This window comes from Hevea brasiliensis, chromosome 4 (genome assembly GCF_030052815.1).
Source record: "Hevea brasiliensis isolate MT/VB/25A 57/8 chromosome 4, ASM3005281v1, whole genome shotgun sequence".
Lineage (NCBI taxonomy): Eukaryota > Viridiplantae > Streptophyta > Magnoliopsida > Malpighiales > Euphorbiaceae > Hevea > Hevea brasiliensis.
Genome location: NC_079496.1, coordinates 26961038 through 27033126, shown reverse-complemented (window position 1 = coordinate 27033126; position 72089 = coordinate 26961038). Strand labels below are relative to the sequence as shown.

The following is a 72089-nucleotide window of genomic DNA, read 5'->3' as shown; positions in this document are numbered from 1 at the left end:
TTTGTAAAATATTATTGAAACCTTCAAACAGGTAAATAGTAAAATACGTCAACTGGTAATAAAATAGGGGAAACTCCGCTGGTTTCTCCGTCGAAAAATAATCAATATTAAAATATATCGAGATCAAAATATGAAAGGAATAAAGTAAGATAAGATAGGGTGGTCCGGCACCGAATGTAGCACACTTTGCTCGGCTACACTGTAGTCGGGTGAGGGGTGTTACATTTAGTGGTATCAGAGCCAGGTTTAGGCGTTTCTGGACCTAGATAGATTGCATACCATGCATTGCATTCATATGAGTCGAGGTGACACTAATGCAGATCTATTTTCGTGGTTATTTTAGGTTAAGGTATGGACTCAGAATCGCAGAGGGCAATAGAAGAAGAAGTAGTAAGCCATATCCCGACTGGGAGTGATATTGGAAATCGGGGAAATCCTGCTCCACCAGTGCAAGAGGTGCCTGTACAACCCCAACAGGCCTTGTTTGAGCAGATGACTGAATTCTTCGGACAGATGACTGGGGTTATTCCACCACCGCTTCAGCGGAAATCACCTCTAGGAAAAATTAGGAAATATGGAGCTGTAGATTTCAATGGTAGAAAGGAAGACGATTCTGTAGCAGCTGAGTATTGGTTAGAAAGGACTAAAAGAGTCTTGCAGCAGCTCTATTGCACACCAGAACAGAGTTTGGAGTGTGCAGTTTCATTGTTACAAGAAGCTGCATATCGGTGGTGGGATGTTGTAACCAAGGCAGTGCAACCAGCCGACGTAACTTGGGAATTCTTTCTGATAGAGTTCAGAAAGAAATATATTAGCTGTGCTCATGAAGAGGAACAAAAGAGGAGTGGTGATCAACAAAAGAGGAAATTTGGACAGTCGAGTAATAAGAGGCCGAGAGAACAGTTAAGTCAGACATATGATCAAAGTAGGAGATCCAAACCCAGACCTATACCTGGAAGAGATCAACCAGAAACACTAGTAGTGAGTGCGACAGGACTAGCAAGAAAATGTGGCCATTGTAACAAGTGGCATAAAGGTGAATGTAGGGGATTGACTGGAGCCTGTTATAGATGTGGGGCCATAGTCCATCGTCTGAAAGATTGTCCTAAGAGGAATTTACCACGGACCCAGACAGAGGCCGTGGAAGGACCAAGTACAACAGTAACACCACTTCCAAATGTCACCCAAGCCGGAGAGGAGCAAGAAGCCCATATGTGAATTTGAGGTAAAATATTTCTTTTATGATATGCCTAAGTGTATAATGATAGATTCAAAAAGACTAAATAGTACCATATATATAAAAGAAGTAGACAGAGGGAGCAATAGAAAGGTAAAAGAATTATCTTAGATACCTACACCCAGTAAATTTCGAGGACAAAATTTAAATAAGAGGGGAAGAGTTGTAACACCCTCCAGAGCAACTCAGTACATTCTCTTATTCGGTGATCGGTGTCGGTCCGGACAGCTAGAACGTCTGGAAAAATATTTAAACTAAAGTGAGGAACCAAAATTTACTCAAATATTAATAATAAAAATTTAGGAAAAATTTTAGAAATAAAATACAACCAAGTTAAACGAGCCGGTGCCCAAGCAATAGGTAACCATAGGGAAGTTGCGGTTCTCGCAACTAGGAGCCCTAGACCCGGGGGAAAAATTATAAAATAATTTTTGGGACTCCAGAGAAGGGTCATTGAGGTTCCTATGGCATTAGAATGCTAAGAAAATATTTAGAAAAAATTTTCAATCGGTACAGACAATTTTGGCCCGTTGAGCCAAACGGAGGGCATTTTGGTCATTTCGCCTTCAGAGGTGATTTTTGGCCGACTTGTCCAGTTAAGTAAATAATTATTATGACTCAAAATATGAATAAATATTGCTAAAAATTAAATTGAAATGTGGTAGAAAAGAAAAAAAAAGAAAAATAGTGGAAATTAAGAATAATGACATCACATGATGTCATTTACTTTCTCCCAACCAATCAAATTTCAACAAGCACTCTTAAACCAATTAAAAAAGGTCAAAAAGGAGTTCAAATTTGAGAAATTTTTCTGCTCATCTTCTTCCATTTTCGGCACCTATTTCCTCACAATCTTCATTAAAACTTTCTTTTCTTGCTAAAACCTCACCCTCACTTCACAAAAATTTATCCTCACACCCTAAATCATATTTAGACAGCCATTAGAGGGAGAAATTTTAAAGATTGACAAGCTCAAGTGGGAGCTTTAATAAGGTTAGTGCCCTAAACTTTAAATCTCACTTCAATTTCATGTTTAAGAGCTATATAGGTGATTAAATGACAAAGAAATTTTGATAAAAGACATTGGTATGCTAACCCTAAATTTTGGGCAGCCAAGGTTAAGGTGATATGGTGATAATTTTTGGGAATCTAATAGGCAAGTATGGCTGCCCTTAAAGTGTAACTTATAAGTGAATTCATAAATGAAATGATTATACATGGTTTTGAATTGTTGAATTAGGGTTTTGAGGAGTGAAATTTAGACTTGGCTTATGAAATTGTTAAAGAACATGTTAATGGTCAATTAGTGACCATTTGAGGTAAGTTGACCACAATTTGAAGTGCATTAGAGTGTTACAAAGTGTTTTGGTAGGCTGCCTAATGACAGCAGTAGGGAGGCTGTGAGTCCAGCCTGTTTGGATTGCCATATCTTTGGCTGTGTAGGTTCAATTGGTGTTTGGCCAATTATACATGAAACTAGACTTATAATGGCACAATTTTGCTGAAGAAACCATGCCCAAAAGACCAAAGCAAGTGGACCAAAAGTTGGCCCCAATCCGGATACCCTGCAACAGCACCTGCAGAATTGACCAAATGAACAGTAACTGTTCATTTGGCCATAACTCACTGTAGATATGGTCAATTGACCTGAAATGTTTACAGCAACAAGTTAAGACATAGAAAAACAACTTTCATGAAGGAACCTACCCCAAATTATGGCCAGAACCCATCCAACAAAGTGATTCTAGTCACTGTTCATGTTACTGTAGATATGGTAATTCTGCAGTTTTTCCAATCCGGCCAGCTGTGGTTTTTGGACCATATCTAGAGCTACAAAACTCCAAATGGAGTGATTCAAAAAACGAAATTCAACTAGACAAAATAAGGAACAACTTTCATGTTTACCATTTCTTCAAATTCCCACTGCAATAGTACCCAATGGAACAGTAAAGTTGAGCTACAAAAACTGAAAATTCTGCTTCCCTTGGTTTAAACTTTGAAATGGTATAAATGCTTAATGCCAATAAGTTTTGAATGCCAAATGTGGTATGTTGGGAGTGCCAAAACCAATGTACATATTTTCTATCCAAAAGTCAACATTTTTGTTGACCAATGAGGTGAATAGTGACACCAAAACTTAAAATTCAAAATTTAAAATTAGAAATGCATCTAGGGGACTTTAAATTGCAATTGGCAATTAATACTAGCAAATGTAAAACTCAAAATGTGGGATCTTGGTGTAATTAGAATTAATATATCCATTAAGTAAGAAAAAGTCAACATTTTGGTTGACTAGTAAGGTGAATAGTAATCAAAATGATTAGTAAATTAAGATGAAGAACTAGAACCAACTCTAAGCTTAAATGCTTAGAATTGTATGACAAATGTGGACTATGCATCCTAGTCAAAATTGTTTAAAAGAAATTAAGGCCATAAATTTTGAAATCCATGAAATATTTATGGATTACTTGAAACATGAAAAATAAGTCACCTAATTGATGTGAATAAATAGTTAGGGCTTATATGCCCATCACAAATGGAATTCATAAAATATTAATAATTCAACTTGAAATGTAAAAATTGTAATTACATGAGTAGATTCTTGAATGTATAAATGAGAAAGGAAAAATGTTTTGAATACAATGGTACATGTGAACCATTGTTTAGAATTGTGATCAATATGAATAACATAATGAATGGATAAATAAACCATATTAATGTATGAATGAGACATTAGTTCTCATTATTGTAGAGAGGAGAAGTATTTTGAGTACAATGGTATAAAAGGATAATTGATGTGAATTGTGATCATATAAATGATCAAATGAATGTATGAATTATAATTGAAATTTATCATGAAATAATGAATTCATAAAACACAATATATTAATATTTAATGATATTATGTGCCCTTGTATTGCCTAGACACGTGTGTCAGATTGGATAGATTGGCATGCCAATAGGGTATTGTTTTAGCAGTACTGCGAAAGGCTTTATGCCTGTATTCATGGCTTTGTGCCCGTATTCATGGCTTTATGCCCGCATTCATGGCTTTATGCCATCATTCATGGATTTTATGCCCGATTATGTGTTATCATGGCTTTTTAGCCATACTGACTGCATACGTGGTTGACGTTCTGCGTCCCATGGTATGACGCCTCGAGGCACCGCGGTGTCCAATGCCAATGACCCTTTATCCAGTTTAGTCAGCCTGTCGTAGGTTACTTGGGCAGTGTAATTTATTGAAATAAATTAAGACTATTAGTAATTAAAAATATTAGAAATCAAACAAATGAGTTAATAAGACTTCAAAAGAATTAGTTACAATTATGAAATGATCCAAACCACATAAAAATTGTTAAGTAAAATGATAAAAGAGTTGCAAAAATAGGTATAACTTAACTAAATATTTTAAACGTACCTTCTATTGCCATATAAATATAAACTGAGTATTTTTATTAATTCTGTATGTTGTACATTATCACTGTGAATTTCGGAATTAAACGCTTCCAAAGCGAAACAAATGAGAACAAAAGATAATTAATATTAGACACATTGTATTGAATTAAATTGATTCTTAAATATTCAAATTATGCTTCGTTCTTTCTTTATTTGTATATTTTATATTCTTGTTCTATTATTGCACCACTAAGCGAGAATGCTTAGCGCGATGGATTTGTTTCCTCGCAGTACTTTGACTAAGATTTTGGAGTCGGATCTGCGAAGTGCTCAAGTATTCAAGGTTGTCACCTCTCAAAGAATGAATATACATAGGGCCCATATAGATCCTATTTTGTATTTAGTATGAAATGCTAGATATTGTATTATCATGTAGATTATGAGCAGGTAATTAATAGAAATGTAATGTAATTTAATAAATTAGCTTTTTCATATGTAATTAATTTATATATCATGTAAATTATGAAATTATGTAAATTAAAGAAATTTGAGAATTTTACTTATGTGATTTGAGCATGAATGAGATTGTATGGATTCGAAGACAGATTTGAAATATATAGATAATGCATGGAAATGAATATGAAATTGAGATATATGAATGAGATGTGAATTATGAGATAGTTATGAAAATAATTGATGAGATTTTATTTGTAAAATATTATTGAAACCTTCAAACAGGTAAATAGTAAAATACGTCAACTGGTAATAAAATAGGGAAAACTCCGCTGGTTTCTCCGTCGAAAAATAATCAATATTAAAATATATCGAGATCAAAATATGAAAGGAATAAAGTAAGATAAGATAGGATGGTCCGGCACCGAATGTAGCACACTTTGCTCGGCTACACTGTAGTCGGGTGAGGGGTGTTACATTTAGTGGTATCAGAGCCAGGTTTAGGCGTTTCTGGACCTAGATAGATTGCATACCATGCATTGCATTCATATGAGTCGAGGTGACACTAATGCAGATCTATTTTCGTGGTTATTTTAGGTTAAGGTATGGACTCAGAATCGCAGAGGGCAATAGAAGAAGAAGTAGTAAGCCATATCCCGACTGGGAGTGATATTGGAAATCGGAAATCTGCTCCACCAGGCAAGAGGTGCCTGCACAACCCCAACAGCCTTGTTTGAGCAGATGACTGAATTCTTGGACAGATGATCAAGTTATTCCACCACCGTCAATGAAATCACCTCTAGGAAAAATTAGGAAATATGGAGTCAGATTTCAATGGTAGAAAGGAAGACGATTCTCAGAAAGTGAGTATTGGTTAGAAAGGACTAAAAGAGTCTTGCAAAGACTCTATTGCACACGTAGCAGAGTTTGGAGTGTGCGATTTCATTGTTACAAGAAGTCGCATATCGGTGGTGGGATGTTGTAACCAAGGCAGTGCAACCAGCCGACGTAACTTGGGAATTCTTTCTGATAGATTTAAGAAAGAAATATATTAGCTGTGCTCATGAATAGGAACAAAAGAGGAGTGCTGATCAACAAAAGAGCAAATTTGGACAGTCGAGTAATAAGACGAAGCTAGAACAGATAAGTCAGACATATTATCAAAGTAGTAGATCCAGACCCAGACCTATACCTGGAAGAGATCAACCAGAAACACTAGTAGTGAGTGCGACAGGACTAGCAAGAAAATGTGGCCATTGTAACAAGTGGCATAAAGGTGAATGTAGGGGATTGACTGAGCCTCGTTATAGATGTGGGGCCATAGTCCATCGTCCGAAAGATTGTCCTAAGAGGAATTTACCACGGACCCGCATGCAGGCCGTGGAAGGACCAAGTACAACAAGATAACACCACTTCCAAATGACACCCAAGCAGTAGATGAGAAATAAGCACATATGTGAATTTGATGTAAAATATTTCTTTTATTATATGACTAAGTGTATAATGATAGATTCAAAAAGACTAAATAGTACCATATATATAAAAGAAGTAGACAGAGGGAGCAATAGAAAGGTAAAAGAATTATCTTAGATACCTACACCCAGTAAATTTCGAGGACAAAATTTAAATAAGAGGGGAAGAGTTGTAACACGCTCCCTGTAGCAACTCAGACATTCTCTATTCCTGATCGGTGTCGGTCCCATACCTAGAACGTCTGGAAAAATATTTAAACTAAAGTGAGGAACCAAAATTTACTCAAATATTAATAATAAAAATTTAGGAAAAATTTTAGAAATAAAATACAACCAAGTTAAACGAGCCGGTGCCCAAGCAATAGGTAACCATAGGGAAGTTGCGGTTCTCGCAACTAGGAGCCCTAGACCCGGGGGAAAAATTATAAAATAATTTTTGGGACTCCAGAGAAGGGTCATTGAGGTTCCTATGGCATTAGAATGCTAAGAAAATATTTAGAAAAAATTTTCAATCGGTACAGACAATTTTGGCCCATTGAGCCAAACGGAGGGCATTTTGGTCATTTCGCCTTCAGAGGTGATTTTTGGCCGACTTGTCCAGTTAAGTAAATAATTATTATGACTCAAAATATGAATAAATATTGCTAAAAATTAAATTGAAATGTGGTAGAAAAGAAAAGAAAAGAAAAATAGTGGAAATTAAGGATAATGACATCACATGATGTCATTTACTTTCTCCCAACCAATCAAATTTCAACAAGCACTCTTAAACCAATTAAAAAAGGTCAAAAAGGAGTTCAAATTTGAGAAATTTTTCTGCTCATCTTCTTCCATTTTCGGCAGCCCCTATTTCCCTCACAATCTTCATTAAAACTTTCTCTTTTTCTTGCTAAAACCTCACCCTCACTTCACAAAAATTTATCCTCACACCCTAAATCATATTTAGACAGCCATTAGAGGGAGAAATTTTAAAGATTGACAAGCTCAAGTGGGAGCTTTAATAAGGTTAGTGCCCTAAACTTTAAATCTCACTTCAATTTCATGTTTAAGAGCTATATAGGTGATTAAATGACAAAGAAATTTTGATAAAAGACATTGGTATGCTAACCCTAAATTTTGGGCAGCCAAGGTTAAGGTGATATGGTGATAATTTTTGGGAATCTAATAGGCAAGTATGGCTGCCCTTAAAGTGTAACTTATAAGTGAATTCATAAATGAAATGATTATACATGGTTTTGAGTTGTTGAATTAGGGTTTTGAGGAGTGAAATTTAGACTTGGCTTATGAAATTGTTAAAGAACATGTTAATGGTCAATTAGTGACCATTTGAGGTAAGTTGACCACAATTTGAAGTGCATTAGAGTGTTACAAAGTGTTTTGGTAGGCTGCCTAATGACAATAGTAGGGAGGCTGTGAGTCCAGCCTGTTTGGACTGCCATATCTTTGGCTGTGTAGGTTCAATTGGTGTTTGGCCAATTATACATGAAACTAGACTTATAATGGCACAATTTTGCTGAAGAAACCATGCCCAAAAGACCAAAGCAATTGGACCAAAAGTTGGCCCCAATCCGGATACCCTGCAACAGCACCTGCAGAATTGACCAAATGAACAGTAACTGTTCATTTGGCCATAACTCACTGTAGATATGGTCAATTGACCTGAAATTTTTACAGCAACAAGTTAAGACATAGAAAAACAACTTTCATGAAGGAACCTACCCCAAATTATGGCCAGAACCCATCCAACAAAGTGATTCTAGTCACTGTTCATGTTACTGTAGATATGGTAATTCTGCAGTTTTTCCAATCCGGCCAGCTGTGGTTTTTGGACCATATCTGGAGCTACAAAACTCCAAATGGAGTGATTCAAAAAAAGAAATTCAACTAGACAAAATAAGGAACAACTTTCATGTTTACCATTTCTTCAAATTCCCACTGCAACAGTGCCCAATGGAACAGTAAAGTTGAGCTACAAAAACTGAAAATTCTGCTTCCCTTGGTTTAAACTTTGAAATGGTATAAATGCTTAATGCCAACAAGTTTTGAATGCCAAATGTGGTATGTTGGGAGTGCCAAAACCAATGTACATATTTTCTATCCAAAAGTCAACATTTTTGTTGACCAATGAGGTGAATAGTGACACCAAAACTTGAAATTCAAAATTTAAAATTAGAAATGCATCTAGGGGACTTTAAATTGCAATTGGCAATTAATACTAGCAAATGTAAAACTCAAAATGTGGGATCTTGGTGTAATTAGAATTAATATATCCATTAAGTAAGAAAAAGTCAACATTTTGGTTGACTAGTAAGGTGAATAGTAATCAAAATGATTAGTAAATTAAGATGAAGAACTAGAACCAACTCTAAGCTTAAATGCTTAGAATTGTATGACAAATGTGGACTATGCATCCTAGTCAAAATTGTTTAAAAGAAATTAAGGCCATAAATTTTGAAATCCATGAAATATTTATGGATTACTTGAAACATGAAAAATAAGTCACCTAATTGATGTGAATAAATAGTTAGGGCTTATATGCCCATCACAAATGGAATTCATAAAATATTAGTAACTCAACTTGAAATATAAAATTTGTAATTTCATAAGTAGATTCTTGAATGTATAAATGAGAAAGGAAAATAAAAATGTTTGAATACAATGGTACATGTGAACCATTGTTTAGAATTGTGATCAATATGAATAACATAATGAATGGATAAATAAACCATATTAATGTATGAATGAGACATTAGTTCTCATTATTGTAGAGAGGAGAAGTATTTTGAGTACAATGGTATAAAAGGATAATTGATGTGAATTGTGATCATATAAATGATCAAATGAATGTATGAATTATAATTGAAATTTATCATGAAATAATGAATTCATAAAACACAATATATTAATATTTAATGATATTATGTGCCCTTGTATTGCCTAGACACGTGTGTCAGATTGGATAGATTGGCATGCCAATAGGGTATTGTTTTAGCAGTACTGCGAAAGGCTTTATGCCTGTATTCATGGCTTTGTGCCCGTATTCATGGCTTTATGCCCGCATTCATGGCTTTATGCCATCATTCATGGCTTTTATGCCCGATTATGTGTTATCATGGCTTTTTAGCCATACTGACTGCATACGTGGTTGACGTTCTACGTCCCATGGTATGACAGCCCGAGTCACCACGGTGCCCAGTGCCAACGACCCGTTATCCAGTTTAGTCAGCCTGTCGTAGGTTACTTGGGCAGTGTAATTTATTGAAATAAATTAAGACTATTAGTAATTAAAAATATTAGAAATCAAACAAATGAGTTAATAAGACTTCAAAAGAATTAGTTACAATTATGAAATGATCCAAACCACATAAAAATTGTTAAGTAAAATGATAAAAGAGTTGCAAAAATAGGTATAACTTAACTAAATATTTTAAACGTACCTTCTATTGCCATATAAATATAAACTGAGTATTTTTATTAATTCTGTATGTTGTACATTATCACTGTGAATTTCGGAATTAAACGCTTCCAAAGCGAAACAAATGAGAACAAAAGATAATTAATATTAGACACATTGTATTGAATTAAATTGATTCTTAAATATTCAAATTATGCTTCGTTCTTTCTTTATTTGTATATTTTAGTTCTATTATTGCACCACTAAGCAGTAATGCTTAGCGCGATGGATTTGTTTCTCGCAGTACTTTGACTAAGATTTTGGAGTACAGATCTGCAGAAGTGCCTGAAGTATTCAAGGTTGTCACCTCCTCAGCAATGCATATAGATAGGGCCCATATAGATCCTATTTTGTATTTAGTATGAAATGCTAGATATTGTATTATCATGTAGATTATGAGCAGGTAATTAATAGAAATGTAATGTAATTTAATAAATTAGCTTTTTCATATGTAATTAATTTATATATCATGTAAATTATGAAATTATGTAAATTAAAGAAATTTGAGAATTTTACTTATGTGATTTGAGCATGAATGAGATTGTATGGATTCGAAGACAGATTTGAAATATATAGATAATGCATGGAAATGAATATGAAATTGAGATATATGAATGAGATGTGAATTATGAGATAGTTATGAAAATAATTGATGAGATTTTATTTGTAAAATATTATTGAAACCTTCAAACAGGTAAATAGTAAAATACGTCAACTGGTAATAAAATAGGGGAAACTCCGCTGATTTCTCCGTCGAAAAATAACCAATATTAAAATATATCGAGATCAAAATATGAAAGGAATAAAGTAAGATAAGATAGGGTGGTCCGGCACCGAATGTAGCACACTTTGCTCGGCTACACTGTAGTCGGGTGAGGAGTGTTACAATTACATTTTGTCAGTCATGGTAGTTCAATATGTGTAACTTGTATCTACATGTAAGTGGTAGTTTGAGATGTTGAATTAAGTGCTTATATGTATTGAAGTTGATTTCCCTGTATAAAGTTTGAATGGTAAGCTTGAAAAGTGAAAATAGAAGTTTGATGTGAATGTATTACTTGGGCAGCCTCAAAATGAAAATTTTTAATGTTTAAGTTCTTGAACTGTTGTTAAAGTATTGTATAAAAAAATGGCAGCATATGTATTGGAATAGTAGTGATAAGGTATGTAATTTGTTGATGAAAGTATGTGTAATAATTAGAAGTGTTTATGTGTATATATTACTTTGTGAATTATGATTGCATTTGGTGTATTGTGAGGTTGTTATATTCTGTCCAAGTTGACCTATAATGTAAAGAAATGAATGGTTATGGTTAGTGCTAAATGCAGAATGGTTTGGAGAAATGAGGATATAGTTGGTGAATGTGTGTTTAGTTTGGTGTTTGAAAGGCATGTAGAGGGCAGTGTGTAAATGAGCTTATAACCCTAAATGTGTGACTCCAATTGGTATGAGGCCAATTGGAGGTGAAACTAGGCACAAAATGTGCCAACTTTAATGAAGAAAGCCTATCCAAATTCTGTCCAAAAAGTGACATTAGAATTGACCAAATCCGGATTAGTGACTTGCAAACCTGAAAATTGACCATTTGGACAACAGTCAGTTTTTTTGCCATAAATCACTCAAAACAGCTCCAATTGACCTGAAATTTATACCATGCATAGCTTAGACATAGAGCTACAACTCTTATGAAGACACCAAAACTTAGAAATGACTATAAATAAGTCAAAAGGACTATAAGTTAGTCAAAATGCTTACACAAGTTCGGGTATAAAAACTGCCAAACTGGAAATGACTTAAAAATGACCTAAGTTTGCCATTTTAGTGCAATCTGACTAGCAATAGTAAAATGACCATAACTTGGTCTAGTAAACTCCAAATGACCTAAAATTTGTGGCAAAAGTTCACTAAGACATAGGCCTACAAGTTTGTAAGTCGGACCAGAAATTGAAAACCGAGGGAACTAGGTCATCCGGCTAGGTCAAAATAGCATACCGAAATCTGATAAATTGCAATAAAATGCAATACACTTAAAAATGGAATTGGTAACTTATACCAAAACTAAAGGACTATAAAATGTGACATACTAGTAATATTAAATTTAATTCACCTAGAGTGCATCAAAGGTCAACATAATAGGTTGACTAATGAAAGCAATAGTATTAAATAAATTTAATTATTGAACCTTATTATTAGAGACAATTTAAATGAGTACTGAAACACTTTAAATTGTGTGTTTCAGTTAGCAAAGACTCAGGGAAGGGGAAGGAAACACTGAGTCAGGGCCAAGAGGTTACTCTTTAGAGGTTTGTGCACAACAGTTATTTCTTTTGAATTTTCTATTGAAATAAATTATGATAATTTGTATGTTATTGCTTAAATTGTGAAAATTTTGTTTAAATAATATTTGATGGATACTTATTGCTTCAAAAATATTACAAATGGTTTGAAACCATAGCTATCATTTATATTGATTGAATTCCTCACTAGCTTGTCTAGTGGGACGAATTGGCTTTGAATTCCCTCTCTGACTAAAGTGTTGAGGTGTGTGTTAGTTGTGGACGAATAGGATGAGTACTCATATAATTGCTAGCTAGCTATGTTATTCCTCACTAACCATCGACTTTTGGGATGAATTGGACTTTGAATTCATGATTAAGCTGTGTGTTTGATTTATTGATATTTATTGTGATATTGTGAAATGGAGTTTAATTCTTTATGACATTCACTGTCTTTTGAATTCAACTATGATTTTAAGTATCCACAGTTCATATGATTTATGGTTTATGGTTTTAAATTGTATTTTCTTAATGTTGTGCACTACTGAGACATTGGCTCAGCGATAGTTTTTTCATTGCTGTCACAGGTAGACAGACAGACAGAGCTGCAGAGTACGCTGCTTGTAATACATTTTGAGATTTCGCCGGGTATATTGAGTATAGCATATTTTTGTAGTTTTTCTTGTAATGTATGTGCTTTGTATGTATATATTGTACTTGGTCTTGAGCAGTTGTAAACTAAAATTGTAAATTATTTTGGCCTGTAAAAATATTATGATATATTTCTTTTGTCTTAGCTTTTGGAAACACTAGAAAATTATTGTTGAATTGAGTTAATAAATGAAATTTATTATGTTGAACTGTTATTTGAGTTTGGGATTAAAGAAATATATTGGAAGTGCTTTTTTACAGGTTTTTGAAGAACTATTTTATTCAAAATACAAATGGCACTCTGCCAAAATTTTTACAGAAATTATTGATACTCAAATTTATTATTTGGTTTCACTTCAGTAAAAAATATTTTAACACCTATCAAAAGTGCTCACCACTGTAAAAAGAAATAAGAAAAGGTTTAAAATTCCTTATAGTGTATTTAATGGGTTATCAGTAGACGAAGTTTGGTAATTCATTAGGTATACTATGAGATCATGTTATGCCTTACAGAGGGGTAGGGTGTGACATTTCGGGTTCTAGTCAGAATTACAAACTTGTAGGTCTATGTCTTAGTGAACTTTTGCCACAAATTTTAGGTCATTTGGAGTTTACTAGACCAAGATATGGTCATTTTACTATTGCTGGACATATTGCACTAAAATGGCAAACTTAGGTCGTTTTTAGGTCATTTCCGATTCTGGCAGTTTTTATATCCGAACTTGTGCAAGCATTTTGACTTACTTATGGTCATTTATGAGTTTTTGTGTCTTCATAAGAGTTGTAGCTCTATGTCTAAGCTATCCATGCTATAAATTTCACGTCATTTGGACCTGGTTTGAGTGAGTTATGGCCAAAACGCTGACTACTGTCCAAATGGTCAATTTTCAGGCTTGCAAAGTCACTAATCCGGATTTGGTCAATTCTCATGTCACTTTTTGGACAGAATTTAGGCAGGCTTTCTTCATGAAAGTTGGCATATTTTGTGTCTAGTTTCACCTCTAATTAGCCTCATACCAATTAGAGTCACACACTTAGGGTTATAGGCTCATTTGCATACTGCTTTTACATGTCTCTCAAACACTAAACCAATCACACATTCACCAACTATATCTTTACTTCCCAAACCATTCTGTACTTGTACCATATCATACTCATTCATTAGTTTATATTATAGCAACTTTGGGCAGAATACAATGAGCTTACATACACCAAATACAACTCCTAATTTACAATATCCAATCTAAACAATTTTCCACATAATACTCCTAACCAATACATGCAATTTCCACTACTAAATTACATACATTATCATTACTATTTCATATACATAAGCTGCCACTTTTGTACCATAATTCAACAACTTTTCATGAACTTAAACATTACCAATCTTCCCCATGAAGCTACCCAAATTGTTCATATACATCAAGCTTCCCAATTTCAACATGTGATCTCACTTTACATTCACAATTCACACATATATGTAAAAATCAAACTCTTATATATTTAAGCACTCTAATTAACTTCATTACCCATCAAATTCATATAAGAACAAACCACTTACCTTTCACTTCCATGGCTGCCCAAAATGGTATACTTCAATAACTTATCAAATCTCATAATTTCTTCCATAATCTAGCACCCCACAACCTCTACTACAATTTTAATGAAGAAACAATGGAAAACAAGCATTTACCTCTTTTGAAGCTTGTTAAAACTTCTTCAAATCCTTCCCTTTTTGCTGCCACACTCTTTGCTAAGTTGTATAGTCCAACTTTAGTGAAGGAATTTAGGAAGAACAAAGCTTGATCATAGGTAGATGAAGGTAGAAAATGGGGCAGCCATGGGAGCTTCCATGGGAATTAGTTTTGGTTGGTGTTGAAATGAGATTGAAGATGAAGTTTAATTTGTCCAAATGCTTTATAAAGGTGTCCCACAATGTGAGTTAGTGGAGCACTAACTTTAGGAAATGACTTATTTAATTAAAGTTACTAAATTTGCAAATTTGCCTCATTACTTTCACTATTTACATTATGTACCATATTTTTATTTTTCATGATATTTTTGAAGTGTAATACCACTAATTTTTAATGGACATTGAGGTCAAAAGTTAACTCGGGGTGTCAATTGACCACAATGCCCCTATTCGGGTTGTATTCTCAATTTTTCGGTAACACCGATTTTTGTCGATTTCTCAATTTTTTATTTTTTTTTGTACTAATTAATTAATTTTTCTTTGACATTTCTAATGTCATTTCTATTGTCCAGGGCTAGTCAACGGTACATGCTGCAACTTCCCGGTGCGGTCACCCATCGCTACGGTTTTCGTCTAGTTTAACTTAGTTTCATTTTCTCTCTTTTATTTTTCCTTTGCTTTTTCTTGTATTTTCCTCTATTGTATTTCATTATTTTATGTCTCCTCACTAACATTTAAGTGTAGTTCTAGGCATTCTATCTGTCTGGACAAATGCTGATCGTCAGAACAGTAGAATGCACTACCGATTATAGGGGTGTTACAACAACAGTTCCCTCAATTGTTTGCATCAGGTAAATTTCTAGGACAAAATTTTTATTAGAGGGGAAGAGTTGTAACACTCTCACTGTAGCAATTCCGTACATTCTACTGTTTCGGTGACCGGTGTCTGTCCGGATAGCTAGAACATCTAAAAAAATATTTAAAATAAAGTAAGGAACCATAATTAACTCAAATATTAATAAGAAAAATTTAGGAAAAATTTTAAAAATAAAATACAACCAAGTTAAATGAGCTAGTGCCCTAGCGATGGGTAACCTAGTGGGAAATTACTGTTCTCACAACTAGGAGCCCTAGGCCCAGAAGAAAATTCATAAAATAATTTTTGGGACTCCAGAGAAGAGTCATTGAGGTTTCTATGACATTAGAATACCAAGAAAATGCTTAGAAAAATTTTTCAATAGGTACAGATAATTTTAGCCTGTTAAGCCAAACGGAGGGCATTTTGGTTATTTTGTGTTCAGAGATGATTTTTGGCCGACTTATCCAGTTAAGTAAATAATTATTATGACATAAAATATGAATAAATATTTCTAAAAATTAAATTGAAAATGATTAGAGAAGAAAAGAAAAGAAAATGAGATAAAATGTCAATTATGACATCACCATGAGGTCATTTAAAAAAATTCCACCAATCACATTTAATCATCACTTAAATTAACTAATAAAAGAGGATAAATGATACAAAAAAAATTAAAAAGTAATCTGCTTCTTCCCCATCCAAACCAGCCGAAACCCTTCCCCAACCCAACCTCCATGGAAGCTTAAGGCAAGCTTGAGACAACCCACCAAATCACCTTGAAACCACAACCTTGCTTCACTAAAAATTGATTTTGCATCTTGAACAACCTCTAGCCAGCAAAAAAAAGAAGGAAGAAGGAATTTTTAGAGACTTGGAAGAGTTAGCATTGAGGTTAGTGTCCAATCTTTTATTTTTTTTACTTAAGCCATGTTTAATACCTTGAAATAAGTGAAAAGTGTAAGAAAACAAAATAAAAATTTGTGTCTGTGCATCCCTATAATTTTGGTATCTTAGGAATGGTTAGGGTTTGATGAATTTGCTTGAAGTAAAGTGGTTATGAGCTGCCCTTGGCATGAGATGAGTGGTTGAACATGTAAGAGCAAGTGTAATACAAGTGTGATGTATGAATGAACCTTGAAAATGTGGACACTTGAACAACATTAGGGTTTTCTCATAAAATGGTATATTAACTTTGTAATGGTCAATTAGTGACCATTTGAATGTGTGTGAGGGGGAATTGAAGTGAGTAAGGATAATGGAGTTGAGCTTAGGCATGTTGCCCTTGGTGACCTGCAGGATTGGGTGTGAGTCCAGCAGGTTTGGGCAGCTATAAATGGAGTTGTATAGGTTCAATTGGTGCTAAGCCATTTGGACATAAAACTAGACACATAATGGCACAACTTTGGTGAAGAAACCCTGCCTAGAAAACTAAACCAAGTTAACCTAAAAATTACCCTAATCTGGGTGACTTACATTCTGCCTGGGCAAAACGATTAAATGAACAGTGTTCATTCATTTGGTCATAACTCAGTGTAGAAAAGTCCAATTGACCTGAAATTTTACCAGCAAAAAGTTGAGACATAGCCTACAACTTTCATGAAGAAAACAAACCCAAATTTTGACCATAACATATCCAAAAACTGACCTGCACTCAGTGTATAAAAAGGGCAGAAAAATCTGGGAAATTACAATCCGACCAGTTATGTTGTTTAGGTCCTAACTTGAGTTACAAAAATCCAAATGGAGTGATTCAAAAAAAGAAATGTAACTAGACATAATAAGAAATAACTTTTATGAAGACAATTTTGCCAAATTCCTATTGTGTAAATGACCAATGGAACAGTAAAGTTAGTGCTTGAAATCTGAAAATTTTGAATAACTAACACTATGCTTTGACATGGTATGGGCAACCAATACTAACAACTTTAGAATGCAAAATGTGGTATGTTGGAGATATTAGAACCAATGTACCTATTGTCTATGAAAAATTCAACATTTTAGTTGACTAATGAAATAAATAGTAACAATGAAACTTCAATTTCAAGAATTATAATATTTAAAAGTGTAACATGCCCTAGTACACCTAGTAAGATTGGTTTGGATAGGTTGGCATGCCAATAGGGTTCAGTTAGCAGTACTGCATATGGCATTATTCCATTCTGTGATTTTATGGCTTTTAGTCATTCTAACATTATGATGATACTTGGCCTTGTGCCTAATGTTTATTACAGCTTATCAGCTGTTCTATTGCACACCGGGAGATACATATGTGACCGATGGTGTGACGGCTCGAGGTACTTGATACCAAGTGCCAGTTTACCCGTTTATCAAGTCCATTCATCCAGTATAGGTTACTTGGGCAACCAAAAATGAAAGTTGATAAATTTAAGGAAATAATGAATATAACAAGTACCAAATAAATAATACCACAAATAATTACCAAAAATTTGTCTGCATGAGACATCAATACACTTATTTCATATTTATTTTCTTGTAGTTCTTTTTATTTTATTATTGGCACCATTAAGCATTATTGCTTTGTGCGTAGTTTTTGCCATGCGTAGATTCTGGAGAGACTGACAGAGAGCCCAGTAGACCACAGACTGGGTGAGGCCGTCCACAGTTTTGCATAGTGTCCGTGTCACTCACAAACTTCAGTGCATTGGTAGGACACTAGGTCCCATTTTGGTATTTTATAATCAAACTTTTATTTTCTCATGTATAATTGAAACTTATGTACTATATTTTGGTATTAATGTAAATAGTTGGAATTTGTGTTTATAAATAAAAATTTGAGTATTTATTTATGATTTTTATAAGATTATCATGTGAAATGAATGAAGGAGAAATAGAAGTATTGTTGAAAAATATTGAGACTTGGTTGATATAATGGAGTTTGGGAATGATTGAAAACCTATTGAAAGTGTTTTTCACAGATTCTGAAGAACTGTTTTCTCCACTTTTAGCCGGTACTCTGCTGGATTTTCTATAAAATTTTTGAAACCTCAAATAAATTTATAATTTCAATAAATGACTCAAATGAGATAAATTTAACAAACTGCACTTCATAACTATGAAGAAATAAATTAAGGAAGGATAAAAATAGTTGAAATAAAATATGGTATTCCGGTACACTGTGTGTCATATCTTACTGGGCTACACTGTAGACGGGTAAGGGTGGTCACAGTCCAGTACTAGTAAAACTCGCTTATCTAGTCCAGTCAATTTTGTTATAGGTTGCTTTGGTATTGAAAAGAGTTAATAAGGTTGAATATGAAACAAATGAATAAAAAAGATCCCAATGAAACCAACGTTTCCAAAGATCAACAAAACATGAAATAACTCATAATTAATTAGAATGCATTACTTTTATGTTACCACAATATGACATATTTATTTTATTTGTATAATATATTTTCATTTTATTATTGCACCACTAAGCAGAAATGTTTAGCGCGATGATTTTTCCTCATACAGGTCCAGACGATAAGGCATAGTAGGGATTAGACAGGGGTTATTGGATCTTAATCTGCAGTAGAGTCATTGACACCTCCACTCCCCATTTTGGTAAAATGCAAGGGGCCCTTACATGCATGATGTTGTACTTGTAATTAGATACATCATTGTAAATTAACTTTTGGTTGTAAATAATTTGTACATTTATGGGAAATAATTATGTATGTTTATAAATAAATCTAATGGATTCATTGATGATATGAATGAATATGAGGTGATCATATGGATCATTATGAAAATATGTTTGGAAATTATAGTTGAGAATGAAATTTGAATTGAATATTATGTTGAGATTTTTAAATAGGTGAATATTTTAACAGGTCAATATCCATAAAACAGGTGAAACTCTGGTAGTTTCTTCGCTTAAAAATAATCTGATTTAAATGTGATAAACTTCAAATGGATAATAAAAAAAGTAAGTTAAGGTACTTTGGCATAGAATGTGTGTCACACCCTACCCCTCAGTAAGATGTAACATGATCCCGTAGTACATCTAATGAATTACCGTACTTTGCCTACCGGTAACCCATTAAATATACTACAAGGAATTTTAAAACAATTTTCTTACTTTTCGAAGGTGGCGAGCACTTTTGGTAGGAATTAAAAACTATTACTTGAAGTTTAAAGACTAGTTAAAATTTTTGTACATTTTTATTTTTACGCAAATTTTAGAAAATTTTCGGTAGAGTACCATCTATATTTGGGAAAAACAGTTCTTCAAAACCTATGAAAAACACTTCCAAATAATTCATTTCAACCTAATTGCAACCACCAAAACTCAAATCATCACAAATCCAACCAATCTCAATTCAAAATTCACAACTCAAAAATTTTGGAAAATAATTCGATAAACTCATAAACATTGCATTAAATTAAATTTACATACACAAATCTTAATTTAAAAAAGAAAAATAAAAAATAATATTATTACAACTTTAATGTACAACTGTTCAATTTTACATTAACACATATAACACTAAACTATTTACATCAAAATAAACTACAAGGGTATAACTAAATACTCATATAAAAGCCTCAGTGTAGTCCCAACAATCAGCAGCTCACTCTGCTGCTTTTTCCTTATTTCTATCTCCGATAGCAAAGAAAGCTATCGCTAAGTATAAAAATACTCAGTGGTGCACAATAAAGTATAAAATGTATAATATAAAACATTTGTTATCAATTCACAGTTTAAATATTTCACAATCACATTTCACAATTTTTCAAATCACATTTATAACAAATCACAATTTAAATATTTCACAATTTTTGAAGCCTAATATAATACAATTTGATCAAATAATTTAATAAACACAGTGTTGCCAATCAATAACACAACTTAGGCTATGACACAAAATTTCCAAACATGCTGTGTTGTACACCACGACAAGGCAAACTCACCCTACTAATCGAAATCAATGAGGGAGGTAGCTAGCTAGCTAATGAGTACTCATCCAAACTCACCTCAGACTGGGAAGCCATAGAGGGAGGAATATAGTTAAACTCACCCCATAAATGGAGGAGGAACATAGTGATATTGCCATGCCAAGTGTGAATCAAAAACAATTTAAATCAAGTTATTCAAACATTTCACATAAAACACAAATCAATTTTTAATTCAAATTTTCATTCATAAAATGGCAACACAGCATTTCTCGAAACCCATAATTAGTACAACTAATTCACAATGCATAGCTAAATAAGTTTTCAATTAGAAAATGATAAATTAGAGTGTATTGTGCACAAACCTGAGGCGAACACTTGAGAAGTCTGCAGAGCTGTATATCAATGAGATAGTGCGGCTGCATGGAGTACCTAGTTCCATCATATTAGATAGAGACCCTAGGTTCACTTCTAGATTTTGGAAGAAATTGCATGAGGCCTTGGGTACTAAACTGAGTTTTAGCACCGCTTTCCACCCTCAGACAGATGGTCAGTCAGAGAGGGTAATATAGGTATTAGAAGATATGCTTAGGAGCTGTGTGATTGATTTTGAGGGAAGTTAGGAAAAGTATCTTCCTTTAATAGAGTTTGCATACAACAACAGCTACCAAGCAAGTATTAAGATGGCACCCTATGAAGCCCTATTTGGGAGGAGATGTAGGACCCCTTTTTGTTGGATGAAGCTTAGTGAAGGCAAGATAGTGGGTTCTGACTTGGTAAAACAAATAGAAGAAAAAGTCAAGATTATAAAGGAAAGATTGAAGGCAGCTATAGATAGACAAAAATCATATGCAGACTTGAAGAGAAAGGACATAAAGTATGCAATTGGGGATAAGGTGTTCCTTAAGGTTTCTCTATGGAAGAAAGTGTTGAGATTTGGTAAGAAGGATAGGCTAAGTCCTAGATTTATTGGCCCATATGAGATCACTGAACGTGTGGGTCCAGTAGCCTATAAGTTAGCTTTGCCACCAAAGCTGGATAAAATACATAATGTCTTTCACGTGTCTATGTTAAGTAGATACAGATCCGACCATTCACATGTCATTCCAGCTGAGACCATAGACATTAAGCCTAATTTGGCTTATGAAGAGGAACCAGTGAAGATATTGTCACAAAAAACCAAAGAGGCAAGGAGCAAAAAAATTCCCCTAGTGAAGGTCCTTTGGAGGAATCACAAGTTTGAAGAGGCGACATGAGAGAGCGAGGAGGTAATGAGGCAACAACATCCACAACTATTTGAGACAGGTAAATTTCAAGGATGAAATTTTATAAGAGGGGAAGAGTTGTAACATTCTCAATCTTACCCAAAAATTTTATCTATTTATATTGCATGAGTCATCATGTAGGCATTGGGTCTTTAACATGAAAGTTAATTATAAAGAGTAATATGTACATGGTTTAGTAAGGAAAAAAGGATTAGAAGATAAAAAATAAAAAAAAAAAAGTTGAGAGGAAAAAAAAAGATATAAGGACTAAATTGAAGTAAATAATAAGTTTGGGGTAGAATGTATAAGAGGGATTAGGACCATTGGACAAAAACTTATTTTAACCATTTGATAAAAGAAATTTGGACACTTCTTTCTTAACCCAATCTGCCACCCCACTCTCTCCCTCACTTCTTATTTTCTTTTATTCCTCCATAGCCAATTTCTCTCAAATTTGAAGAAGAAGAAGACCAAGAAGTTAAACCTAGTTTAATTCCTACCTTAATCATCACCAATCAAGCCTAAGGGAAGAAGAAGAGAGCAAGCTATTGAAGTTGTAGGTTGTTATCTTCCCTTAGGGTTTTGGGTAGAAGAATTGAAGAGAAGAAAAATCAAGTAATTTTACTAGAGGTTAGCGTTTAAACTCATCCTTGTTGCCATGTTTATATGTGTGAATTTCTTATTTTTGTTAACAAGATGAATTTAGGGTTTGAGGTGTGTATGTGAAATCTGAATTCTGTTAGGTGAGGTCGCAGGATAGCCACATTAAAAAATCCGTAACTTGAGCTAAAAAGGTCAAAATGATGTGATTCTTATGGCAAATGAAACTTTGAAGAGTGCCCTAAAACTTTGTGGTTCAATGTTAGCCTTTTTTATGATGATAGAATAGAGTTTGAAGCTAAAATATTTAATTGCTCAAGTTTGGAACTGGTCTAGCAGATTCCAGCAATAGGGGACCTGATATTTAAAAATTCATAACTTGAGCTAAAAAACTCAAAATAGGGTGATTCTTGTAGCATTAGAAAGCTTAAAGAGAGCTTTAAAATTTTGTAGTTATGACCAGGAATAGATTCTGCTATTTTTCTATTGAAATTCCTACATTTCTGTTGCTGATTACACTGAGATAGAATTCTGGGCAGCTTGTATATTTTTGCTTATATCTTGAGTTGTAAAATAGATTTTTCCATGATTCCAGTTGGAAATAAAAATAAGTATATGAAAGTTGATTGATGAAAATTTTGACATTAAAATTATATCCCTATGAATTTTGGTGGAATTTTGAATTTTACTGTTCACCTAGCCAGATTCCTACAGTTTTCAGCAGAAAATGATTTTTATGTTATACACTTGTCATGTAAGTTTGTTTGAGTATCTCCCATTAAATTGTGAAATAAACCTTGATTGAAATAAATTAAGTGAAATTTTGGCTAAATAAGGCAAATATGAGCACTTGAGATATGTGTATGAACATAATAATTGGAAAAGAATGTAATAGGTATTATTAGCCCTAGTAATTGCCCTAGTAAACTTCAGTAGGGGTCGTACGTTAGTATAAGGTGTGGCATGCCATATAAATTAGCAGTACTGTAAGTATAGAATACATAATATGAACCTTCTAGCACTGGTGCCCTACAGTTATTGGCTTTTGAGCCCTACAGTTCTAGCACTCCGTGCCCTACAGTTATAGTTTTTCCTTATCTAGAGAGGCGATCCTGCTAAGAGTTTATAGGGGCTGAGACATAACTAATATGGTATAATTTAATTAATACTTGCCATATGATAAGTTTTATTTTTAGTGTTTTTGAATCTTGCTTATGAATATGCATGATTGTTAATATTATAAAAATTGTTGTTTTAAATGCATGTTATTTTCATGCTTGCATATTTTCTTTTATGGATGAGTTTAGCACCACTAAGCATAAGCTTAGCGCATTGGATTTTTCCCACGCGTAGGTAGCAGAGAGCAGCCGTCAATAGAAGGGCCACAGTAATTGCATCAACTTCGGAGCACATTGGACATTTTGTAAATTTTCTTTTCCATTAAATTTTGGAAAAGTGGTAAATGTTGGCATGTACATTAGAAATAGTTGATGTAATCAAGTAAAACATTTTGTATCAAACTTCTACTCTTTGTGTAATGTATAATGTTTATTGCAAACTTTATCTTTATAATGATTTAATATTTTTTTATGGATGGGTTGAAAATGATGTTGACATGGTTTGGTTTTAATGATATAATTTTTAAAGTGTTTTGAGTTTGGTAGGTATATTGAAGAAGTTTGGAGGTAAAGGTTGAATTATTTGGAACTGTTTATTTCATGTTTAATAGGAGGAAACTAAGGAAAAATAAGGAAGACTTGCAATTTTTCCTCTTGTATTTTGTTATAAAATATATTTTAGAAAACAAATTTTCTTTTAAAAATAATGTCACCTCCGTAAAATTTAAATTGGTTTAATTCTATTATTATAATTTAAAAAAATATTTTAAATTTATTTTGTGTATTTCCACACAGTTTGTGGCATTCTCGACTTAGCTTATTATTGACTGAGTAGGGGGTGTTACAACTAATCGATGGGAATAAACAAATATGACAGTCTGGATGAATAAATCTTATCCTTTGAAGTATCTAAAATTGTAAACCGTAATTTATAGTACTTGTACCAAAATATTTCATCACTCATACTCTTAACACTTTAAGAATGAAACATCTAATAAGTTATGAAAGGATATATTTTCAATTAAATTTAAACCATTTAAAGTTAAAAGAAAAAGATATATGCCATTAAAGGGAATAAACATTTACAAGATACAAATTTCAAGATATGCTCTAGGGCATAATACTAACAATATCAAGTCATAGAAAAGCAATTTATCAAGAGATACACACACACACACACACACACACACATATATATAGATTGTTCTTTTATCTGGAGATAATTTTCCGATTTACTATGAAACTGCCTCCAAAGGTCATCCCAAACAAACTATTTGCTTAATTTCACATCTTTAGAAAATTTAGCAACTCATAAGGAAAATTTTACAACAGTTGATTGTAATTCTATCCTTCACACTTTACCCCACTATTTAACAAGATAATTATTTTAGATTTCCTTGTAACACCCCGAACCTCCGAGTTATGAATAGTACCATTTTTGGTCCATGACCAATACTATTCAAAGACACCTTGAGGACCAAAAATAAATAGAAAATTAATTGAGATAGACACAATAAAAATTCTAGTGAACAAAAAAGCTAAGGACTCATCGGGTATTATAAAAAGAAGGATTATGACCCGATGAGAGGCATTTTGGTCAATTCACTTCAAGAGTTGACTTTTGACCAAAATGTCAATTAAATTAAATGAAATTAATGAATTGAATTATGGGGTAAAAATTGAAGAAAAATTCAAGTAAAAACATGTAAGGGAAAATTTAAGAAATGAAAACTTAAACTTTCATTTCCATTATGACAAAATTAAAATGAAAGACTTATGGGCTTTTGATAGTTAAATTTAATTATTTAATTAAAAGGAAAAATTAAGTAAAAAAAAAAGGGAATAAAAATTTAAGTTTAATTATCCTTATGGCATAATTAAAATTTATAATTTTAATAAGCTAATTTTGGGGATAAATATATATATATGATCTCTTTGATGTTTTCTTTTAGTGGGCTATGGAATTTATGAAGGGAATTTAAGGGAATTAAAACTTGGGAGGGGAAATCAATGAGGGGAAGAAGTGGAAGAAGAAGAGAAAAAGAGAGAGAGAAAGAGAGAGGAGAGGGTGGTGGCCTCTTATGAAAAAAAGAAATGAAGAAGACATTTGTCTTCTTATATATATATATATATATATATATATATATATATATATATATATATATATATATATATATATATATATCCCCAAAATTAGCTTATTAAAATTATAAATTTTAATTGTGCCATAAAGATAATTAAACTTAAATTTTTATTCCCTTTTTTTTTACTTAATTTTTTCTTTTAATTAAATAATTAAATTTAACTATCAAAAGCCCATAAGTCTTTCATTTTAATTTTGTCATAATGGAAATGAAAGTTTAAGTTTTCATTTCTTAAATTTTCCCTTACATATTTTTACTTGAATTTTTCTTCAATTTTTACCCCATAATTCAATTCATTAATTTCATTTAATTTAATTGACATTTTGGTCAAAAGTCAACTCTTGAGGTGAATTGACAAAAATGCCTCATCAGTCATAATCCTTCTTTTTATAATACCCGATGAATCCTTAGCTTTTTTGTTCACTAGAATTTTTATTGTGTCTATCTCAATTAATTTTCTATTTATTTTTGGTCCTCAAGGTGTCTTTGAATAGTATTGGTCACGGACCAAAAATAGTACTATTCATAACTCAGAGGTTCGGGGTGTTACATTTCTGCCCAACAGACACTATAAGAAATTTAAAAAATAGCTACTAAATTTACCTACTAAACATAAGGATATTTAGTAGGTAATTTTTGTTACCTACTAACTTTGAGTTAACCAATAATTGAGTTATAGCTATTAATTACCAACTAAAATAATTTTAGTCAATCATTACCTATTAAGATGTTAGTTGATAATTACCTACTAACTATATAGTTGATAATATGCACAATTTATTAGGTACTTTTGTCGCCAAACCTTAGTCTATGAAGGAAGTTGGCTACTCTTTATTGACTAAAAGTTAGTTGTTAATCACCTACTACTTATATTGTTGGTAATATGCAAAGTTTATTTGGTAATTTTGTCACCAAACGTTAGGCTAGGAAGATAGTTAACTACTAGTTACCAATTGACATTTAGTCAGTAATTCCTGAACTAAATTTTTTATATTACCAACAATAATTTGTTTAATTGATAAAGTATCAATCATATTTTAATTTTAGAAAATTTTACCAACCAAACACGTTAATATGTAATATTTTGAATTATTTAAAATTTATTTACCTACAAAAGAGATAGTAGATAATATTTTACATTATTTTTTTAAATTGTACATAGTTTGAAAATTTGTACCCACAAAATATTTTGGTCGATATGTTTTTTGTTTAATTAATTACCTATGATTTTTTGTTCATAATTTATTTAATTTTTCAAATTTTAAAATAATTTATAATTAATTGGAAAGTTAACAATTAATAAAAAAAATACTAATAATACATAGCAGCTGCTACAACAACAACAACAACAACAACAACTACTACTACTACTACTACTACTACTAATAATAATAATAATAATAATAATAATAATAATAATAATAATAATAATAATAAAATCCAACAATCAAAAATTACTAAATATAACAAACTAAATATAAAATTCATATCAGTAAATTAAAGTATACTAAAGTCTAATAAGTCAAACATAAAATTCAAAACTCATAATTTTATGGAGGTGGAGGTGGAAGCATTGGTAGGCCTCTGACTAGTCTTATCACCTCCTCCATCATAGAACTTCACATACAGAATTTTTAAATTTTTTAAATTAAAACACACACACTTATATAGTATGAAACCTCAATAGTAATATCAACACAGATTTACTTGATCTGCTCTATGACATGCTAATCTCACTTTGAACCACGAATCACAAAAATATTATTGACAAATTTTGTGACTCAAGATCAAACAATGAAATGCCATTAAAGTCTGCACCTCAAAATAAAGAATGTTATCTAAGTTTAAGATTTAAATCTTGATACTCTATTTTCTTATAAAAGCATAAAAGTCCTATACATTCATGGTAACCATATTAGATAACCATATAAATTGAATAATGATCTCTTTCCCCCTGTTTACTAGCAACTTGACCATTCTTTTCATAAAATGTGTCCATTAAAAACCCCAAAAAATATTAGATAAAATTTAGTTTCATTACTAATCATTTCATTTAACTCAAAAGATTATCCAATACCCAACAAAAGTGTAAGGCACGGTTATAGATTTTTCCAGTCACTAATACAAAATTTTGCTACAAGATGCAATCTTTAATTTTGCATATTTAATTTTTCACAAACAATTGGAGCTATAATTCTCTGCCACCAAGTTTTGTATTCACTTGAAAAGAGTTACCAATAGGATTATCCAATACCTCATTGAATCAATAGACCATAGGATTTTTTTCCCCCATTGAACACAATAGGAATTTAGACTTAGAATCAAATAAATCAATGGAGCATTAGAATTTTAGCATGCAAGTCAACAATCAAAGCATTCTTCGAGTTAACAAGTAATTGGATTCAATCACAGGAATCCTTTTCTGCCACATTATACCAAAATGCCAAATTATTTTAGAATTAGCAAGAGAAAGCATTTTCTCCATATTATGCCATTTAAGATTTCAACTTCCACGTGATCATAATAGAACAAAATCTTTCACAGCAGTTATGCACAAAATTACCATGAACATTACTCAGGTGTTAACTTCTTTTAGCACTATTGATTATTGAGGAAATCAGATCACATAAATCATGTAATGGAAGCTTTCCTTGATTTATCTCTTTTCTTTTCCTACAATAAGAAAGATATAACTAACCTATATGTGGATTTTTGGCAAAGACAAAACATATTCACACAACTGCATGCTTGCAAACAAGAACTAAAAGGTAATAATGCTAAAGGAGAACAGGCACAGGAAAAAAGGAGTAGCAAAAAGCAATGACCAGTCACATCCATTGTCCTTGTTTTACCATGATTATAACACGCATCATCCCAAAACACGTACCTTATCAAAGCATAAGCATTGTCCCATATCTTATATAGATAGCCAAAATTTTAAACCCTAACAACTATAGTAGCCAAAATTTAATCCCTAGAAGCTGCAATATAAAGGTACACTGAAAGTCAAAAAAATCAAAAAGAATTTATCAAAATTTTGCAACAAAAAGAAAAGAATTAAAAAAAAAAAAAAAACCCAAAGGGCATATTATATTTCATAATAGAAGTTATAGGTTTCTCTCAAAGTACGGTGAATTAATATGGGCCTATAGAAAAATTTTGATAATTAAGAGAAAATCAAACTTCACATTTTCACAGAATTGGAAATTTTCAGCATACTCATCTATAGTTAGATCATTTGCATCCGCATGGGCCTTTCATGTTAAAATCTAATGCAAGAATGGTGTATGATTCACCCATAAGACTAAACTCATTCCTATATCACCAATACCCTAAACCTATGATTAAATTAAATTCTCAAAAACTTTATAGGAATCACCCACTCCCATACCCTAAAACATTTCAAGTACAAACAAACCTAGAATGCATGTGAGGAAATCGAGTAGAGAATGCAAGTGAGACAGCGACAGATAGAAGGAATGAGATCGAACGAGTGAAAAAGAGAGAGATAGAGACACACACACACACACGTGCACACACACACACACACACACACACACACACACACACACACACACACACACACACACACACAGAGAAGACAGATAGATAATGAGAGTGAAATTACCTTTTTTTCATAAAAAACCTTTTTTGGCTTAAAAATAATTTATTATCATAGAATTAATTCTCTCATATATTTAGAAATATTTTACCGTACTTAATATTTAATCTTATAAGCTATAAAGGGAATATAATTACTAGACGAATCAATATAAATTTTTATTTTTTTATTTTTTCAATGTTATAGTAAAATTAATTTATTATGACTTGATAATTAAATTAAACTTTATTATATTTTTTTATTATTTAATTCTTTCAACTCGAAACTTTATAGTCATATAAATAATTTGTTACATGGTCCAAGTCTTCTTTTTCTCTCTGCTAGATCTCTTCTTCTCTAGGCTCGATCTTAGCCTTTGCTTGCCAATTTGCAGCCTTACTCTGACCCTCTAGGCAGGGGAAGGTCTTTCTTTCCCAACCTAGCAAGTGGTTTCCCTCTCTATTGTCGGTTGAATGTAAATAGTATTTCAGTACCTACTGGTGAGAAATTCTTTGCAGATCAGGCATTTTGGAGGTGCAACCTTGTTTTATAGTTATTGACCCTTAGGCTAGAGATGCCATTTGAGTTCTGCCATCCACCCCTCCTTGCCGAGTAACTGAAATGGGTCTATGTTATGGAGGCTTTTAAGGTCTTCATTACTTGTCTGGAAGTTTACTTTCTAATATATATATATATATACTTTTGAAAAATATAGACAATTTGTTACTGTTGATATAATCTTATTGGAATCTGGCAAGAAAGCTCACTAAAATTAAATATGACATACAAATTAGAATATTAACACTAAAACTAATTAATGTATAAAAAATAAACTTTAAAAAAAATCCTTTTAACCCTTATAATATTACTGATTATATCTTTTAATAGTAGGTAAATTGCCTACTGGACGTGCATGAGAAAGCTTTACACAGGGTCCTGAGGTACACTAAAGTCTCTCCTGGACAAGGTTTATTTTTTCCTTCTAATTCTCATATTAAGATTATAGCTTTTAGTGATTTAGATTGGGGTAGTTGTGAGGATACCAGGAGATCAATTACTGGTTATAATGTTTATCTTGGGATTCTTTAATTAGCTGGAAATCGAAGAAACAAATTATAGTTTCAAGGTCTTCATCTGAAGTAAAATACAGGCACATGCATCTACTGTATATGAGATTGAGTGGATATTGTACATTCTCAAAGATCTTCATGTCATTCATGATCAGCTAGTTATGATTTACTATGATAACCAATCTGCATTACTCATTGCCGCAAATCCTACATTTCATGAGTGTATAAAGCATATTGAGTTGGATTGTCATCATGTCAGAGATAAGGTTCAACAAGGTCTCTTGAAGCTTCATCTTGTTCCATCTCATGCTCAATTGGTAGATATTCACGCCAAGCCTTTAGGTGTTGCTCCCTTCAATACTATCATGCTTAAGCTGAGAAAAATCAACATACATTCTCCATCTTGCAGGGGGTTTTTACGACAGAAAATAGAAAATGATTAAATGACACAAGTTGTAATTTACTCTTCTTCTATTAGGTTGTTACGTGTACAGTTAATTAGTTCTCTATATCTGTGTATATAAGTGCAGCAAGCTGACGTTACTCATAATCAATACAGCAATTACATTTTTCCACTTTTCTTATATGATTACCATATAATTCAATCATTTCATCATGTAATATATCCTAACTAGACTATGAAAATAGTGCCAACCCTAACAATGCAGTTGTATTTATTCTTGAACTCTAGCTAAATAACTTTATGAAAGTGAAATTTATAAATCCTCATAAACTTCTCTTTCCATCTTGCAATAATATTCAAGTTCTAACTCGTATTAAGAGGTTGAGGGATATTCTTCTCAATATTAAAAGTCCCCAATCCTTCATTAATTACTCATCTGTATTCAAATACTTCATGCTATTGCCAATAGAAACCCCTATCAGTGATCCATGGTGAGGACAACATAAAGTAGCCTTAAATAATAGTAATCCACATGTAAAATACTATGGTGATTTCAAGTTTAAAGATCACTTGCATTACCATCACAAAGAGAAATTTTCATAGACAAATAAATAAAATTTCATATTTTTGTAAGTGGATTAATCCAATAAACTTGATTTGTAACAAGCATCCATATATTAGTTTAATGTCATCGTACTCATAGTTTATGAGATCATTACTTTTCTTTATGAAAAAATGAACTCAACAAATGCTAATTTTTCTGAATAATTAATGTCCCATGTTAACTATCTTATGATTAGGGACGTTTAAGAAAAGCATTAGGGAAAATAATTTTCATCCATCACAATGAAGAATTCTCAACCCTTACTGTATTCAATGATAAATGTCCACATGCCATAAGTTGAACATAGAATATATGGCAAAGTTGCGTTTAGTTTACTCAGTTCCTTTTTCTTTTTTTATCTGTAAGTTAGAGAAGGCAATCAAATAGTTGATATATCTGATGTCTTACATGAATGTAATTTTCAAGTTGTTAAGCAGCTGATTGTTCTCACAGAAATAGTTTATAATGAAAAATAAATAAATTTTATTGATAGTGAGATATAAAAATATTCACTATGTCAAATATAGATTACCTCTATTGCATAACACTATTGTTTACTTTCCCATTATTTAATACACTAGTAAGCCACTGGAGAGAGAGAGAGAGAGTTTTAGGGTAAATCATTGCACAATCACAATAATGTTATTAAATATACTAGTAAGCCGCTAGTCAGTCTTCAGAAGGCATGGAGAGAAATGAGCTTATTCTATAAAATGTCAAGTGGTTTCATAGCAATAAAGAATGGTAAGAAAAAAGAATTTTTTCAATTTTCAATTTTTTAACTAACCTTTAATTTATTTCACGGTTGATATCACCTTTTACAAAAAAAAAATGTATAGCCTTATTTATTTTATATTTTCCATATATTTTTTGTGATGTAAACAAGATTAGTGATATTCTCATTTTTAAAAAAGAAAAGAAAGGAGCGGTGATATTTTGTTTTGTGATTGTGGGTAATCATTGGTTGGGCCAGTATTGCTTTGGGCTTGAACGTCAATGTATACACTGAAGAGTATGGGCTGGCTGCTTCAGACGATCTCTGGAAATCAGGAGATGGAGATCCCAAGCGGGTACCTATAACATCCATATCACACATGTATTGTTATTATGGTTCTGCTACTGCCAAGGGAGAATACGAAGAAGAAAGAAGAAGAGCTTGGAGTCTTTTTTTTTTTTTTTTTGAAGCTTCTGTTTTATACAGGTATAGTGAAGCAACAATCTCTCTCTTTCTATTTTCACTCTTTCTCTGCCTTTTACTTTTTAAACTAAAGTTTGCAATTTTCTGATTTGGGTTTTGATTATTGTGATTAATTCTTCTACAAATTTTAAGCTTTTCTGTTTTTTTATTCTTCTCTGAGTTTGTATCGGCTGAATGGGTTTTGGTTATTTTTAACAAGTTTCTCTTCTTTTTTATATTGCAATTACATGAGAAGGAAAGGGTATTGAAGCATTAAGATTTCTTCGTATACATGGGATCCCTTTTCATAATTTTTTTTTAACAAGTGATCTTAATTCTCATATTTATTTATTTATTTCTTTTTCTGGGGCGTTGGCTTTTCCTTTTTGCCCGACTTTTCGAACCCTGTGGGTATCTTGTTCTTTGCATAACGAGAAAACGTGGAAATCTCACTAGCTAGGGTTGTGTACTTTTTCCAAAATGCAGTTGTACAGAATTGGTGATTTTGGTAGAAAATACTGATAGTAAAATTCGTAAAAATGGAGACTGGAGGCAATTCTTTGCCGTCAGGTCCTGATGGGGTGAAGAGAAAGGTTTGCTATTTTTATGACCCGGAGGTGGGCAATTACTATTATGGGCAAGGTCACCCCATGAAGCCGCATCGCATTCGAATGACCCATGCTCTTCTTGCCCACTATGGTTTGCTCCAGCACATGCAGGTCCTTAAGCCCTTTCCTGCCCGAGATAGGGATCTATGCCGCTTCCATGCCGATGATTATGTATATTTCCTCCGCAGCATTACCCCTGAAACCCAGCAGGACCAGCTCAGGCAGCTCAAGCGCTTTAATGTAGGTGAAGATTGCCCTGTCTTTGATGGCCTCTACTCTTTTTGCCAAACTTATGCTGGTGGCTCTGTTGGTGGTGCTGTCAAATTAAACCATGGTCTTTGTGACATTGCTATCAATTGGGCCGGCGGCCTTCATCATGCTAAGAAGTGTGAAGCTTCTGGCTTTTGCTATGTCAATGACATTGTCCTTGCAATCTTGGAGCTTCTTAAACAGCATGAGGTTTGTCTAATATTCTATTTTGTGGTTGTGTCACCCCCTCTCTCTTTATAAGCAAATATAAATCATTTAATAACTCATTTAAACATATTTGATTGCATTAGTATATTATTAATGCCCATCCTCTTTATATTAACAATAACTGTTTATGAGCTTCTTCTTGCATTGTTATATATTTTAGCGTAGCCTTCATTTTGTTAATTATTGTAGTTAACTTACTTCTTTGGTCACAAGCATCAACCGTCAAGTATCTAAATGCAATAAGCAATAGTCTATTAACAGTATTACTTTTTGCTTTCTGTGCCTCTAGTGTCATGTTTAGGATGCTTGGACACTGTTATTATTGTTGCTATAAACATTAACAGTTTATCAGAACTCATGTCACTACCATCATTGTTGATATCGCCATCAAATTGATGATGATAATTAATGACTGGAGTCACATTAAGTTTTTGGTCGTGGTGATAATAAGATGAAGTAATCCAACTCCTCATACTAGTCCAGGTGAAGGAGCGGAAGCGTGAAAAACACAAGTTTATACCATTGAATTCAAAAAATTTTCACCTAGGGTCACATGCATCATGCAAGATTTATTTTTATCTATTTGATTTTAACGATAAACAACATATTAAAACACTTTTAATATGTTTTTGGATCTGTATTTGCCATTTAAGATTTTAAAATTAATCAGATTAATTTTAGAACCCTAGATTAAATCAAGAATAAATACACTAATCCCTTGATGCACTGCAGTGTATTTCCATATGCCTGGCATATTCTTTTGGGTAATAACCAGCATGTTGAGTAAACCAGCTAAAGTGCATTCCTGTTTAGTCATATGGAAATTTGTCACAAAATTCTCAAAAGACTCATGAAGGGACTGAAGGATCAAATCCGTCTGTAGTTGGAAATCCATGTTGAAATCAAGATGTTTCAACTGCTCAATCAGCCGAATCATCTTATGAACATGATCCCCAACATTTTGTCCCTCAGACATTCTCATGCGGAACAGCTGCCTAGATATCTCATACCTAGCATTCCTGCTGTGCTCACCATACAACTCTTGTAGGTGAAGGAGGATCTCACTCGCACTTTGCATGTTCTCATGCTGCTTATGTAACTCATTACTTATGGAAGCAAGCATGTAACACTTAGTTCTTATATCATGCTCCTTCCACTTGTCCAAAGTTTCATGTTCCTCTTGAGTAGCCTCTGGGACCAGGAACATTTGAGTCTAGAACATATCCTATATGTTCAAGGTTCAGGACAAGTTTCAAATTTCTTAGCCAATCAGACAGATTAGGTCCTGTCAACCTATTGCGATCAAGTATGCTTGTAAAGATATTGGATGGTGATGGTTGTTCTGTGCTCATTATTATCAGAAAATTAACTGCAGAAAATAACCAGATTAATTACTAAATGTATCAAGTAATTAACCAAAATGATTATGGTCTTTTAATTAAATTGGTCCTTCCACTAACTTAGCGAATCCTACACTTCCAAAGTAGAAAACAGAAATCCTAGTTGGATGAATTTCTAATGGGTGATTGAATTCTTATAATTCTATTGATCATCCTCAGGTACATCCATTATTGGAATTACAATAAACTATAAGTGAGCAACTCCTTGCCCATCACATCTCACGTGAGGCTTAATCCTTTACCTAACCTCTAATGCTCAAAATCTCAGGTACATCCATTATTGACTTATCTTGCATTAGTTAAGTTGATCCCATTGAGCCAGTAATTATGCAAATAATTTTAATGTCCTCAGGTACATCAAATATTGGCCACCAAACCATTTACATATTTACAACATCTCATGCTTAACAATTATTCTTAAGAAAATCTCTTAAATTAATTGCATCTTATGCAACTATATAAAATTTCATAAAATAATTGCCCCAATGGAGAACCCATGTTATGATTACTTTAATTATAGCATTTTCAACTTAATAGATTAAGGTCTCACTTTGCACATTATCTATTTAGTATGCATATATCATAATTGCATACATTTTCATACATCTCATGCATTTATAGATAAGCAGTAAATATGGTATGATCATGGACTTTCTAAGGGATTCAATTCTGAGCCACCAAGAATTGAATCAGGGCATTTCTAGATGCATTTCATTCATTCATTTTACAAGAGTTGCTGAAGGAGTACATAATCAACACTTGATCTTGAATTCCTCCCACTGGTCCCACCAATGCTCTTGACCTCCTTGATCTTCTTGCAATCCAATATTACATAGTAATCATTGGCATACCAAGGCGAATTTACAAGAACTTAAATAAATGAAATTACAGCTCAAAATTATTACATCCTTAATAATACATGCTCAAAATAAATTAAAATAAATTAATTAATTTACAATTTCAAAGAAACATAAAAGAAATAATCGAATCACATTGGTCTTTTATAGTCCATGATCATCCATCATGCATATCACTATTTAACAATTAAATAAAACATACATTCTTAAATTAAATTGAATATCTCATATTCAACTTAAAAATCCAGTTTTGAATATGATTCAAACAAATTTAAAAATTCAGATTTGAATCACATTCAAACAACCTTAAAAATTCATATTTGAATCACATTCAAATAATTTTTAAAAATCAGATTTAAATCACATTCAAACAATTTTTAAAAATTCAGATTTGAATATTATTCAAACAACTTTAAAAAAATCATATTTAAATATGATTCAAACAATTTTAAAAATTCAGATTTGAATCACATTCAAACAACTTTTAAAATTTAGATTTGAATCACGTTCAAACAATTTTTAAAATTCTGATTTGAATCAAAATTTAATTGTGTGATTAAATATACTAATTAAACACTTTAATTAGTCATGGGATAGGCCTTAGATCATACAAAAATTGCAGAATTAAAAAGCCAAATCTTGCACCACCTATGAACCTTGCACCACCCATGAAACCCAAACCATGCGCACTATGTTGGAGTTCATCAAGCATGCCGCCACACATCCATTGCAAGCAGCAATAGATAAATCATCTCATGATCAAAACATACAATTAAATCATATAATCAACAATCTAAATGGCAAATATAGTGGCTCTGATACCAATTGAAGGAGCGGAAGCGTGAAAAACATAAGTTTATACCATTGAATTCAAAAAATTTTCACCTAGGGTCACATATATCATGCAAGATTTATTTTTATCTATTTGATTTCAATGATAAACAACATATTAAAATACTTTTAATATGTTTTTGGATCTGTATTTGCTATTTAAGATTTTAAAATTAATCAGATTAATTTTAGAACCCTAGATTAAATCAAGAACAAATACACTAACCTCTTGATGCATTGCAGTGTATTTATACCTTTCAGATGCATCTTCAGGACACCAGATGTTGTCCCTCTAGCTTGTTCACACCAAGAACACCTATGGCAGTCCTTGAACAGCTTCTAAAGCTTTTTCTATTAATTAGAAAATCAAGTTCTGCCTTTTAAGAGATTAAAGATGTAAACAGAACACTAGAAACGATTTCTAGTATTTTAATTTAAGAGATTGTTTGCTAATCTCTTGGAATAGATGAGAGATGAATAAGAAGAGAGGGAGAGCTTCAAAGTGGCGGCACAAAGGAGGAGTAGCTGCTGGTTGTATTTTTTCTCTTCATAACAACATTTATATAGCTAGGTTAACACATTAAACTCTTGCCACATGTCACCCTCTGATTGGTTCTAGGTTTAATTGACCCAATCACATTGTGCCAAGTGTCAAACCTATATTTAATCTTAATTTTAATCATCTTACATGATTAAAAACAATTTGGCAAGCTTATGTGTAATGCCATGTGTCACCATCTCATGGTGTCACATGTCACTCTGTGAAATGATCAAAATGCCCCTGTGTCTTAATTTTGAGTTCTCAATAAAAAATAATTATTTCTCTTCTTCTAATCAATTTATATCAAATATAAATCAATTAATTAATAATCTTTATTAATTAATTTCTCATTAATTAAATTTATATTTAAACACTTTAAATATAAATTTAACGTATACTATACATCCAATAATTTAGATTTGGTTTCAAGCCATGCTAGGGACTTTGCAATCTAATTGCAAACCAAACCTATTTAATTAATCAATTAAACTTTTTAATTAATTAATTAAATCATATTTAATTAGGTGATAATTTGTATATGTGTGTGACTTATTAGGCTCATCACTAATTGGCAATGAGACATGATATCAACTCTTAATATCATCAGAACTCTTTTTTACCATAAATGATTTATCTAAATCATTTGATGCACCTCATAGACCATGGTTAACACCTAGCATAGCATGCCATGGTTACCCAATTAGTAATAAGGTTTACCTTAAATGAACCTATAATCATATGTTACCATGCGCTAGAATCTCTCTGTTACAAAATTCCAACTCAAGCTGGAGTCATGGTTTATGTCAAATCCCATTTGCTATGAATATTATGTTCTCTTTTAATTCTAATTCTTGATTAAAAGATTTTCTCATCAGAAACTCTTTTCTGAATAAATCTATCTGTCCTGGCCAGGAACTTGAAACATCAAGAATAATAAAATGAACATAGGATTTTATCTCTATTTACTTAGAGGGATAGATTCCATCTTGATCAACACCTACCTCCATATATAACTAGTAGGAGCCAACACATGCTCATATACCCATACACAGTACAAGTATGAAAACAATATCAAACTCAAATCACCTATATACAAGATAACTGTGCTATCTCAGGTCTAAAGATTATATGCACTGATATGATTTATGACAATGCATTGACAAGAGTAAACTCCATGTGTTTGTTATAAGTTTCACTGGTTCGGCCTACTTATCATTTATAAGTGCCTATCATGTTTGTCATATGGCATGAGACTTACCATTCCATCTTATTTATATCTCATATAAATAACTTGGGAACAAACATAAATACAATCTTTATGGATAAGTCATGTCCTTATTATGAAGTATCCTCGATTGTGAACCTATTTATGATACTTTGTACTAGAAATACTATCACTCATATTCTTAACAACTTAAGAATATAATTTCTAACAAAATATCAATGGACATTTTCTATTACACATAAATATATTATGTAAACGGAAAAGTGGAAATGCCTTTTATTAATAAAAACATGTACAAGATACATACTAAATGATATGCTCTAGGGTATACTACTAACACTAGGTTGGATTAGTTCATCTGCTCTAGGTTTAATCTGATATAGAATGGTGGATGACAATTTTAAGGTGATGATTTGATGAAGGTAATTTTAGAATCTTAGGGCTTATTGTTCACCTGATCTAAGATATCTTCTTGAAATGCTTTTTATAAGTATGAGATTGAAAATGAATTTATCATGTCATGCATTGCTGGGAAGTTGATGTTCTTCTTCGTTTTCTGTGTTTGTTTGTCATATATGTTGATAGATACAGTTTGTAGCTTTAGACTTTTGAAGCACATAGTTGCTTCATTTCTTTGTCCTTAAATGTGTATATATTTCCGATTGGGATGGGGGCAGAGAGAGAGAGAGAGAGAGAGAGAGAGAGAGAGAGAGAGATAATTGGAGACTAAGGAGGAAGAGATGGGCAGGAGATTACAGAATATGGTTGAAACTTGAAATAGTTGATGAACAAGGGAAAATTGTCCACATAGCTTTTGAATTGTAAGAACTGCAAAACTAAATCAAATTGTACAACTTAAATTATGAAAGGTAGATATGTCTGTGATTCTCATTGATTTTGACATGCATGCTGACTTCAAATCATTTGAGAGTGAAGAATCATACCTAACAACTATGATTTGTAGTATGTTAAGATCCTGACATCCAGTCATACAATCAGATTACACTCTTCATTGTTTCTTTTTCTGTCTTGCAGCGTGTTCTTTATGTGGATATTGACATTCACCATGGTGATGGTGTGGAGGAGGCATTTTACACCACTGATAGGGTCATGACTGTTTCATTTCACAAATTTGGAGATTATTTTCCAGGTACAGGGGATGTACGTGATGTTGGATATGGGAAAGGGAAATACTATTCCCTTAATGTTCCATTGGATGATGGAATAGACGATGAGAGCTATCATTTCCTTTTTAAACCAATAATTGGAAAAGTAATGGAATTCTTTAAGCCTGGTGCTGTGGTTCTTCAATGTGGCGCTGACTCGTTATCTGGGGATAGATTAGGATGCTTCAATCTTTCAATCAAGGGCCATGCAGAGTGTGTGAAATTCATGAGATCTTTCAATGTCCCATTATTGCTATTGGGTGGTGGTGGTTATACCATTCGGAATGTTGCTCGCTGCTGGTGCTATGAGGTACATTTTTCTTTCTGTAAATAATTTTTATTCATTTACGTATTGCAAATTGAGGAGAAATTTCTTGAATATCTTATATGCATATTGAAGTAATTGCATTTAATGTTTTCTTTTAAACTGGGTACCTTCTTTTGTTAATAAATATTGTGTGAGGCAGACAGGAGTTGCACTTGGAATGGAAGTTGATAACAAGATGCCACAGCATGAGTATTATGAATACTTTGGTCCTGACTATACCCTCCATGTTGCTCCTAGTAATATGGAGAATAAGAATTCGCGTCAATTGCTGGATGATATACGATCCAAGCTTCTTGATAATCTCTTGAAGCTTCAACATGCACCCAGTGTCCAATTTCAGGAAAGACCACCCAATACTGAGCTCCCAGAGGTATGTATTTGCTACCTATGTAAGTTGTGGTTTTTCAATTTTCTTGTTATTGATTGTTCTGTCAATGTATTATTATTTTTAGTTATGTTGCATGATTATTTGTGTTTTAAACTAGTTTCTTGAGTATATGCATTTCTTCTAAATTCATCTTAACTTAAATGTATATTTGATATCTTCTGAAGCTGTGATAGCATCTTATGATGAATTTATTCCATTCCATCATGCTTTGTTACAATTTACCAAACATCCATTTATATTTTAGCTTCTTGTATTCCAATTTAACTCCGGTTTCTTGCTAATTCATGATAGACTAGGTTAACTTGTTACTAATCCATTATAGCTTATTGGTAATGAACTTCATCTTTTGTGGTTGATTGTGTCAGGTGGATGAAGATCAGGATGATGGAGATGAGAGATGGGATATGGATTATGACATGGATGTTGATGATGAGCGGTATTTTATTTTGTTCCCTCCTCCCTCTTCTGAAAAAAAAAAAAAAAAAAAAAAAGAAATAAAACTTTCCCCTTCTTTTCATGTCTGATGTTTTCTAACTTACATTATATGCAGCAAGTCTTTACCAAGCAGAGTGAAGAAAGAATTAGTTGAGGCTGAGCCGAAAGATCTGGTATGCTCTGTTCTGAGTGTCTTTTGCTATAGAAACTTCAACTGATCACCTCTTTTCTTCTTTTTTTTTTTTTGGTCAATATTCTAATTTTAGGATGTAGGCATATGGATATTTTAGTTTCTAGAAATGCTCTGGGTGAGTAAGAACAATTTGGATAATATACTCTCAAGAATTGAGCTCTCTTTAATATAGCTAGAAGAGGGTGCACTGTCTTTGTCTTATCGCTGTTTTCACTTTTACCATGTCCAACTATGAGAGTGTTTGGTTTTGCTACTTTTTAACTTTTTACTTATTTTAAGTGTTTAAAAGTAAATTTTTTAAAACGATTAAAAAAAGATATGTAATTGAGTGTTGTGATTAGACCTGGCTAAGGGCTTTTTCCTAGTTGGAACTGCCAGTTTCTTGATGCTTGGAGGCTTGAAAAGGAACCGGCCCGGATTCAGACAGTTTGAACCGGTTCCTATTCAATTATGCTTTCAGGCTGATTCTAGTCTGGTTTTAAAGCAGTTTTGGTTCAAGTTTTAGATGGTTACGGTTCCGTTGGGCCTCAGTTCAGTTCGGTTCTAGACGTTTCCAGGCCAGTTCGGTATGAATTTTAAGTCAACATTCTTGAAAAAATTTAAATTTAATAAAATTACAAATAAAAGATCAACATTCATTTTTAATTAAACAACGTCATATTCTGATTTCTAATGATGATTAAACCGACTATCCATTAATTCGTCCAAATCATGTTCCATAAAATAATTTCATTTCCAAGAAATTTAACAAATCCTTCTTTATATCTCAATTCACATGAATTATATTCCAATAAAATCCTAACACTATCCAGTTTAAACCAACAAAAAAATTCTCTTATTTAGTTCTAATATTCTTCCATCTTAATTCCCAATTTCATTTATTTAAAACACAAATAATTTCTTATAAATAATTTAAGAAATCTATGGAAGTTTCAATTTTCAAGCCAACATATCTCGCATAATGTATATGAATAAATATAGCATTTTAACAAATAATATTCTCATTTCCTTTAAGGAGAAAAACTCATTCTTATATAAATTATTTTCTCAAACAATATAATAATAAGAATAATAAAATTTTTTAAAATTCACCAATTAAAAAGAATTTATTTTTTTGGTATTTCTACACCTTAGGCACAAAAGAGTATATTTTTGAATTCATTAAACTTTAATAAAACTAAAAATCTAAAATATGCTAATTAATTTCTTAAATTCATAGAAAATATTGTGCACCTTATTTGAGAATTGTTGAAGAATTAAAGATGCTTACAATTATCTACATGATCTAGAAAAATATTTTAAAAAATCAGAATTTTAAAAATTTCATATTAAACCTAAAAATCTAAATATGTTATTTAACTTAAAAAATTCAGAAAAATTATTGCGAATCTTATTTGAGAACAGTCCAAAATTTGAAGATACAATCATATACATAATCTAGGAAAAATGTTAAAAAAATAGAATTTTAAAATTGACACCTAAAAATCTAAAATACGCTAATTAAATTCAAAAATTCATAGAAAAAATGGTCCAAGAATTAAAGATGCTCAAAATAATCTATATAATCTAGCAAAAATATTTAAAAAAATTGAAAAATTTTAAATCGAATGGGAATTGGATTTAACTGCCGGTTTGAACTGGCCAATTTTGGGCTGGCTCACGGGAGGGGGAACCGTAACCAAACCAGCCCGCCCCTCCCACTGTCCCTATCTGGGGCTCAAGGGCCAGAACCGTTGAGCGGGTCCGATATGGGTTTGACTCAGACCAGTCTCAATCCCGTTTACGGTCTGAACCGGATTGTGGCCAGGCCTAGTTGTGCTTGTTAAAATGAGGACAAAAGTCATAAGTAATGGGTACCTTATGACTTTTGACTTTAAGCTACTTCTATATATATAAATATATATTAAACATTATTAACTTTGCTTGAAAAGATTAAATATTATTAAACATTATGTTGGGATTCACTAGAATCAATCCAGTGCATTTCAGTTGCTATATCCTGATGTGGCACTAATAATAAACCAGATTATGTTTGCACTGCTACCATTGTTGCACCAAGAAAAAACTACTTTATATAATCATTATGGCAGAAAGAATTTAATTGAATTATTGCACAATCATGCTTGATTTCTATTTCTTTTAAAATTTATTTTTTTTAATTTAAAAAGAATTAAATTTTTTCATTTGTAAATCTGAGAGTTTAAAGCCGGATGGTTGAAGTGGAGACGTGCCACGGGAGTTTTATGTGATCGTAAGATTCCTAATAAATTAAAAGGAAAATTTTACCATACAGCCATATGACCGGCTATGTTATATGGTAATGAGTGTTGGGCACTGAAAGAGTCGTATGCATCTAAGATAAGAGTTTCAGAGATGAGAATGTTAAGGTGGATGAGTGGCCATACTAGACTAGATAAAGTCCGTAATAAGAGTATTAGAGAAAAGGTAGGAGTGGTGTCAATTGAAGATAAGTTGAGAGAAGGGAGATTGAGGTGGTTTGGTTATGTGAAACGTAGACATATGGAGGCTCCAGTTAGACAAGTAGAGCACATTAGGTTAGAGGATAGAAAGAAAAAAAGGGGTAGACCTAAATTGATTTGGAGGAGAGTAGTATAACATGACTTAGAAGCATTACACATTTCTGAGGATTTAACCCAAAATCGTTCAGAGTGGAGAAAGCGAATCCATATAGCTGACCCCAAATTTTTGGGATAAAGGCTTAGTTGAGTTGAGTTGTAAATCTGAGAGTTGACCAAAAAGAAATCAGTTAAACTGAATTCTTGTGAAATTTTAGTTTTCAAACAAGGGGTATATCCATTTTTCTCTGGAAAAGAAAATCCCATCCTACTTTTTAACTTGATTTTTTGAAACTGACATACAAAATGACGAACATGGTTGTCTATAACATGATTTTATTTGAGAATTGGAGCAAGCAGCAACCTGACAGGATAATTCCACTGATGAACTGTCAGCTGTATAAAATAACACTTTGTAAGTAGCATCTGGAGTAGGCCCATCACTCTTCTCTATTTTAAATTCTTTATCCCCCTGTTTGGAATCTAGAATTTTATAAAAATTCAATTCAATTAATTTCTTTTTTATTAATTTTCATGTTTGGAATGAAAGAATTCAATTCTTTTCTTTTTAATTAAAAAATTTTCATTTTTGAAGAAATAGAAATCAAACATGATTTTATAAGAATTCAATTGAATTCTTTTCTTGCATATGGTTGTTCTGTTGTAATGCAATAATATTGTCTGTTAAAGACACTTTTTTAAATGAGTTTAATGTGATGCACCTTATATTAGACAATACTGTCTCTGGCTGACATCTTCAGTGTACCTTCTGCATCTGTATTCAATAAATGTTTAAACATTAAGATTTATGGACCATCACTGGATTTTCCACATTTGCAATGTATTATATTATGCCATAATAATTTTAGTTTTGTTCACTTCAGGAGAGTCAGAAAGGAATTGCTGAGCATGCTAGAGGCTTTGAAACAACTACAGATGAGACCGCTGGTGCTAAGGTAAAGTTCTTTAAAAGCACTCGCTCAATTTCCACTCATGGAAATGCAGATTCTTTAAGATGAGTTTTCTGATAATCTTGCATGCAGGCTTTAGATGTGGGTCCAATGCAAATTGATGAATCAAGTTTAAAGGTTGAACAGGAAAATTTGAGCAAGACATCTGATCAAGTGTTCACCAAATCATAAGTACAAATCCAAATCAGCCAAATTGTTTATGTAAGCAACTAGGCATTGTTGAGTTTGTGGGTGAGTCTCTAAACTTGTACAAGCTATGAAAACCTAAATGATTTTGTTTCCAATTATGGATTGTTTAAAGGAACAAGTTGTATTCATATTGTGAAAACTTGAGTGAATCTCAAAAAATGATTTAAATAGCTTCAGGTTCTCATTGCTCCAATTTAAAAACTGAGGATTATTAATATTTTTCGATAATCACATCTGAAAGAGTGCATGTAACACACATGGTTTGATCATGTTTAACGTAGAGAATTAAATGCTCTTGTATGAAATGTGATAACTTAATGATAGGAGTAGGGAAGGAAAGAGATTTATGAAGGGATGATTTCAACTAAATTAAGATTTAAGGTTTAGGTACCGTTTCGAGTGTCAAAATGGTCATCACAGTACTGCCGGCGTTCAGTTGGACAATTTGTGTGGGCTAATCCTAATTGTATCCTTTCGTCAAGGGGAATGCAAGAACAGGCACCCTAAGTGAAAACAACAAAGTTCCATGTTGTATTCACAACAAAGTCTCTGTTAACGCTAAACAATAGCAGTAACCCTCTTTTCTCCTGTGTCTCTCTCTACGAACTCTTATGCTGTACCAATAGTAACCATCACCGCCATTAGAACCGCTCTCGCCCGCTACTTCTTTTGCCTCATCCTAGCCCCCCATTTCTAGACTCGGTTAAGGGCTGGTTCAGAACCAGAACCGGACTGGTTTAAATAACACTGGAATCAGTCAAACCTGTCTTTGACTTTAAATCGTAAATGAACTAGACTAAAATTGAATCAGAATCAAATTGGATGGTTCAGAGTTGAACAACTTCTTTTTTATTTAAAAATTAAAAAAATATATACGAAAATTATTTTGAACCGTTTGATTTGGACTTAAAGCGAACTGAATCCTGACCGAAACCTAAACTATGGAGGTTCACAATCTCGATTCTGGTTCGAATCAAAATCAGCCCAGTGGCTCGGTCTACTCACTTCAACAATGGAATGAAGGTGAGTGGAGTACCACAATAAGAAGAATGTGATCACTGCGTTGAAAGAGGCATAATGTTGGTGAACCCTTCCCTTTCACAAAATAAAATGGCTTCTCTGCAAGCCGATGGGATGCCTCAAGTGGTTGGGGGCTAAGCTAGCCACAGAATCTGAACCTGTTTGACAATTGTGGCATCGAAAGTGATCTTGATTGTGCCCAATTGGGAAGGAGACCAAGGGACATCCAAGGGCTTCGAGTTGGGGACATCTCAAAGTTGAGAGATTTAGTTGAAATGCTGGAGTTTGGTGGTTAAAAACAACTAGGTTCCTGCTCTTCCATAATTGGAATACCGAAGATGGAGAGGTGACTAATCCAAAATTCCTATGCTAAAAGTTAATGGGATTCCATGAAAAAAAATTATAAAGCCAACTTATGAATTCAATTATATATGGGTTCTATACTAAATATTCTGATCTCCTTTACATTTCATTTCACTAATAAATTATATAATCACATGAATATAATCACGAAATACTATGTGTACCTTATTCGCAGCATAATCAATGCTTCACAATTGAATCAAGCGAGTCTTTTAAGAATGCCAAGAACAAAAGCCAATGTTTAATCACTTGCATGCAATTCACACTTTTATATACGTGTGTTTCTTTTATTTTTTTAATAAAGACAAAAACTTGGCTATTTATAAGTCATGGTAACTTTTGGCTAATAATTACATGACTTTTATGTATATAACCATCAAGAAATATAGTTACATATTTTGACCAATGTACATGACTTTTGATTGCATATCTTCAATGTAGTTGCATTTTTTTTTATTAATATACATGACTTTTGGTTTTTAATACATTTTGGCAATATACATGACTTTTCATGCTGTTGTTTTTAACTATAATTTTAAGTCTAATGGATCCAGATTGATTCCAAACCATATTTCCAACATTCCACTTCTCCACAGAAATTACAATTGAAATTTCAGTCAAACGAGTCAATTTGTTGCTGAAATTAGACCAACTGAGATGATATCTCCGTCACAAATGGCTTAAGAAATGTTAGTTTGATTTACCAATATTTATAAGTCCTTTTAATTTTTATTGCCTTGCGATCTGGGTCTTGTTCCGCAAGTCCTCCACATTCGAACAGTTCTACATTCATGGAGAATAGAGAACGGTGGTAATTTGCATGATAAAACTTTTTAAGTAGCTAGTATGTTGGTTGTTAGATGTAGAGGACAAATTAAATGCTCATATTGGATTCTTGACAAATCACACAAACAATTGATGCAAACCAAGCCATCTTATTTTTCTGTTTCAAAGGAAACTGATTTTTATTTCATTTATTTTCTGAATTCATGGATACACATATTGCCAATAACAAAGAACGTTGAAGAAGAAGAAGAAATTGTGTGCTGTGCAACTTTAACATACATGACCTCTGAACAACTAAAAGAAAATTTAACAGCTGCAAAAATGGGGGAAGAAAAGTTCTTTCACATTTGGAGTAGAGTAGGTGCAAAGAATGTTGAAGCAACTGTAGTTAATGTAATTCTTTGTAGCCAGAGAATACACACTAATTTTATACTTTAGACTAGCCAAGCTCAACATCCTTAATCAATGGAGTCTTCTCCTTCTTTTCCTCTTGTGATAAATTGGGTTTCAAAGCAAGGATGAACTTGGTTCTTGTTTGCTTCTCAAGCCCTACTGCCCAGCTGTATACCACCATTCCAGCAACTGCAACAGCCATCCCAATTACATTTTTCACTGTCATTTCTGAATCAAAGACTATCCACCCCAACTTAAGGACACACACAGTTTTCATGTGCCCCAAAACCTGGAAAGATACTGCAGAGAAACGTCCGGTGCACAGATACTAACTCACATTGCAGAATAAAGCCAGGGAGCATGACACTGGTATGAAAAACTGAAGACTGTTTACACTCGCATCAGAAATATATAATGTCAAGAGAGCAGAAAAGGATTTGTATTTCTTTTTTCTCAAGAGATGCAAATACTTACAAATCCACCCGGTGATAATGCATAATTTGATATAAGTTTACCACTGAGGTAGTTATCAATGAATGGATCTGTTGTATTGGAGCTGTCTTGCTTAGCAGTTCAAAAGAGCCTATTGAATACTTCTTCTGCAATGAGCCAATTGACTGTTCCCACCAGCAAAAAGTAACAGATTATTTATTTCAGATCATGCCTTTCCAGGTGAGCACACACAGAAAGCAGTAAGCATTCTCATTTCTCGATCCAGGTAAGAATGGAACGATAAAGAATTTGCTCGTTTGTTATTTTGGAAATCTATCAGATGAACATAACTGCTATCTGAATCCTATCAAATTGGCAAACGTGCATCTGTACTCTAGCTTAATCCATAAATGGTGTGTTTAGCATATCCTGACAGGACTAAAATGACTATGACAAGTTATTTAAGCCATTTATAAACAACTGAAAAATGATTAGGTACTCTTTAATGGAGAATTTGCAGATGCTCATGGAGAATTTGCAGATGCTCAATTCCACTTATTAAGTTGAAAGTTATCATAACAATAAAAACAAGTGGAAAGATGAAGAGGAAAGCTCACAATTTGTTATAAAGATGAAGACAAGACTGCCACACAAGCACAGAGAAATCCTCTAGCATTAACATTTACATCGGTGACGGTGCAGACACCAACACCCACAACCACTATCATGACAGCCATCTTGACTTCCCTGGAGTAGTGTTTGCCGTGAAGAAACCATTCCATTGCACAAGCCACAGAGATCATACTTAAATTTGAAATCTACACATGAAAAAACAATTGCAGAAACATAAGGTTTAAGACATTAGACATGTATGTATATATGTATAGTTGAAGGAACAGAAAAGGAATACAAAACCCGATAAAATCCAACAGAGTTGAGCATGAGGCTCAAGTTCACCCCTGTGATTGAAACATTGGCAACAATCGAGAACCAAACAAGTTCCCACAAGGGAATGTGCTTAGAAGCAGAATAACCAGAAGCATTTGAGACCAAGCCAACCAAGGCCGTCATAGAAAAGTGTAAGCCAGTCAATGTTGTTGCTGGAAAGCAGGAATCACACATTTAAAGTAAGTTCACAACTATGATTTACCCCAACAACAGAAACATGTTAGAAACACTCAATGCCAATTCAAGAAGAAGAAGAAGAAGAGCTCACCAAAAGCAAAATAAAAACCGGTGGGGTACATGAGTTGTTTATTAGCCATTATGATTCCAGTGGAACTGATAATGTTCATAGCCCAAGCTCCAACATCTGAGACAGAGGATGATTTTTTCTCCTCCATTTTTCAGAAAGTTGTTAGATTAACTGGATAAGAAGATGAAATTTACAAGTTAATAATCCTGGTAAGAACAAATAATACTGTATCAATTGATGGGTTGTCCTATTCTTGCATTATTTGTTTGGCTTCATCTTCCTTTCATGTTGTCTTTCTCAGTAAGGGCATGTTACCTGCACGTTATCCCATCCCTTTTCTAAAACTTTTAAGTTCCTTGTTCACTTCTTTCACTGTTTGCTTCCATTTAACTACTTCACTTGTTGACCTACCCCAACTCCATTGAGACTTGCAAAGCGTTTCATGGTTTACATTTAATACTATAATTAACACTCCTGTGCAAATGATAATGATCTTATTAGTTTGTAATTTTTAAAAATACATCGCCAGAGCCATTGCAAGATAACTATTATAAAATTAATATAATCTTGCTCTTTTTTATATAGGGTAAATGACATAGGCTGCCTCCTGCCCGCTCGACCACGTGATATTTCTTTCTTTTTCAACTGTAAATTAATATAACCATAGGATTTTGATGTTATAAGTAGTAAGACTAGGGATGGTCAAGTGGGTTTTCACAAGTATCTATTCACCCGAATCCTAATAAGACAGGAGGTTTTGGTTCAACTTTAATGGGAGAATAAAATGGAGCAGCTAATAATGTATTTTTATGGACTAAAAACTATGAGATTTAGCCTACTCCATTCCTAGAGACCGATAGGAATATTTATCTGTTTTGTCAATTACGTCTTTCGCCCTGATCTTATGCCCTGACTTAATCTCTGTAGACGAACCTTGTAAAGAAACCTTTAAGTTGTGAGAGCATTAGATTCTCACCAATATTTGCGTTTAGGTAATTTTTCATATGGTTTTAGTGAACTTAAGTTACTTAAAAATTTTATATTCACCGCAAGTTTGAATAAAATACACCAGATATCCATTATCTAATCCCATTCAACTAAACAACCATTAAGTACCTACGGACACTCTAACCCATTTATTTAATTATTTTAAAATTTACTATTATTTTGCCATAATTTTTTCAAGATTTTGAATTCAAATTTAAATGCCCCACCCATAAATCTCCTATGTAATTATATTTTCAGCAAAAATATATATAAAAAAAATAAAGTAATGTTAATCGGGCTTGAGATACCAACCGCTAGTAAAAAATATTTCTATAATCAAATGAGTAACAGATTTGGATATCATGTATATGATCAAGTAAATTTTGCGGGTACCCAGTACCATACCATCCCTTAGCAAGACTCTTCTACGCTTATTATTATCATTTGTTTACTTTCTCAAAAATCCACATTGGATGAATGTCGTTTTCAGGGTGTAGAAGCATAGCTTTTGTTGGTTGAGCGAATTATGATGAGAGTGCTAATTGAAAATGACTGCACAAACTGGCCATTTTCCGCCCAAGCATGAAAAGAGGTAGGTAGATGAAAAGGGATTTTATCTTTATCTAATACCCATTCGACTCTCATATTAAGTAACCAACGCCCAGCTATTCAAATCCCCATATGAAACCTTACAATCAAAGTGTTTAGGCTGATCTTGAAAATCCTCCAACCAATGAATCCATAAGCTGCTCTTTGAAACAAAAGTATCAAACCACGAACAAAAATATGAAAAACATACTGAAATATGGCATTCATATGATAAAACAAGAAACAGACTGTTTCCCAACATTACATAAGAGGCGTTTACAGTAGTTAATAATAAACTAAACAGAACCGGGGAATACAACACATGATATGGCATGCCCTCTAGAAATCCCATGAATAATTTTTTTTTTTTCAAATTAAAAAAAAAAAAAAAAAAAAAGAGAGAGAGAGAGAGAGATCATGTTACTGACTGAAAAACCTTGCAATTGACATCAGCAAAGACAGCATAGAGAACAAATTGACCTATCACTCAGGTGCCTACAGCATGCACATGACATTCATCCTCCCACTTACAGGAAGGCATCCTTCTCAAGCAACTTTAGTACCTCATGTTGGTTATTTAGCTTGGCAACGTCGATGGGAGTCTTGCCATCCATGTTCTGGAGGGTACTGCAGTTTGATAATGAACCAAGAAGAAGCCTCATTACACAGGAACAAAAAACAAATTGTATAAAGCCCATAAAAGATCATGCTTAACTGATGCTAAAGACTTACACAGCAGCGCCATTCTCTAGTAGAAGGGCTACACATTCCTTCCTTCCATATCCAGCTGCATAATGAAGCGCAGTGTTCTTATTTTTATCCAGTGCATCAACAGTTGCTCCTGCCTCAAGAAGAATTTGAGCGCACTTTACCTGCAAAAAGTAAATGAAAATGAAATTTTAAGTGCATTTGCTTACTTCCATGCAACCAAAAAAATCTTGGCCTATTTGTCTTTGCATTTCCAGAACTCTCTGAACCATCTGACAGCACAATCAATATACAAACATGTGACTACATCAAGAACTTGGATCAAGAAATAAACAGCATTGTTGAAAGCACTCCTTAGGATGGCCCACAGTGCAAGGAGGAAGTCCTTGGTCAAAATTACTTCAGTTAGGTGCATATCAGGCACACAAAGCAGGGACATATAGAGTTAAGAGATATGAAAAAAGGCGCATTCAATTTTAGCCACAGATCTGCAATATTTGCTATATTGTTTTTGTTTTTGTTTTACAGTATAATAAACCTAAGATTGTAAAGAGACGGTAATCTCAGCACATAACAACTGACCTAGTTGAATTGATTTAAAACTAATAAGATTAACACACATGGGCTGATAAGATGACAACATTATTTAAATTCATTTAAGAGCAAATAAATCATGAGTGACTAATACACAGGCTACACATCTAGCCCAAAACCACAAGGTGACATGTCCTTTCCCCCTACAAATGTTCCTCCTCCAACATGTCTTTCCATTTTCCAATGAAAAGAGAAAAAGACTCTTCGCAATTTCACTTGTACCCAAACATGCCATACAACTCAGTTTGTTAATTTAAGTTTTCACTAGTTAACATTTTATGAGTTCTTAGAATAGAGAAAAAAGGGATAATGTCTAAAAAAACCCTAAATTTTGAGGTTTTTAATAATTCTAACCCCAACTTTATTTTTGAACAAAAATACCCTAAACTTTGAACATTTTTACAATTTCACTTTGCTGTCTGTTCCACCGTTAATTCTAACGGTGAAAATGTCTAAAAAAACCACAAACTTTACCCCTTTTTTTATATACAGTTGTACCCTAAACTATTTTTATTTAACAAATATATCATGAACTTTGAAATTCACTACAATTGAACCCCACCGTTAGTTACTTCATTAAATGCTCAAAGAGGGGCCAGGTTAGCACTTCTAATCCCCAAATTAAAAACAATTTAACCCAATTTATAATAAAATAAACCCTAATTGATGAATTAACGGGTCCTATTTTGGGATTGTCAAGATGAGTCTGGTTAAGTTGTGAAGAGGGGATGTTGATGGGGAGTGAGATTAAGTCTTCATAAGATTAGAGTTGGGTTGGGCAGAGGTAAGCATAACAAAAGTGATGGCTTGTCAAGGTAGGTTGAAGATGAATCTTTGCATTTTTTATGAGAGTAGGTTGAAGATGAATCTTTGCATTTTTTATGAAAATAGTGTCCGTTTTGCTAGAAATGAAATTTTTTTCTACGGTAAATTAGGTTTAATAAGTATCAATTTGGGATTAAAAGTGTTGACGTGACACCTCTATTAGTATTGAATGGGACAACTTACGATGGAGTTCAATTGAAATTCAAAGTTCAGGTACATTTGTTTTTTAAAAAAAAAAGTTTAGGATACAGTTATAAATAAAGGCAAAGTCTAGTTTTTTTTGAACATTTCCTATGCTGACACGGGCAAAATCCATTAGCATTAATAGTAGAATAGACAACAGAATACAATTGCAAACAAATTAAAAGTTCAGGGTATTTTTGTTAAAACTAAAAGTTTAGGTAGAATTGAAAAAAACCTCAAAATTCAGGATTTTTTTTGGACCTTATCCCAAAAAAAAAAAAAAAAAAGAAGAGCATTTGTAAACTCAACATAATAACAAAGTTCCTTATCATCTTGGCCTGCCTAGAGATGTGAATCACAAAACTTTGAAGTAGCGTGATTTTAGTTTTGCCATTTAATTTCTATGCTTCTTAAGTCCAACAAAGCCCATTTAAGGTTCAATTACGATTAAGATTTCATTTTAAGTTTTCTTAATATTGTATGCCATAACACTTTCTCATATAAATTATTATGCAGTTTACTTCAAAGATGTGCATTTCACTTGACCACACACCTATCTTATTATGAGTTAATAGACATTTTGTCTCTGGTTACCTTGTCTAGGGGGCGAAACCCCTAAGAACATGTGCAACTTGTCCCTAAGTTTTTCAAGCCTTGGCACTTAAGAGTTTTTTGCTTTAAACAACTGTGACTACAATCTATCAACAATAACTGGCCATATTATATTTGGCATGCTGCAAGCTTCCAAGTGCAGACATTCATCAACTAAGCACTCCCTCCTTGCAATATAGAAGGTCTAAGCACCTGAATTTTTACGTCCAGAATAGTCAAATATGCCAATCCATCAATTTACTAAATTGGATTTGGGACATTCCCATATATGTCATGATATATCATAGACCAATAGTAGTAAAATATTCCCACCCCACCCAACCCCCTACTGGACAAAAATCCAAAATGCACACTTGGAGTTATAAGAAATAATAATACCTCCCCATATCCACATGCAAAGTGCAATGCTGTTCTTCCCTCTGAATCCTCTTCATCCTTGTTGGCACCAGAAGCCAATGCATTTTTCAAACCCTAATTGATTAACAAAGAGAACTTTAATTTCTATTTACACAGAATATCTTTAGCTATTTGAAGTTAAAACTAAAATTTAAATATATATATATATATATATATATATATATATATATATATAAGATGAGAATTTTTGATAATGAAGAAGAATAGAACTTGTTATCACAAGAACAAATTCAATATCACCCAGAACATCAAGATGCTATTTATGATAGGAACAAAAATAAAGATGAGTAACAGGGTATTAGATAAAAAAATTGGAAGCAATTTCGAGGAAGGTTTCCGAATTGGAATTGGAAATGGTGCAATGGAATCAGACTGAATTCTTCCAAATCAACAGCCAATACCGTCATTTCTTTTTAAACCGTTAGTAAAATAACTAAAATCAGCAACAAAATAAGGACTGAACTAAAAATGTAAGGCATCAGATCAATAAATTAAAAAAAATCCAAAAATTATTAAATAACTGAAAAAATTAATAAGTTAAAATATTATTTATAAATATAAATCCAAAATTAAATAAATTATAATTTAAACAGAAAATTTAATTTATATTGATAAATTAAAAAATCTAAAAATTATGAAAACTGTAAATGCAGACAAATTGCAAATAACCCATAATATATACAAAAATTTCAAATAAACGTTCACTGTCATCCATCATTAATTTTCCCCAAATATAGTGATTAATTTAAAAAATTATGAATTATTACCTAAAATTCAATAAGTAGACGCCATATATTGTAGACAAAAACTCCTCAAAATGCACACAGATCTTATAGATCTGAATATTTATAATTATACCCAGAAATTAAATTTTTAAAAGAAAAGAACTGCTACACAAAAAAATATGTTGATTTAAAACAACCAACCCCCCCCCCCCCCCCCCCCCCCCCCCCCAACAATAACCCCAAAATATCAAGTAGCCCAATACATTTTTGTGTGAGATGAAGCATAAATTTAAGTAAGTCAGAAGAAGAAAAAAGGGAGTAGCTATCAGTGTTGGTGGTGGTGAATTGGTAATGCCAAACGATTTAATGACTGCTCCAAAAAAAGGGTAGGTTTTTGTTCTTTTCAGTGCAGCAGCGACTTTCTCCTCTGCAAAATGATACAAATTTCTGATTCTCAACATTGCATTATGTTGCAATTTGCCTTGAACTGTCTCTTTCAACTTCCAACCAATATAAGCTGATATACACCTCCGTTTACATGAAATGAAAAATATTCCATTGATGCCCTAAAAATCCATTACATATTGCCCAATATGAACAATACGTAATACCCTACTAAGTGACAACAAATCCAACAATCAAGCAAATAGAAGTGCATGTTGTACTCTACCTCAAAATCACCAACACTAGCACAATTGTGAACAATGGACTCATCTTCATTTCCCCCATCTTCTGCTTCATCTTGTCCAGAATTTTCTACAGAAGTAGCTGCTTCTCCAGAAACAGAGAGACCCATTGCTTCACCCAACTTCTGTAGAACGTCTTTGTCATTCCAATACCTATGCAAGCATTATTTACCCTTAATAATGTAATAGCAATAAATCAATTGAATAGAATTAAATCAATAATTTTCTACACAAATAAGAATAAAATTTTTTGAGATGAATTACACCATTGGTAACAAACTTTCGGTTGAATTTTGTATCAATCAATAAGGATCAAAATCCAGTAGAACTATCACTAAAACTTGAATTAAGATCATGGACAATTAAATATAAATTTTAAGTCAAGTCATCATAACACCCAAGTAGATGTAAAAGCACACGCGAGTACAAATTCCAATTTAGCAAGATACATAGAGGTAAGTTACAAGGATGTTTGCCATTCTAAAATATATCAGTTAAAAGTTTAGAGATAAAATAGGAACAAACCAAATATTAATGACCAACCTAAAATTTAGCCCAAAATTAAATCATTAATGGTGTAATACACCCCAATTTTTAGCACACTCCTATAAGCAAGTTACAATTTCATACTAAAATCAAACTACTTTGGATCCAAACCTCATCATTGTTGCCGGACCACCAGACTCTATCTCTTCTAAAATAGGTTTTAAAGAAGGATCTTCTTTAATTCGTGCCATTCGTTCCTCAATCTGATCTTTCTGTGATGGATTTGCCAAACTCTCAAGCATTTGAGACATTGAGGGATCCTGAGGAAAGACAACTAAAATTTCAATCTAGTGGAAAGAAAACATGCACCATTCAAATGAACATAAATATGCATATCCCAAAAGAAAGCAATCTTGGTTACCTAGAGCATAAATTGCTCTACTGTGTGGACAGAAAACAGGAACATATAATGTCCTTATCTATAAATGTGGTATGATGAGAGGAAGATTTCTTTCGAATTTCTCAGTGGGAAACAAAATATATTATGTAAATTCAGAAAATATATGATTGAAAAAGAATAACCATAAAGATATTTTACTATCTTATAAGAATGATAAATTTGATTTCAATTAAAAAATGCAACATACTTCAACACTATAAAAAAAATAAAATAAAATAAAATCCCCAAACTTACACCATAATAATGATAATAATAACAAAACTATCTCAAATTTGTGTGATTAGGATTTTGATTATGTACTCATTATTGTTTGCGTTTCAAAATCCTAACTTCAACATTCCAAATTGCTAATGACATAAACAATCCAGATTGAGTGATTTGGAATGCAAATCACTAGAGGTGCAACATTTTCTGACAACATTAAAAGGAATTAAATGAAAATAGAGTCCAAATATACCTGCATCAATGCATTGCCAAGGCGTTCAGCCATAGTCATAAATTGAGGATTCTGCATGACCTGTTGCATGGTGGAATAGTATTGTTGTGAATCAAACTGAGGGATCCCCTCTTCAGCTCCTGCACCTTGAAGAGTTTTATGAAGCTGCTCTGCCATTTGGTTAAATGCAGGATCTTTTGATATCTGCTCAGCCAATTCCTTGATGCTTGGGTCCTATATATAACAAACCATAAACATTGATGAATCATCAAGGAATTTTTTTTTTTTTTTTTGAAACCTAAACATGAAGAAAAATACATAAGGGCCACAAAATGAGGAACAGGCATCTTATCCAACACCACAATGAACTAAAACCATTTAAAGACAATCAACAAACTTTATTATAAAATGTTCCTCTAAATCCTATGACATGACAACTTGGACTCAAAATTGGCAAGAAATAAACCCCATATAAAAACTAAAATCTAAAGCATAAAGGGCTCTTTTTTTGTTCTTTTCTGAGAATTGATGGGATAGATTTTTTAAAATATGAGTTGATGGGGTTGATTCTAAAATACTGTACCTAAAATTTCCTTAAAATGCAAAAAAAAAACTTTATTTTGCATGCCATTCATAAATTTTAAAATCATGAACTTTTCTCTCATCCTCCATTAGAATGAAGAAAATTTCTTTTTCATTTAAATTTTGATCTCAAATGAGTTGGATTTGATTTCAAATCTTAGTTTCAATGCCAAATCAACTTTACCAATTAAATTAGCATTACCTACAATATACCATTAGATTTTTGCTAGGATATAACCAATTAATATAAATTAATATTTTTATCAACACGGAGAGATAGAGAGGGGAATTGAGGGAAGAAATGGGAATATTATCATGTTTAGAAGTGTACTTGCAAAAAATATTAAGACTAAATCCATACAGATTTATAACAACACACGAAAATATTTACATATGCATGTATTGTAATTTATATTTACATATGCATGTATTGTAATTTACTTACATATGTAAATAATATGAGTTTTTCATAACTGCATTATTTCAAGGACATTTGATTTATATTAAACTAAATATTTTATCTAATATATATTCTTATAACCCACATATATAAAATATAAACCTTTCAATATTGGCAAGGTTTACATAATGTCAGTTTTGTACATATCTTGATGAGAGAAAGGAGTATGTGAATTGAATTGTTTGCAGTAAAAGTTAAGTGATTGGATAGGTTACTATTTATATATTTATTGCTTTACTCTCATCAAGTTCCATCCATTGATAAAGATAGTCAAAAGCAAAAGGCACAATGTCCCTTCTCTTATCAAGTCCCATCTATTGACTCGAGATAGTCCACAGCAAAAGGCAAATTAAGAAGATATTGATGTCAAGGGATGTTAAACAAGCAAAGTGGAAGCTTGAACCAATTTTATGCCAGCTGCACAGTGCCAAACACTTGGCAACAAGTGCACAATACATGATTAAAGCAAAGGCATCTCGCCTGGAATGTTGGGTAGCACCGGACTGACTAAAAGCCAAATTAAAATAGACTAACGAACAGCCTTACCATAAACCAAACCACCCGCATTTTAACACCTAAAATCATCTGCTCTCTCTCTCTCTCTCTCTCTCTCTCTCTCTCTCTCTCTCTCTCTCTCTCTCTCTCTCTCTCTCTCTATATATATATATATATATATATAACATATTTCACTTTCCCATCAAACTAGCAAGAATTAGAAAATATCAAGAGAAGCATCTAAACTAGCAAATCTTCGTAAAAAAAATCCATAGAAGACATTGTTTTTGCACTTGGGAAGAGCAGTTTGAAATCACAATGATTTGAAATTGGATAACATACATTAAGCAGGCCACTCATGGCTGAGAAATCAAAAACATTGGGAGCCAATCCAGGTCCTGGAGAAGGGGAAGATCTTCCTTGTCCTGACTGTGACTCCCCAGAAGACATTTCTGATTTTGGGATTTTGCCTTCTGAAGAACCTGTTTTCTCGTCTAGGAAAAGGAAAAGGATATGTAAGAAAAATTAATAAAGCAGATCACTGATTCCCAAATAAAGTCACAGCACAAGACTTCAACAGGCTGACTATGATATGCAGCAGGAGACATCCATAGCAAGCTAATGAATAGAATAAAGTGTTTTCTGTAAGATCCAAAAAGCATGTACAGTAAACCATAATGGAATGGAATGAATTTCTTATTTGATAATGTTCTATACTCAACCAGTCCAGCTAAAAATAAGCAAAAAAGATTAAAGAAGATGAAGATAACATTAATTAGGTAATGGGCCTGGAACTCGAGAACTGAAATGAACTCTTTCTACGATTATATACCAAAAAAAAATCCATAGATTCTTAAAACAATCCCTGAAAAGGGATTAGATTAATAGGTAGCTAACAAATTAAGTAAAACCCAAACAGAAAATGCAAGAAAGATCACAGATTTGACGAGAAATACTGGTAATTGAGCAAGAAAAATAAGCATATACCAGAGGGAACATCCTTGTTGGAATTGGACGCCATGGGAAGAAGCTGAATCGATAGAGAGAGAGAGATAGAGAGAGAGAGAGATTAAATTAGGGAATATCTTAGAAAATTATATATAAAAAAAAAAAGGCAAACCTGAGGAAGCTATGTAGCAAACAAATGAAAGACTTTGGTTTGAGGATTAGATTTGAAACCCTATCTCTGCGTGCGTGTGTTATGGGTATCTATCCAAGTGCGATGTGCGTCTCTCTGTCCATATATACTACTCTATACAGTAACGGCAAACAGAGTATCATTATTATTTATTTAACCGCGAGAAGTTTTTAACAGAAGAGAGGATAGAATGAGTTGGATAGCAGGATGGTTTTAACAGGTGAGAGAGAATAGAAATTTTCTTTCTTTTTTTTTTTTTTTTAACTAGCCAGAGAGGGAGAATAGAAATGAGCTGGATAGTAGGATGGCAATGGAATAGTTCTGCTATTTGTTTTCGGCTGGATTAAATCGTAATAATAGGATTAAATCGTAATAACAGGATAAATTTAGATAATATATTAGAGTATGAAATGAGTTTAGATTTAAAAAATAATTAATTAAATATAAAATATATTTTTTATAATAATATCTGTAATTTTTTATATATTATATTTTAAATAAGTAAATTTTAAATATTTTATAAAATTTTTAAATATAAATTATTAATAAAAATATTTTTTATATAGATTATTAATTAAAATATATAAAATTAAATATTTTTGGATAATTTTTTAATAGTAATAATGAGATTTAGGATAAATACAGATAATTAAGAATAAATTTTAATCAGGTTTAAAATTGTAACACCCTTCACTCGTTTATAGTATAGCTAAACAAGGTGTGTCACATTCAGTGCCAGAGCACCTTATCTCATCTTGTTATGTACATAGTTAATTTAAACTTCATTTATTCATGTTATCCATATTGTTAATTTTTTTTTTATATCACATTTTATTTTTATCGAGACCCGAACAGAGTCTCTTCTATTTTATTAGCGTTGACAGATTTTATTATTCACCTGTTAAAAATTAATATAATATCCATTTCATTTTCCATATATCACATCACCACATAATTAGCTTATATAATTTCAAGAAAATGTATTTCTTTTCATTCATACATAATGATGTATAAATTTACAATTTATTTACAATATCAAAATATAATTACTTCTTTTTCTTATGTACAATGAATAAAATACAAAATCTAAATATATGGGCCCTACCAAAATATAGACTATAGAGGTGACTCACACACTAGAGCAAATCTAATCAAATCTCTCCATCAGAGCACTACTGCTGTGGCTGCTGGTCTCCAGTACCTACACAATGGAAAAACAACGCGCTAAGCATAACGCTTAGTGATGCATGATTAAAAATAAAAATAACTAAATAAATAAAAGATAATGATTCTAGGTATACTTTCATAAATTTTGAGTCATATACATACTTAATGCACTTTGGGAGCAATTAAAATTATCAGGATCTTTTCTGTGCAATTCTCTCATATTCAGTTTTATTAAATTCATATTAGTGCCCAAGTAACCTATAACAAACTATAAAGGTTAGATACACAGAAGTATATTAGTTAGACAGCCATATGTCTACCATATATACACCTGTCATGTCAGGCACAAGGCCAACGAACATGCATTTGGGCTAGAAATTATGTCAGGCACCATAGCCAATGGGCAGGCATAAAACCTGTAGAACAACCATATCAGATAAATATTGTCTATCAATGATTATTCATGTGAGTAGTACTGCTATCTATAATCCCTAATTGGTATATCAATTGATCCAAGCTATATACATAAGTCTAGGTATACATTGGGTAAATAAATGTTATTAATTATTTATGGTCTTATCATTTCATGTCAATTTGTAGTGGGAAAATAGGTCTCACATATATATATTCATGCTATTTTTATGTTTAGTAATTCATTAGGGTTAATTCCCTACCATGTATCAAGTTATTCCTTGAACCTTTCTTTAGGTCCAAAAATAGTGTCTTAACTTCACCTAATGATTTGGTCAAGAAATGGCCACTGTTTGGCCATACTTCCTTCACAGAAGTTGTTCCTCTATGTCTTATTTTTATTTTCCTTTTTGAATCATGTTATTTGGGGTTTTAAAACTCAAGTTATGGTCAAATAACCAAAACTGGTTCATCATCTCTTTCTGGTTCCAAAACCAGGCAGATTCTGGAGTCCAATTTTCTCTAATTATTTGGGCATGTTACAGCCATTTTTTAGTTTAATGTTCTCCATATGAGCTGTTATCCTATATCTTAGGACCACTCAAATTTAAGAATTATCATTTTTCAAGTTATATAGAATGAGTTATAACCAATTAACTGGCCTGGACTCATGTACCCTATACCTTCAGGATTCTAGGTTCAGGTCAGTTGCTTTGTCTCCTATTTTAGGGTTTTTACAATCAAAATTTGAGAAAAGTCCCTGAATAAAAGTTGGAGCTCTATTTCCTAGGTTTCCATAACAGTTTGGCTCATCCCAATTGGAGTTTTCTACTAAAAGTTGTGATATAAATATTGTTATAGCGTCAAGTGGTTATTTGGTTCAATTTCAAGTTTTGGCATGCTAAACTGTCCTAGAAAATTGACCAAGTTTCCTTAAGTTCTGGGTTTTGGTCAAAACACCAAAGTTGTAGTTTTATGTCTTATATTGATTTTGGCTTTAGTTTCACTATATTTGCAGTTTTGTGAACTAAGTTATGACCTTTTTGCCAAAACTGATCGGATAAGTTCAAGTCCAGAATTTCTGGGCAGTTTTAGTTTTGGTAGTTTTGATATGCTAATTTTGGTTAGCAATTTGACTTAGTTATGGTCAGAATTTAAATTTCTGTTCCTCATTAAAGTTGTTCTACTATGTCTAATCTTTCCATGGATTTAAGAATCAGGTCATTCTAACCTTTCTAGAGTAAGTTATGGCCATTTGAACATTTACTATTTATTTGGTCATTTTTCTAGGTCCAGAATAGGATTACCCGGATTCAAGCAATTTTTAGGTCAAGTTAGGAACAGTTTTTGAGCATTATCTCTTCATGAAATATGGGGCATTGTGACCCTAGTTTTATCTCTAATTGGCCTCACACCAATTAGAGTAACACAACTCTACTTATGGCTCAAAAACCACACTGGACTCATGGGTCCCAAAACCTACATGGAAATTCGGTACTCTCAATAATAATTTCTCCCAACTCTCAAATTTCAATTGACATTCATAGCACTTCTAATAGTCAAGAATTCATCTCAATATCATCAATTTCAAGCCACACACAAAATTCCCAAAGTTAGGTCAAAACCCTAACTTAACATTTCTCAATTCATGTAAACCCATATCCAATCATCATAGCCATCATATATACACAGCAAATATCATCATAGGAAAGTTTTAATATCAATTAAACTCAACCTATTCTCATTTATCAAGACTGCTGAAAATTGGTCCCCTCACATACCCATTATTTTCTTTAATTTTTATGCAATATCAACTCATCTCAATTCCAATTCAAAGTTTAAAGAAGGGAGGAAGAGAAAATAGGCACTAACATTGATCAAGAGATGTCCAAGCTTATAAAAACTTCTATATTTCTCTCTTTCTTGGCTGCCACTAGTTCCCTCAAGGTGTAAAAGCAAGTTTTAGTGGAGGCACCTAGGTTTTTTTATGGTGAGAAAGGGAGAGAATTCAAGCTTGGAGCTTGAAAAAAATGGTGGAAGCTTTTTCTAATGGAGGTTTGGCCAAGGAAGACTTCAAAGGAAGAAGATGATTTTAATCAATATAAATTTGTCTTATGTTTATATCTTTATCCTAATGCAATTTCATTTAATTTTTAATTATGTAATTTTATTATCATGTTTACATCATGCCTATGTCACAATGATGTAATGCTTAGGTAATAATTTTATTTTTATTTCATTTTCTTTCTTTTCTTATTTCCATTGCATATTTCATAATTTTAATTTATTTTATGTGTTTTAATTTCTCTCATTTTAATTGACATTTAGGTTAAAATTTAACTCTTATGGTGAAATGATCAAAATACCATTCTTTGTGCTTATCGGGTTATTTTTGTCTGTACCGATTGACTTAATTTTCTTAAATTTTCTTTGACATTTTTAATATCATTTAATCCTCATAAAACCTTCAATTTAATCCTAAATATTTATTTAACAAGGTTCCTCGCAGGTCTGGAGTCGGCAACTGTATTCACAGTCACTTCCTATTAAGGAAACCCATCGCTAGAGTCCCGACTCCTTTAACTTATTAACATTTAATTTCTTTTATTTTTTTTTTAATTTTTCTTGATCTTTATTCAGTCAATTTATGTTTTCTCACCCTAGTTTAAGTGTAGTTTCAGATATCCTGATTGTCCGAACAGACATTAGTCATCAAAACAATAGAATATACGGACTACTTAAAGTGAGGGCGTTATAGCAGTGGATTCAGGTATTGAGAAAATTAAACGAATTTGGATTTAGGTATGGTGATTTTCTCGAATATCCTATCTGTTTGTCATTACCTATTGGTTAGTGAGCCACCTTAATCCTCTTCTCCTTCCCTTTCCCAACATCACTCTTTCAAAAACCCAACCCTAGGCCCATTACTTGATTGGACTTTCCTTCTTTTTATTTTTTATGCTATAATATTTATAAATATTTGTTTTATCAAAGATAGAAATTCATTAAAGAAACCCTTAAATAGGCATAAAGGATATTACCAAATTCACTTGATACAAAATATTAATAAAAAAAAAAAGATTGATCATATAAAGCTTTCTTAGCTAAGCTATTTAGAGCCCTATTACATCCTCTTTTGACATATTTTAAAAAAAAGTGCCCAAAGTTGTCTGAGAAATGTCTAATATCCAAAATGATGTTTGAAATAGAGAGATGATTAGTATCTCCATGGATAGCCTTGATAACCAACAGGCAATCACCTTTTATGATAATATGATGGAAGCCTTTCCATTGTGCTTAAGCAAAAACTTCTCTACAAGCCAAACCTTCAAGCACTAAGGGTTAGAAATGCTTATAAAGTGATAATAATTCAAGCCCAAGGGAGAGCGTTTCCAGTCTTTAGTGATGGATGAGATTGCCTCTATTTTTGATCTTGAACAAGAACTTAATCTTCATAAGGTGGAGACTAACTTGAATCAACTACCTAAGTAATGAATATGTTAGGATTGAGAGATTATTGCAAGGATTGAAATTCCTCAAAGGCAGTCTCTACTATTTGGATCACCTCTTGGCATTGTAAAGCTTAATTCTTAAACACTAATAGATTGTGAATTTTCCAAATTTGCCAGAGGAAAAAACCAAAATAGAAATTAGATTGTTGCTTTGATCATGATCGTTCAGCAAAAGTTAACCCTTGAATCATTGTCGACTTGAACTAAGAATGAAACCAAATTACAAACACCCTCAAACAATAAAAACAAAAAAAAAAGTGTTTTAGCGATTCCTATTAATCATAAAAGATACAAGCTACTGAAATTCTTTGAATTCACTCATGAAGAAGCATGTTACAAGGCAATCGCTCTATAATTAGTTTCCATAAGAAAAATAAATAGTTTAGAAGGCAGGACCAGTTTCCATATGCTTTTCCAGAGCTACTTGTTATTTTGATTCGAATGTGGCCCTTGTCTAGCCTGAAGAGTTGCTTTGCAAAGCTAACAAGCTATGGCATACCCTAATATGACCAAACATTCCCTAATGTTTGTGAAGTGCCAAATAAGCTTATCTGGTTTATAAGGGAATAGAAAGAATATTTACTATTTCTTCTTCCTAAACAATTCCTTAAGGAACATTCCAAGATACAGAGGAAGGGTCGAATAGCTATGATGCCTAAACAACCAAAGAGTTTGCATTCTTCTTCATTAAAGGTAGATGTGGAAAAGATCATGGAATCCAAAGATCATGCTTACAAAGGATAGAATTACCATTATTTAAATGTCATAAGACTCCTTTTTCCAAGATTTTTCTCTCTCTAAGGATGTTTTGCCATCCCTATGAAGAATTATGGCCCTTTCTAGCTTGCATAAAAGAGGTGTATGGGAAGTATTTAACTTTTGGCTAGCAAGGAAGTAGGTTTTATCAAGATTCTACACCCTTGCTTTGCTGAAAGCAATAAATTGAAACTTTCCATATCTCTAAATCCTAAAATAGGGCATAGTATAAACTAGAATAGCTATAATGATAGCCTTGATGAGGATTTCCCTACCTCCTTGAGAGAGCAAATTCTCTTTCCAACTCACCCCTTTATTGTGAATGTTCTCCTTAATTGAAGTAATGTCTGAGCTTTAGACCTCAATATGGTTAAGGAAAGACCAAGAAACTTATCCATGCCACCCACATTTGAAATATTAAGCGATGAGGAGATTTGACCCTTAAGGCTCCTTAGGTTATCTTTACTGAAGAAGAAAGTTGACTTTGCTAATTGATATTCTACATATATTTTTTTTTTGTATATATAATAATCAATGAACTAAAATTATCTACATTTCTTTCTTCTCTTTTTTTAGAAGAGAAGAAATCCCCATTGAAAATCCTGAAAGGTATCCTCATACAATAGTCGCTCCAAAATTGGAGGGTGATACACAAAGCAAAAAGGATAAATAAACACACTTCTAACTACCTAATCAACTACCCTGTTAGCTAATTTTTAGACCTTAACTAATTGAACTTAAGCTTTCTTAAAATTAGCTAAAGATATGTAGATAGATAAGATCTGAGATTCCTATGTTTCCTAAATCTCTTTCCTTCCATTGACGTTCTAACCCAATGCCTAATAAAGGATAAGAAAGTTAACTGTAAAATGATCTTTCTTAATATTTAAATTTAGAGCTAAGTGAATTGCAGCTTCATGAGAATAAGCTTAAGCCTATAATAGGGAAAAACAAACTCTAGTGCCTTAAAAGTCATTCTCTCCATGACCCTAAGTAGCTTCTACAAGTAACTCCAAGACTAATTAAGTTCTCTTTGCTATTAAAAGAAGCATAGAAGGAAATAAAGTCCTATGGTGGGTGACACTAGGTTGAGGGAAAAAGGATTTTGAGGAGGGGATTAGTGTTTGCTACACATTTGGATAATATCTACATTCTATATTTGTTGAAGTTACTCACTGTCAGTTCAAGCCTTTGAAGGACTTGCTTGAAACAACAATCATTCCTTTCCTTCCATATATGTGCCATGTTGTGTTAATTCAACATTAGTTCACTTAGTTTGTCAGTGTCTTCCTATTTTATCTATTTCTTTGTTAAGTCAAAGCTAGTTATAATTAGTGCAGATTTTTCTAGTAGTTTATTGAGAAATATTCTCTGGTTAGTTGCAATGTGTTTTTAAATAGGTTGTAACACTCACCGTTTCCCAACGTCAAAATTTCTATCACAGATAGAATATTCTGGCGAATTCAAAGATTTTGCGAATGAAGGGAAGGGTGGTAAAAGGTGTATATGTTTATGTATATGTGTATTTGAGGTGTTTAAAATGTATTTAAAAATGAAAATGTTTTAAAGATTTTATTTTCTAAAAAGTTTTTAATTGTGTGCTTTGGGCAGAAGGAAGTTTGGCAGCCGAAGGATGGACTTTCAACAGTTGAAGTCCCTTTTCCTATTTAAATCCTTTTTGTGATAGAATGAACTCCGATAGTTGAAAGTTGGACTTTCGACTGCTAAAAGTTCCTCAACATTGAGGGTATAAAAAGGGACTAAAGATAGTTTTTTCTATCAAAACACTTGGGTTTTTCTCTTATCCCCTCTCTCAACTACTGGAGCATATAAGAAACTCTTTGAAGAGATTTTTTTTGAGTTTTTCAAGTTTTGAAGATCAATTCTTCTATAAGAAAGCTTAGGAGAGAATATTCAAGCTTTGGACTTTAGTTCTCTCACCCCCAAGCTCCAAGAAAAGAAGTAACTTTTTTTTCTTTTTGATCAAACAGGTAGATCCAAACATATTGATGAGAAATTAGGGTTTATAACTTCAATTTTATGTAAAATTGATTTTAAGATGAGATTTGGGAAGTTTATGCATGTTAGGGTAAGGGTTTTATGATTTAAGTTGAAATTGCATGTTTCTATTGTTAATTTAGCTATGTTTAAGTGTTATAGGCCTTAAATGGCTAGTTCCCCTTGATGGATTTGAGGGAATCCTTATATATATTATGTTGGGTTTGGGAAAAACCTAGAATTTGAGTTTTTGGTTGATATATGTGGTAATTAAGCATGATTTCAGGTTGTTATAGGCCTTGGAGATGTGTATATGTATTTGGGTTATGTTTTAGAACTTTGGAATGAGTTTGTGGCTTTTGGGGAGTTTGAACCTATAGGTTTTCGACTTGAAAATTCTAAAAATTCTCAAGTTCAGCTGTCGAAATGCAGTTTTTAGAAAAATCTATAAAATTTTCAGGTTTAGTAGCCGAAGTCTAAGACTTTGGTAGCCACATTCGGTATTAGATAAAAAGAGCCATCCGAAGCTTGAGACTTCGACAGCCGAAGCCTAAGACTTTGATAGCTGAAGTAAGTTCTACCTAACTTTTTCTCCCTTCTTTTCTAAGATTCCAAAACATAGTTTTATGGTTCCTAGGGGCCTAGAATAAGATGTTTATTATGTGTATAGATTTTTAGAACCATGTATAACTTTTTAGGGTCTAATGATATAGGATCAGACTTAAGGAACTCAGGAAGTTAAGGATCCCAAGATAGCTACCATTCAAGTTAGGTGGTCAATAGACTACGAAAGGTGAGTAATTCTAACCTTAATAAATGTAAACTTTTTAAATTTAATTTCTGATCATTCTCATGCATCATGTCATATTTATTTAGGATATATATATCCAGAACATGAATATGTTGCATATTTGCACCTTTGTTATTAGTGCATTGATGGATGACCCACTAACTCTCCCCATTTTATGACTATGTTATGTTATGTATGTTATGGATCCATAAAATCCAAAGGGAGATCTTTATGATGCCCCTGGTGCATGACACAAGTCATATTTTAAGCGAAGGTCCTAAGAGCCTCTGTATGAGCTAGGCACATTGGATTCAGAGAGTCACTGGTGATAAGTCTATCGTACATGAAATGTTTATGATGTGAAAATCCATTTGGATGATGCATTGCATATGCATGAAATGGATGATATAATTAATGTTGGTTAGTTTACTCACTAAGCTTGTGTAAGCTTATCCCTTTTCCCTAACCCCCAGATGCAGATTTACAAGATTAGAAGAGTTCTTTAGAGAGAAAGCATCAAGGGTAGCTTTAGTGCTCTTCTTTATGTATGATGTATGGGTAGATGGACATGTAAAATATGAATAGATAGTACTACATTGGTAACCTTAGAAAATTAGAGTTGTGTAATATTTTAAGTATGAATGATTAAGTTAACTCCTTTGGGAGTATATACGTTGAACGATTACGCTTTAGAGTTTAATGTATGTTAAGGTTCAAATTATGAACCACTTAAATGTTAAAGATATTTATGTGTGGATGAAAAGACTAAAGTGTAATGGTTTGTTATATGTTTAGGTGTTGACAGTATAGGTGTTAAAGGTATGTTTACGGACTTTAGGTCACACCCTACTCCTTCGTAAGGTATAACATGATCCTGTAGTACACCTAATGAATTACCATACTTCGCCTACTGGTAATCCATTAAATATACTACAAGGGATTTTAAAATAATTTCCGTTCATTTTTAAGTTAGTGGGTAATTTTTATCAAGTATTAAAAACCTTTAATAGACACTAAGTCATAAATCAAATTCTCGATTAAAATCAGGTGTTGCAAAAATTTTTTCAAATTCAGTAGAGTGCCGGTTGTATTTTGAGAAAACAATTCTTCAAACCTGAAAGGAAAACACTTCCAATATGTTTTCTCAACTACAACTCCAATACAAATTATTTTCATATCCCAATTCAACACAATTAACTCAATTCAATTTTCAAGCCATAGATGGGTTCAAAACTCAAGAGGAAGTTTGAATATCATACTCATTAGGATAATAAAATTAATATTACAATAATATACAAGTAAAGAAATTCTCAAATTAAGATTATAATAATTTGATTTCATTACATACCAAAATAATATTACAAGAGTTTTTGTACAACTGCTCAAATAATTTACATACATATAATTACATGCATACATCAAACTCTAATGTACAAGGATATACCTCTAATATACCCAAAGCTAATCCCAATGAGTCTTCAAGACGTAGCTACCGGAAATCTCACTGGACTGCTCTATCTTTACTTTCACCTGCGACAGCATACAAAACTATCACTGAGTGGTGAATTCAGTGGTGCACAACTATAATTTAAAATATAATATACAATACCTTGCCAACATTTTAGCAAAGAATTTGGAAATCTTGAAATTCAATCAAAATTTCAAAAATCAAAATATTCGTTGCCAATAAAATAAATTTTTTGTTAAAAAGACTCTGCTCAAGAATTTCAATTTATCAATTCATAACTAAACATTTAAAGTAATTTCAGTAATTTATGAAAACAAATCTTAATTTCAATAAAATCAATTATGCATAACTCCCATTTGAAATCATAATTCTTACTATTCAAAACCCATTCTTCATCTCACTAACTATGCAAGACTAATCCGTAAAGGCCATCTTCGGGGTGATTCTAACTCCCTATGGTCGAGGAGTTCGAATCGGGATTCTAACTCCCTATAGTCGGGGAGGCCGAATCATCGTGCACAGTACACACTATAATAATGCAACTTCCGAAAGGGCCAATAAAAAACTTAGATCTAACCTCTAATAAGAGGAGAATCTAAGCCTGTGCACGTACCATGGTAATCAAAACAAAGCTAACTTCATTGTCTCCTCAACAAATGAAAGAGATGGGTAATAACCTAGTCAAGCATCTATAGTGAGATATAAAATAATATAATGAATCTCTTTGTCCTTTTTGTGAGCATAAATCACAACACTATTCAATTTAATGTCAATTCCAATATCCAATAATTTTTATGCCCATCACAATTCAAAAAATCAATTTGTATTTTTTTTTGTATGCAAATCCCATTTCAATCGCAAATTTCTGAAACTAGATTCATTCAATCCATATCAAAAATAAAATCATAACTTAATATTTTCCCATAACTAAACTCATTTATATCATAATACATTTCAATAATTATTGAAATAAATTCAATAATTGGTAAACATAATACATAAAGAAACTAAAATCCTTTAACCAAATAAAATATGCAAAACTTTAACAATGTAAAACTAGTTGTACACAAACCTTTCTGTTGACTAATTTGCTCCACCTTTCATTTCTCCTTCGAAGATTCCCTTTTTAACTGAAACACATAAATTTAAAGTGCTTCAGTATCTATTTCTAATACTTAAATTCCAATAATTTCTTTGCAGACTTATCCTACCTATTACGGTTTATAATTTTGGGTCTTTCACATTTTTATGTATAGTGGTACTATTCATGACACTATTCAAGTCAAAATGTTAACTTTTCCATACTTAATAGGTTTATTAATTCTAATTATACTTATATACCACATTTTGGGTGTTAATTTTATTGGCATTGATTGCCAATTCAATTTTTAAGTCTCTTAAGAGAAATTGTAAATTTTTAGTTTTGGGTCACTGTTTTCTACTATTCCATTGGTCTGATTACTGTGGAAATTTGGCTAAATGTCCTTTATTAAAGTTGTTCCGTATTGTCTTAGCTTTAATTCATTTTTTGAATCACTCCATTTGGGATTTTGTAGCTCAAGTTATGCCTATTTTTCTAAGGCTGGCCGGATTGGTTCAAACCTAGAAATTCTGGCCAATTTCTGGTTTTGGCAGTTTTGGTGACCCAAATTTGGGTGACAATTCAACTTGGTTATGGGTAGAATTTGGGTTGTTGTTCTTCATAAAAGTTGTAGTCTTATGTCATATCTTTCCAATGCCACAAAAATCAGGTCATTTGGACCTTCCTAGGCCAAGTTATGACCAAATGAACATTTGGTCATTTTTATACAGTGGCAGTGTACCAATTCCGGGTTGGACCTAATTGTTCACTAACATATAGTCACTTTCTGGGCATGGTTTCTATATGAAAAATCTGTCATTATGTGTATATTTTCATCTTCAATTGGCCTCACATCAATTGGAGTGGCAAAATTATAGTTTTGATCCCTGAAAGGGACCTAGGTCAGGCTGTCCAGTAGTGACCCCTCACCAATCCAAATTTGACTTAACTTCTCACCATTCAAACACATTCTAAATTACAACATTTAACCATTTTAAACCTCACTAACTACCTTAATTCAAAGATAATTTAACAAATCGAGGTAGAAAGAAAAACTTACTTGTGAGCAGAATTGTATCCCCTCTTTTCTTCAATTTCTTTCAATTCTTAACCTTCTAATCTCCCTCTTGAGGTTCCATTTGAAGTTTCTATTGTTTTTCACCAAGAATTTATGGCTTAATTTGGGTTTAGAAAGCTTGGTAACAAGCTTCCATGGAGAAAAATAGAGAGAGAATTGGGATAGGAGAGAGGGACGGCTAGGGAGGTTGAAGACAACTTTTCAAAATTTTTTTTTCTTTTTATGAGTATTTATCCTTGAAATTAACTTAGTCAAATTCTTAATCAAATGGGAAATTAATTTTGAGGTCATGTAGGTGATGGCACCATGATGTAATAATCCTATTTTCTTTTCTTTTCCTTTTCCTTTCTTTTTCTCCATACTTCTTAAATTTAATTATATATTTCAAATTTTTCATTTCTTAGATTTTATTGGACAGTTAGGTCATGAGTCACCTCTAGGAGTGAATTGACCAATTTGCCCCTCACTGTTCTAATCCGGTTTACCAATAATATTGTGTTTCTTCCGGAACCTTGATCTAATTATTTGATTTGGTTCTCTACCTTTTCCTGTGATTTTCACATTTTCCTTAGCTTCGCAATTTTTTTTTAGGTCTGCGGTGTTATAATGCCTCGTACGAATTTAGGGTTTTGACTGATCTCGCAGTCACTTCCTGGTGCGGTCACCCATCGCTGTGACCCCCTGCTCATTTAA

The 72089-nt window shown here is 32.5% G+C and overlaps 2 protein-coding genes and 1 pseudogene across 2 annotated transcripts; 1 reads left to right on the top strand and 2 right to left on the bottom strand.

The window, feature by feature from the left end:
- The first annotated feature begins 32244 nt into the window (after positions 1–32244).
- On the top strand, positions 32245–44734 carry LOC131179276 (histone deacetylase 19-like). The gene is made up of 8 exons (XM_058145658.1): positions 32245–32403; positions 32866–33446; positions 39354–39794; positions 39952–40182; positions 40566–40636; positions 40751–40808; positions 44289–44360; positions 44448–44734. Exons 2-8 carry the CDS (start codon positions 32919–32921, stop codon positions 44544–44546), a joined length of 1500 nt encoding a protein of 499 aa, XP_058001641.1. The 5' UTR covers positions 32245–32403; positions 32866–32918; the 3' UTR covers positions 44547–44734.
- Positions 44735–46893: 2159 nt separating this feature from the next.
- Positions 46894–50407, bottom strand: LOC131179275 (UDP-rhamnose/UDP-galactose transporter 2-like; annotated as a pseudogene).
- A 120-nt stretch (positions 50408–50527) lies between these two features.
- LOC131179274 (ankyrin repeat domain-containing protein 2A-like) lies at positions 50528–59273 on the bottom strand. The gene is made up of 9 exons (XM_058145657.1): positions 59118–59273; positions 58985–59027; positions 58340–58491; positions 56482–56694; positions 55736–55884; positions 55063–55231; positions 53629–53721; positions 51061–51200; positions 50528–50955 (listed from the first exon to the last, which is right to left on the bottom strand). The coding sequence occupies exons 2-9, from the start codon at positions 59016–59018 to the stop codon at positions 50856–50858; spliced, it is 1050 nt and encodes a 349-aa protein (XP_058001640.1). The 5' UTR covers positions 59019–59027; positions 59118–59273; the 3' UTR covers positions 50528–50855.
- Between the last annotated feature and the right edge of the window lie 12816 nt (positions 59274–72089).

Excerpts from the sequence above, each read along its gene's own strand:
- LOC131179276 (XM_058145658.1), top strand. The coding sequence starts at position 32,919 with ATGGAGACTGGAGGCAATTCTTTGCCGTCAGGTCCTGATGGGGTGAAG. Across the intron at positions 40,637-40,750 it reads ATGGATGTTGATGATGAGCG|CAAGTCTTTACCAAGCAGAG; the intron begins GTATTTTATTTT and ends CATTATATGCAG. Across the intron at positions 44,361-44,447 it reads ATGAGACCGCTGGTGCTAAG|GCTTTAGATGTGGGTCCAAT; the intron begins GTAAAGTTCTTT and ends TCTTGCATGCAG.
- LOC131179274 (XM_058145657.1), bottom strand. The coding sequence starts at position 59,018 with ATGGCGTCCAATTCCAACAAGGATGTTCCCTCTG. Across the intron at positions 55,885-56,481 it reads TTGGCAATGCATTGATGCAG|GATCCCTCAATGTCTCAAAT; the intron begins GTATATTTGGAC and ends GTCTTTCCTCAG. Across the intron at positions 53,722-55,062 it reads CTAGTGTTGGTGATTTTGAG|GGTTTGAAAAATGCATTGGC; the intron begins GTAGAGTACAAC and ends TTAATCAATTAG.